This window comes from Diabrotica undecimpunctata, chromosome 6 (assembly GCF_040954645.1).
Source record: "Diabrotica undecimpunctata isolate CICGRU chromosome 6, icDiaUnde3, whole genome shotgun sequence".
Classification (NCBI taxonomy): domain Eukaryota; kingdom Metazoa; phylum Arthropoda; class Insecta; order Coleoptera; family Chrysomelidae; genus Diabrotica; species Diabrotica undecimpunctata.
In genome coordinates, this window is record NC_092808.1 from 97,586,683 (window position 1) to 97,658,771 (window position 72,089).

General features: G+C 32.3%; 1 protein-coding gene across 1 annotated transcript; it reads right to left on the bottom strand.

The window, feature by feature from the left end:
- Positions 1 to 1,627: 1,627 nt before the first annotated feature.
- LOC140443609 (putative glucosylceramidase 3) lies at positions 1,628 to 56,325 on the bottom strand. Its single transcript, XM_072534960.1, has 9 exons — positions 56,217 to 56,325; positions 39,382 to 39,811; positions 31,969 to 32,140; positions 24,024 to 24,308; positions 13,165 to 13,275; positions 10,571 to 10,715; positions 7,409 to 7,473; positions 7,007 to 7,281; positions 1,628 to 1,801 (listed from the first exon to the last, which is right to left on the bottom strand). Exons 1-9 carry the CDS (start codon positions 56,266 to 56,268, stop codon positions 1,702 to 1,704), a joined length of 1,635 nt encoding a protein of 544 aa, XP_072391061.1. The 5' UTR covers positions 56,269 to 56,325; the 3' UTR covers positions 1,628 to 1,701.
- Positions 56,326 to 72,089: the final 15,764 nt, after the last annotated feature.

The window sequence follows — 72,089 nt, forward strand, 5'->3', positions numbered from 1 at the left end:
TTCGGCACTGGTTTTATAGTCAGGAAAAGTCTTGTGGGGCCAGTCTTAACTTTCAAACCCATTAATAAAAGACTCTGTTATATCAGACTCAAAGGACAACTACATAACTATTCCCTAGTTGCTGCCCATGCACCGACAGAGGAAAAGGAAGAGCATGTAAAAGATAACTTTTATGAGAAACTAGAGGAACTGATAAATAATCTACCCAAACAGGACATGCATATTATCTTATAGAATTTCCATGCAAAGATTGGGAAAGAAGCAGCGTACAAACCAACAATAGGTAATCATAATCTTTACGATGTCAGCAACGATAATGGAAGAAGGTTAATAGACTTTGCAGCGTCCCACAACCTACTAATAAAATCGACAATGTTCGAACACAAGAAAATACACAAACAAACATGGGTCTCCGACGACGGCGTCACAAGAAATCAGATCGGTCATGTTCTAGTAGGTGACAGGAGGGGTAGTAACTGTCTAGACGTAAGAAGCCTAAGAGGAGCTGATTGAGACACGGATCATTTTCTGGTAAAAGCGAAGATAAGGGCAAGAATAGCGTCCAAAAAAACACAAGAATACACCAACACAATTATGGAATAGCAAAGTTCTACGTAATAAGAAGACAGAACAAAAATTTTAAAAGGCTATAAAAATCGCTCTAACACAGACAGAAGACTATAACAACATAGACTTAGCTTGGAAAAATATTAAACTAGCTCTGATAAGCGTATCAGATGAAATACTAGGACACAAAAAGAAAACAACAAAAAATGGTTCGATGATGAATGCATGCACTTCATAACAGCAAGAAATATGTCTAGAAAGAACATGCTACAAAACCCCTCACACAACAACAATGAAATGTATAGACAAAGAAGAACAGAGAAAAGAAAACAAATGAAAAGAAAGAAGAGGGAATATCAGAAACAAATAATCAGAGATATAGAAGAAAAAAGAAAGAACAAACAAGCGAGACAGTTCTTCAAAGGAGTTTCAGCGTTTAACGAACAGTAAGACTGGTGTGGGAGGAAGTCCCAACTGGAAGGAGACCACGCGGACGCCCTCGTCTCCGGTGGCGAGACAATATAGCAGGAGACCTAAGCACAATGGGCGTGGAGAATTGGATAGAGGTTGCTCAAGACAGAAAACAGTGGAGACATGTTGTCGAGTCGGCTAAAATCCACGAAGGGTTGTAACGCCACGGAGTAAGTAAGTACATATCTGATTCTAGTTAAATAAAGTATCTTGGGGTAATAGTATATTCAAAGCTTACTTAGAATCAGCACATAGAGCGAATAACCAAAGAAAGGTAACTAAGTTAATGGTACCCAGAAGTACTCATGGAAAAATGTGGGGTTTAAAGCCAACTAGAAATGTTATATTGGAATTATACCATGGTGGTAAAACCAACAATTACATATGCATCAGTGGTATGGTTACTAAAGATACAGCAAAAAAGGTGCAAAGACTTACTTGCCTTAGAATCAAAGAGCTTATGAAGTAGGGGTAAGGGAGAGATAAAATCCTTTATTTTTTTATAATTATATGGCAGCAGTACATTTTTTATTTGGTTTAAAGATATTGCGATAACTTAAAGATAAGTGTTTAATTAAAACAATTTATGTAATGAAAAATTTTTAATAATCTATAATAGTTTTTACAATCAAATCAACATTCAACATTTTGATACCTACGTTTTTACCAATACAAAACCGTTGTTATCGAGCGTGCACTTAGATTTAAAGTAATACTGTTCCTCTTACAATCAACTAGTTTTCTCTGCACTTGTTGATCATGCCTAAAAATTATAAATATGTATTTAGTTTACTATGCCCTTATAAAGATATTATGTCTGAACATTTAGACATACTTCAAAGACTTTGGAAAAATGTTTTCCACAAAGTACGCAATGATAATTACAATCTGAGATATAGTTTTACGTGTAGAGGATTACGGAAAGGTTGTATTTGGTAATATTAGAAGTTTTTATACAAGCATTAGAAGAGATGGTAGATACTCATAGGAAGATCGTTTAATATTCGATATGCTACCCATACAGTATTATTTGTCAAATCATCACAGCACTTAAATAATTAAATATGTACTATTTGCATTAATTATGGAATTAAATATACCTTAAGTATCTACTATACGATTAGATTATTTCAACCATCATTTTTATATCTGATATTGTGCCCTGCAAATTGCTATTTTAGTTTTACTTTTTCTATTCCGACATCTCTTATTTTAGTTTTATCTCTAATCTACTTATTTGTCGTCGTTTTTATGTTTAGTATTTGACTTTTCATGGCTTTTTAGTTCTTTTTCTTTTCATTTTATGTTCATCCTTTTAATATTTGTGTTTAATAAAGGTTGAGACTTTGTATGTACTTTATATAAGTAGAAAACTGGAGTAAAAATTGGTTAAAACCTGTTATAGGTGCGGTCGTAAGTTGCATCTTATATCAAATTCCAAGCAGGTCATTTAGAACATTAATTTCATCTTTGCCCTTATTTAAAATTTTATTAATGGTACTTTCTGTTACTGATCTGACTTAATGATGTGACATTAGAGAGTTCTTAAGATTGTACTAAAGCCATGAAAATTACGAAAAATTTTGTCACAAATTAAACAAAGAATTCGAAAACGGTTTTTAATTTAAAAAATCTCAGTGGCGTACTTTTCTCCTCTTTCTATTTTTTTTAAATAGATTCCATTACCCGTATTCGCGCCAATGATATACATAAAATTTCTAATTTTATGCCAAAAAATACGCAATAACCAAATCTTAATTTCTTTTGTATATCGCAACTAGTTCCAGAAAATAAATAAATCGTTAGTTTCTAAGAAAAAAATTTTAACACTTACTATCTCGGAAAACGAAGCATTGGCAGATATACGTTTATAGAGCAAACTGCTATTATTTTTCATAAAGAATTACTTCCTGCAGTTAGTTGCTCGTATTTACTAAAAACTCTGTAGATCTAACAAATATGTATTATTTAAAAATACTAAAAACCAACATTTTGAATTTCTGTAACTCAAAAACAATTGATTTCTTACTTTTGATTGTGCCAGGGTGCTTTCCACATTATATCACTTATTATCGTATACGAATATCACATACTTCCAGAGAAACAATTTCATGTCTTAAATAATTTTTTAATATTTAATGAAAAACAAGGTGAAATATCGAAATCCCATATAAACTGGATTTTTCGGTTTAGACCTAAGGGGTTTTTTCTTATAGTGTTACATGAATTTATTTAATGCCTATTGGTAACTTAAATGTGGTATAACTTTGTGAACGGAGTTCTTCTTCTTCTAGCTTGTAGTCAAGAAGTTCTACAAACGCTTCTTGACAGTGTCGTAGAGAGCTGTAAAAAAGCAGGTCCGCATCTGAACATACCGAAAACCAAACTACTCCTAATAAGTAAACAACAGAATACAAAATAGTCTGTATATGTAAATAGTACAAAACTTAACCTCTTAAGTATTTATAACGAATATGTCAAAAGCAAAATACCGCTTTTATATGTTCAAGACGATTATATTCCGTTTAACTATTTTTGTGAGCCAGGGAAGGATATATCGACTGTATACGCCAGCGAGGTTTGTATTGAAATAAGTAATAAAAATTGAGTCTATGCAACAGAATAAAGGCAAGGCTAAGGAATTGACCTTTACATCCGGTCCGTAGGCGAGGGCTAAAACGTACCACTGATCCATATAGCCAGAGTTATTCTATAAGTAAAAGATGTCAAGTTCTAGTTAAATTCAGATTCCGATAACGATACCAAATCTGAAGGAGATTTCGGGATTAATCTTTATGCATTACGTAAAAGTAGTTCTGGGTTTATGTACAATTTTAATATTAAATATTAGTTTATATATATATATATATATATATATATATATATATATATATATATATATATATATAAATATATATATATATATATATATATATATATATATATATATATATATATATATATATATATATATATATATATAGTAAACTCTTAAATATTGGGGAAATCTGCAAGAAAGACTCTAATGAGTATCAATTGTTTCGCCGAACGTTTTCGCCAAAGAGAATTAATTTGGCTTCTTCAGGGCTGAAAGAGAATAAATTATAATTAGCTACCATATATTATCTATTAAAACATTACTGATCTTACCGTAACTTAGAATTGTAGGGTTAGAATATTAAAAAACTTTGCTAGTAATATAGTGGTGTTTTTTGTTACTATGTGCAAAAAAGTTTTTTTTAAGGTTTGAAATGTATGGTAGCTTTGAACTTAACACGCATTTTTAGAAAGTTTAAAAGTGAGGTTCTGTTTTAGCCAGAACGCAAGCGCTGACAAATTCAGTAGTTCTTATGAATCTTTATGTCGTTAAGGTTCATTGGTAAAAAACGAATGAAATTAAATCCCAGTATAGGGAAATATTATTTTGATTTTCTTTATTTAATTATATTCTATTGTTCATTATTATATCTTATTGAGATGTATCTAAGAAAAGCAAGGGAAAGTTATCTTTTTTAGTTAATGAAAATTAATTATAAAGGTAGGTTAGTTGTTAATGGATATATCAGTCAAGTTAGTTATCTGTGATGTTGTATTGTTCTTGATATCTGATTTAAGTAAGAAGTGGTATATATCGCTTAGATTCTTAATGTCACTCTTAACATTAATGGAGAAATCGTTAAGGAAAATATAAGACATTTCGATGAACTCTCTTTTAGATTTATTGTTCTCACGGTGGAGAATTGTAGTGTTCGTATAGTCCATGAGATGACCAGTGGAATGGACATGTTTGGCTAATGCACAACGGTCAGGGTGAAGTCGAGAATCACTTTTGTGTAGTGTAATACGTGATTTCAATAATTGAGATGTTTGACCGATGTAGGAATTGTTGCAAGAGAGACATGGAATGTTGTAGACAATGTTACTAAGCCTATCTATGGGAGTCTTATCTTTTATCTTAGAATAAAGATTATTAATTGTTAGGGCTGATCTACAAGCCACATTAAATTTAATGTGGTTATTATTATTACCAAAGCCATTTTCAACACTTTTCAAAATTCTTGTTAACCCCGGAGTGATATCTCTGAAATATGGTAATGAAAAATTTTTGTTGATAGGAGTATCCGAGACTGGGTTCCCACTTAAGACATCAGGATCAGCATTGTTAGTCGCGAAGGAAGGTGAAATATCTTCGGTATGGATAGTATTAAACCAAATCTTATTCACTAATGGTGTTGGATAAGCGTTTGAAATAAAAAGTTTCTGTAGGATTTGTAGGTTTTTTGTATGAGATGAAGGATCTGATAGTTTTATTACTCTATTTTTCATCTGTTTGATTAAGTTGACTTTGGTAGAATTATTATGGTATAAGTGGTAGTTAAGGTATCTACCAGAATGGGTCGGTTTTTGATACCAATCTATTTTAATGTTGTTGTTTTCCCTGATCATGTCGAGGAAGGGGACGGACAAATTACCATCTTCCCTCTCTATAGTGAACTGGATGTAGGGGTCATAACCAATAAAAGTATCTAATAGATCATCTACCTTGTCATTGGGTATAGCCAAAATGATATCATCAACATATTTTTTCTTAAATGGAATTTTAAAGGATAGTAAAGGAATGACTGAGTCTAATACATAATCCATCACGTATATATATATATATATATATATATATATATATATATATATATATATATATATATATATATATATATATATATATTTAAAAGATACAGGTTTTAAATTAAAATATTCTGAAGAACATACAACCTCTAAAATGGCATTATCTCTAACGTATTCCTAACGTATTCGCTACTAGATAAAGGTTTTATATTGTTTTTACACAAAGAAAAAATTGTTAAAAAGTATAGTGTACTACTGAATAAAGGAAAGAGAAGATCGGCAACTAAAATGAGGTTAATATTCATAGAAAGGCATTTTACTTTTCCCAGAAACAACTAATGCAAAACTCACGAAAAGATAACTTTTGCATTATTTTATATAATTATTTATAAGTATTACAAGTTTCTTATACTTGTTCTTTTTATAGATATATAGTCTGCTCCGAAAACAAAATAAGAAAAGAAAATCGGTACTGGTGCAAAGAGTATTTTAGTGGTCTTTGTCCTGCACCCTGCTTTGGAATTTATCATAGAAAGAACTGTAGGTTTAAATATTGTATTTAATTTTTTGTTCTGCTTGTGATTAAAATGTACGGATTCTCCATATATTTACTATCTCTTACGTTTGTATGATTGCATTTATAGTTTTACTTCTGGCCACATAAAAGGTATTAACCAAGTTGATCAAATTGTGTAACTTGGATTACATTTAAATTTTATCTCAGAGAATCACGATAAAATTAGATGCAACATTGAGCAGACCGAAGCAGCTTTCAGAAGCATGTCCAAGGTATTGTGCAATACAGGCCTAAAATTATTATTGCCAATTTACCTACTTATATTCTAGGAATAACAGCTTTGTCCTGGACTGTAAATAAAAGTGGAAAAGTTTGAGGCTTTCCAAACGTACTGCTATAGTACATTATAAGTATAATACTACGTAGTGCTTTTTGTTTACAAATATTGGATAACTTAACAAAATGACATTGCTAGTTTAACTTTTTTATGGCGAGTTTTTATGGTGAATATATTTATTAAGCTAGAAAGAGGTTTTTCTTGCTAGAACTAAATACACAGTTTTCTTTTGATAAATGTAAGAATTCTGTAGAATTTGTGGACAATAGATCAAATATCACTGATGTTGCGAAAAACTGTGGGGATAGAGAGGATGTAGAGTCTGAAACTTCTACCGATATCACCTTATGTTATATAAAATTGGAGTCACAGACATCAAAATTGATAGTATTCTGCAGGTCAAAGTAAGTTACTATGCGATAATTTCCATGTGATTTTTGTATACCTCGTTAAAGTTATTGTGAATAATCTGCTTTAAGGAACATACGTACTTGTTTAAAATGATCACCGCTATTCCACCATCAGGACGTTTGAAAGCAACTTGGGATACTAAATGGTCATCATTACACTGGGATGAATAAATTCTCTTAGAACCTACTGGCAAATATTTGGAGTAGTGTCCAATTGCATAATAAAGAGGTTGCTTATAAAATTCAGAGTTATAATTTATAATTGGAGAATCCATTCCGGCAGCTACATTGGGACCTCCTTTATTATTCAGAACTATATTCCAATCTACCCAACCTGTAACCCAGTGATTTAAGTCCTGTGAAAAAATATTTAGATTTTATTATTTTTGGTACGATGTATAATTAGATTATTATTTTAAATTTATAGGAAATTAAATTAAATACTGACTAATTAGTAACACTACAAAAAATGTAAAAACTAACCTGCATAATATCGGAAGCATATATTTCAGCGTTAGACCAACTACCCAAAACAATACCCATTGATCCTAAAAATAAGTTACAATTAAAATATATATAAACACGGCTGTAGATAAAGGCATAACTCTAGATACAAAGGCAGATTATTGGAAAATAATAATGTAGTTCACTATGATAGTAGAGGGTTCTCTGTCAAAAGTGGGCGAATAAAAGAACATATATCAGCTACTACATCTTTTTATTAGAGACGTTTCGTGTATTAAGTCATGCACATCATCAATTCATTCACAAAATTATTTAAATAAGCACACATCCATAGATACAAATAATTTGCACATGGTTTACCTTACAAAAGATATGCAGCAATCATTCTTAACAACATATGATCTTGGCTCTTGTAAACCTCGTCTAACCACGGCAGGTTTTCATTGCCCATCTTCTCTTATAGACAAATTATCTCTACAATTAATTCTTCTTTTGTAGCTGTATTTCGATTATAGTAGTGCTTGTACAATTTTCTTTTATTATCCAATTTATTTTTTTCATTTTTTAGGTCTACCTGCTCTGGTAAATATTTTTCATGTAAAACTGAAAGTATGCTTCTAAGTCTACGACTATTCAAGAGTTGTGCTGAGGATTTGTCTGATTCTAAAAGTGGTGTGTTCCTATATTCTAATAAGGTAACTGAAGATCTTCACACTTCCTGAACATATTTTTAGCTATCTGGACAGCTCGTTCTGCCTGCCCATTTGCTCTAGGATATCTAGTGCTAGATGCCACATATTTAAAATTCCATTCCTTAGAGAATTCTCGACATTCCTAAGAGCCAAAAGGCATATTATCAGATACGACTTCCAAAGGAGTCCCATGAGTGGTAAACATAGTCTTAAACGAATTTAATATTGACTGGGATGTTTTGGACTTCAACGGAATAATTTCAATCCACTTTGTGAGATAATCTATTACAATTAAATAAGATGCTCCTCCAAATTCACAAATATCAGCCGCTAGCATTTGAAACGGCAGTTCTGAAATTTCTATTAGTATTAACGGCGCTTTAACATTATTTCTCTAATTTTTCTCACAATCAACACAATTTCTAAAAAAATCCACTATGTCCTTATTCATATTTGACCAGAACAATACCTGTCTCGCTCTTTGCTGTGTTTTTGTAACCCCAAAGTGTATTTCATGAAGCAACTTTAACATCCTATGCCGCAAAGAAACCGGAACTATGAATCTGTCCCTATAAAGCATCAAATCATTTAATGAGTAAACGTCATGCCTAATATTAAAATAATCTTTTACTATGTAAGGTACCCTCGATGCACAATACGGCCACCCTCTTTCACAAAAATCTCTAATTATTTGAAGCTTCTTATCCTGTTTAGTTTTAGCTATAAATTACTTTCTCCTTTCGTCTGTTATATTTAATGTATGTAATATTTCCGTTACAAAAGCATTATCCTCTACCTTTTCCTTCAAAAAATTTCTAGACAACAAATCAGCTATCAGCATTTCCTTGCCTGGCTTATATTCTACAGTTAAGTCATATTTTAATAATTTCACCTTCTTACATTGTAGTCTAGGAGAGTCTACTTCTGCTATGCCTTTCTTTATTATGATAAGCAATGGCTTATAATTTGTGAAAACCTTAACTTCTCTACCATAAATATAATTATGAAATTTAGTACAAGAAAATAGGATTGCATTTTGGTCCCTTTCAATCTGGCTAAATCTGATTTCACAATCGGTTAAAGATCTAGAAGCAAAAGATACAGGTTTAAGATTTTGTAATAATACACATCCACCATTATTTTGACTTGAATCTGTTTGAATTATTATTGGAATATTTTCATCAACATTTGCAAGATTTGGTGGTGAGCAAATTAACTTTTTTATTAAAATAAATGAGTGTGTGTGACTTCTAGTCCACATTCAAACTGTATTCTTTTTTAACAATTCTCCTAATGGGGCTCATACATCTGATAAATTTGGTATAAAATTGCGATGGTAATTGATCATGCCCAGTATTCTTTGCAATTCTTTTTCATTATTGGGTTCTTTCAAATTTATAATAGCTTAGACTTTATCTTGTTTTCTATTTTAGAACAAAAATCACAGTCTTTTTGGGGGTGAAATAATTCTCTAGTTCACCCAATACTGTATAATATGATTTTCTCGAGAGAGAGAATACGAACACAGAGAAAGAAATTAAGCTTGGTGCATATACATTTGAAAGAGTACATCGTTTTAAATACCTGGGAGTGATGGTGAATGACAGAAATAATGAAACGGATGAAATAAATGAACGCATCCTACTGGGTAATAAAACCTACTGGAACTACCAAAAATTCCTGAAAGAAAATCACATTGGTAAGAAAACCAAATTAAAAATTTACAGGACTGCAATCAGGCCAGTGATCACCTATGGTTCAGAGACGATGTGCCTAACACAAAAAAATGAAATGAGGTTGGAAATCTTAGAGAGAAAGATAATTCGACGAACAATAGGACCGGTGAGGATAAGTGTAGGCGAATTTTGAAGATTAACCAATGAAGAAATTAAAGAAGTCATCGAGGGTGAAGACATAATCCAGTTCGTGAAGACGCAAAGGCTCAGGTGGCTGGGACACACATAAAGAGCTAACCCAGACTCTACGCTAAAGCGAATAACTGAATGGAGACCAACAACAAAGAGACCAAAGGGGAGACCCAAAACAAGATGGAGAGATCAGTCTTAGGAGACATAAAGAAGCTGAGAATCTACAATTGGGCGCTGAAAGGACCGGAAAGAATGGACGAAAATTGTAGACAGGGCCAAGTCACACACGCTGCTATAATAATAAAAAAAAACAACAGCGGACTGATTCTCCGCAATAAATGAATCAGAGAGCCCAAAAGGGCGGCAAACACTCCGCCAGGAGTGAATAAGCCATGATGATTATGATAGTAATATAATAAACGAAATAGAGATACCGAACTGATTATGAATTTCTACCATACGTTATCCAGATATAGGTATCTGAATAGGTTTAAGAGGTCCAGAACAATATTGTCAATAATACAAATAACCGAAACAACTGCGAATAAATTAAGTCATAACTATATGCCCAAATAGCCAGGCAGCTACGACTAGTATAAAAATAATAAAGCGTTACTTACCAACGCAAGCTTCTGTAGCTAAAAGGAATTTGTCGGGGTATTGTTTATGAACATCGTCTAATAGATAGGTGTTGTTATTAAGATCCTCATAAAAGTGTACCGCAATTCCATCCACGTACTGTAGAGTTTTATTATCTCTAAGAATCTGTAACCAGATATAAAAAGTACCAGCTAATAATACTTCTAAGAGATTTTTTTTAAAACGAAAATTTCGAAAGTCGCAAAATTATTTTATTTGTACTTCTCATTATTTATTTAGTTCATTCTATAGATAATAAACAGACCATTAAATAAAGTTACCAGCAAGTGAACAAATGTAAAATCTGATATAATAAAATAAATATAGAAATAACAATAATGGTATAGATTGGGAATAGTCGTAGACAATAAGTTAATAATGAAAATAATAAAAATGATTACTGCGAAAGAGGCGTAAGAGGTGCGGTTTAGAAATCGGCACCGTAAATAAGTTCATAGGAATCAAAACTAAAGTATTCTCTAAAAGTTTGGCACAAACTTTATTTGCTTTAATATTAACAAAAACAAAATAATATCAATTTTCCTTTTTATTGTTTGTTGAGATTTATTTATTTTGAAGATTTCGCTTTAAGATATCGTATAAATTAGAGATAAGAAAAAGTATTTACAAGTTGGTTGGGTAGGTACTCAAAGCTGTAATTTACGAAATATTCCAGAAAGAAAACATTTGACACAGAATCATTTATGAAACAATGCCAGAATAAGAGCAAGGAATATCATGACTGAATCTCCCAAAAAGTAAAAGACCACTTGCATTTATTGCACAGAGGTCAGAAAGACTGGCGAAAAAAGCAAAAATGCAGGTTAAAATGTCAACGAGAAAAGTGTCTAGTCAATATAGATCTTTTAAGAGTACGATATATTTGGAATTAAGGAGGAATGTTTATAAATATCCAAAACAATTGTAAGTTCTCAAAGTGCTCTCAACCGCAACTCCTTCATATATCAAGCTGCTGAGGCGGGTATATTTTGCCAATGAAACAATTATTTTTTAGATGACGAAAACTATTTTACTTTGAATGATTCTGAAATAAAGAAAACGCAGGATTTTATACGATCAACTTAGAAGAATGCCCTGACAATGTTAGATACAAACATAAAGTAACATTTGCAGATAAAATCTTTGTCTCATGCGTAATTTCCAACAGGAGTGTATCCCGATCTTTGTAGGAAGTGTGAGGGTGAAGCTTTGATTAGTCAGAGATATATTGATAACTGCCTTACCAAATTGCTTTAGTTTATCAACGAACATCATGCTAATGCCGATATTATGTTTTGGTTATCATGCCATTAGTCGAGATAGCCAAAACTGGTCTCTACTACAACACATATCTTTTGTGTCCAAAAACGAAAATTTTCCGAATTGTTAGTAGGCTCGTCCAATAGAGTATTTTTGGGCTTAACTTAAAGGTATATTATGAAGGCTAAAAAGCCCAGGATAAATAACATTTAAGATGAAGAATTTACGAATAACTGAGAGAAATTGATCTGAATTCCCTCCAGGACTTTATGAGAGACATTCAAAGAAATTTGTCTCTGGTAGAGCAGAATGGGCAATCCACGTAATTCGATTGTATAGTTTAGGTCGGTATTGAATTATAATTTTATAATAACTAGTTAGTGTTAAAATAAATTTTGAAAAAAATGTTGAAGAAGAAGTAAGACCAAAAAGCTTGAAAGCAAGTAAAGCTGCGGGATCTCTGAATGACACAATCTATAAGAACAAACACCTAATACAATACATAAAAACAAGAATCTATAAAGCAGTAATTAGACCTATATTAACATACACGGCGGAGACAAGACCTGACACATCTAAAACGAGACGTGTCAGGTACTAGAAAGGTACCTACTAGAAACAACAGTGATAAAAATACTCCGACGAATATTCGAGAAAGCCTGTTGGATAGGGAGAAAAGGAAATACATAAGAAAAGGATGCAATATAGAAGACATAAATGGATGTGTGACGAAACTAAAACAGGAGTGGAACGAACACATTAGTAGAATGGCAGAGAACTTCACAAAAGTATTAATTTTTGTGACGTTATTGATACTATAAAAATGTTACTTTTGCGTCGAGATATAAAAGTAAACCACTTTGACTGATAAGCACAAAAGTATAAAAGTCAAATGTTCAAAAGCTTCGTAAACGACAGTGGACTTCTGAAACTAGCAACAATTCTTCGGTTACAGTCGTTGCAGTACACAAAATATTTGGTATATCTATGCACAAAATAATACGTGATGCCGTGGAATCTTGGGAATCAGACCTAATACTCGTACTTTTGGGTGAAAATATATAATATGTGAAAATATTATAATAATGAGTGAAAATAAGGTAGCGCTAAAATCGCTTATTCGGAGTAAAAATAATTTTTTGTGCCTCGGCTTAAGTCTGACTTGCTCCCCTCGTGCGTCAAACGTACAGCTTTGCCACAAAAAATATAATTTTTACTCCTAATAAAACAATATTATTGTTTATAAAACTGTGAGTTTGCTATCAGTAAACAAATCTTTAGAATTTTTACTGAATTCTAAGTGGCAACTGCTTACCTGTGGCACAAATGGTAACAAGCTTCTTTGGTCATCTACAGTCATAAGTATAACATGTTTGTGAGCTGACTTTTTCAGTGTTGGACCTAGGTTATCTCTAATCCAAATACCCTAAAAATATTGTAAAAAAATAGATAAAAGCACAGGAGATACTGAATTTTAGAATACAGGTTTTCTTCAAACAGGGAATGAATTCGACAAATACTCTTAAAGTAGAGAACATTCTCTTAAAAAAAAAATAAGTTTACTGTTTTTTAGATCTATATGTATTTTTTTATTTTTATTAGCAATATTATTAGCATCCAAGCAACCGTATACATATTTTATAAATATTTATGATATTTGGATTTTAAATACATGTGGAAGCAGTTAAATATTTATTTTAATTTAGTCAATAAGCATTATCTTCATAATTTGAAAGTTTAAATTCAGCGTTTTAGGCATATTTCAAATGCCTAATATTTGTAATCAAAACTCAAGATTAGAATTTTTAATTTATAGGGTTTGGATACAGATATACGCACCTACAGCTGACAAAGAGGAAACAATAATGGAAGACTTCTACGAACAACTAGAAATCTTAATTAAGGCAACCAAAAAGAATGAAATAACATTTATAATGGGAGATTTCAACGCGAAAGTAGGACGAGGCAAAACTGGAAAGGTAGTGGAAAATTTCGGACTTGGTGAAAGAAACGAAAGAGGAGATCGTCTAGTTCAATTTTACCAAGAACACAACCTAGTACTTACTAACACTCTCTTTAAGCTCCCGCACCGTAGACTCTATACCTGGAAATCACCGGCAGACTCACCTGGTAAAATAATCAGAAATCAAATAGATTATATCGCTGCACCAATCAGGTTTAGAAACTCCATCAAAGCCGTAAAAACTTACCCGGGTGCGGACGTAGCATCAGACCACAATCCGGTGGTATGTAAGTTTGAAGTAAAGTTAAAAAAGCCAAATGTAAAGAACAGGCCCGAAACGCTAGATATTAGGAACCTTTCCAACCATAATATTAAACAACAGATGCAGGAGAATTTAAATACCGAAATATCAAAAATCCTTAAAAATAACAATGAACCGCTGGAAAAGTGGAGTGAAATTAAAGAAGAGATTAGGACTTCAAGCACTAAGTTTTTACTACCTGATAAGATAAAAAAGAAAGACTGGATGACTGCAGACATCCTTGACATGATGGAAGAGAGACGGATATATAAAACTAAAGATACTGCCAAATACCGTGAAACCCATAGACGAATAAGAGCTGAGATAAGAAAAACTAAAGAGAAATGGTTCTCGGAGAGATGCGAAGAAATCGAACAGTGCGAAAAGGTATACGACTATCACAATATGCATAAGAAGATAAAGGAACTCACAACAAAGAAAAGCTACAATATTTTATCGAAAGGGCTGTGCGATGATAATGGAAATCTACAACTAGACCCCAACAAAAAATAGTTAGAATCTGGGAAACTTATGTGGAACAACTGTTTAATGATGACCGTCCTATTGGGTATACACTGAGCAATGATGATACTGGCCCTTCTATTCTAAAATCAGAAGTGGAGAATGCTATAAAGGGTCTTAAAAATAACAAAAGACCAGGCAACGATAACGTATACGGGGAAGTATTGAAAATGCTGTGCGAAACAAACAGTCAATTTCTAGACTCACTCGTCAGACTCTTTAACAATATTTATAACAGCGGGGAGTTTTCTGAAGACTGGCTAGAGTCAACTTTTGTTGCCATACCGAAAAAACCAAAAGCAAAGTCTTGTGATCAACATCGGATAATAAGTCTAATTAACCACATTTCGAAGGCATACACCAAGGTTATTTACAACAGAATAAGCAAAAAATGCGAGGATAACATTGGAGATTCGCAGTTTGGGTTTCGGAATTCTCTTGGGACAAGAGAAGCACTTTTTAGTCTACAGGTACTCATCCAGCGTTGCAGAGATATGAACAAAGACGTGTACATATGCTTTATAGACTACGCAAAAGCATTCGATAACGTAAAGCACGAAAAGATAATTGATGTTCTCCATAAGATCGGAGTCGACTACAGAGACATTCGAACAATAGCAAGTCTCTATTGGGGTCAAACAGCTAAAGTGAAAGTAGGATCTACATTGACCAATAAAATTAAGATCAAGAAAGGGGTACGACAGGGCTGTATCTTGTCTCCTATTCTCTTTAATATATACTCAGAAGAAGTATTTAAGACAGCGCTGGAGGAAAGCACAGAAGGCATAAAGATAAATGGAGAAATAATTAATAACATAAGGTATGCGGATGACACTGTGATTCTAGCAAGTAGCATGGAGGAACTAAGTTGCCTAATAAGTAAGATACGAAAAACAAGTGCACAATACGGACTCAGACTAAATATCACAAAAACCAAATGGATGTTAGTAAGCAAAACCCAACAACCACCACAGCAGCTGATATTAGACAATGAAAGAATTGAACACGTGGACTCGTACATCTACTTGGGAACAACAGTTAACTCAAATTGGGATCAAGCGAAGGAAATACGTATAAGAGTAGAAAAGGCAAGAGCATCGTTCACTAGCATGAAGCAAATTTTCACCTCTAAAAGCCTCACCCTACCTCTCAAAATTCGACTTCTGAAATGTTATGTATTCCCGGTTTTGTTATATGGAATGGAGGCGTGGACAATGACCGCAACATTGATGAAAAAAGTAGAGGCCTTCGAAATGTGGGCTTAACGACGTATATTACGTATATCCTGGACTGAGCACGTGACCAACGAAGAGGTACTACGCCGGATAGGTAAAGAGAGAGAGGTAGGAATAAGTATAAAGAAAAGAAAGTTGGAATACTTGGGTCACGTTATGAGACATAATAAATATAGAGTACTACAACTGATCGTTCAAGGGAAAATAGACAGCAGAAGGGGTCCAGGGAGGAGAAGACACTCGTGGCTCCAAAACTTGCGGCAATGGTTCGGATTGTCATCTGCTGAACTATTCAGATCTGCCGTAAACAAAGTCAGAGTATCCATGTTGATTGCCAACGTTCGGAACGGACAGGGCACATGAAGAAGAAGAAGGGTTTGGATATAAACGCTTCAAAAATAAAAATTCCGTAGTGACCAGTAAATTCTTCTTCTTCTTTGAGTACCGTGCCCAAGTTTTAGTAGTGGGTCGCTTCCATGACGATTTCCCATGTCGTTCTCGATCTTGCGCGGCATGTAATAATTCATCTGCTGATAAGCCAGTCCAATATCGAAGGTTTCGGAGCCATGACTATTTCTTCCTACCAATTCCTCCTTTTCCGTCGATCTTTCCGTTAAGTACCAACTGCATTATCCTGTATCTGCTTCCTCTCATTATTTGCCCCAGATCTTGAAGTTTTCTCTTCTTTATCATCTTTATTAAGTCGCCTTTATCTTGATCTACTCTGTTCAAGACTTCTCTGTTTGAAATGTGTTGAACCCATGATATTCTGAGCATTCTACGATATAACCACATTTCGAAGGCTTCTAATTTGTTCATCATGTTAACCCTTCATAACCCAGGTTTCACATCCATACAGTAATACAGGATACACATAACATTTTAGGAACTTAACTCTCAGCTGTAAGTTCAGCTGGGAATTGCTCAGAATATATCTAAGTTTCATAAATGCTCCTCTTGTAATTAATCAATCAATCAATATTCTGTATTTCCTCTGACTTTTACAAGTATTGAAATGCGTCAAATACAATCTATGATCAGTAAAAACTATAAGTACATAAAAACAGTTAACATAGAAACATAAAATATACACAAACACATACAAATTGTTAAAAAGATGTCTGCAAGTATTCCTGTAACGAATAGAAAGTGTTTACCAGGAGTAAGTCCTTAACTGTTCTCTTAAATACATAAATATTTGACTTTTTAACATAATTAGGTAATTTATTATACAAACGAACACATGTTGGGTAAGGACCCTTGCCCACGATCGGGCGAGTAATTTCCTCGACAAACTAAGCAATATTGCAAAATTGACTGTACATGAACAAAATAGTGAAGTTTTAATATATCTAGGGAGACAAAATTCCTAAGTTGCCATAGAACATAACAGTGCACAGATAATATTCCCACTACATAATCAACGTGAGAGCTCCAAGACAAATTAGAATCCAGGTAAACACCTAACAACTTAGTGGAGTGGCTATTTAACTGACCCATTGTCAAGTTTTACTAATGGACTCATCTGCATAGTAGAAGGTGAAAAGGTTACCATATTGGTCTTTGATCCATTTAAGACTAGGGCATTATTTATACAATAATGAGTCATACTTTTTACAAGACAGTTTGCTTTTTGTACTACATTTACAATTAGTTGTATAGCGCCGAGGTCTTGTTTACTAACCACAAGTAACTTTGTCTTTGTTGTATTTATGCTTAGTCTGTTATTACAGCATTCTCTAGTGACTCGATCTATAAATAATTAAAGATCTTCGATACTTTCAGCCATGATCGCGGTGTCATCTGCATATCTGATATTGTGAATAGTTTCTCCCCCGATTCGAACTCCACATTGCCCTTCCAAGGCTTCGTTAAAAATTATTTCTGAGTAAACGTCAAACAAAGTTGGGGACAACACACAACACTATCTAACACCTCTTTGAAAACAAATTTTGTCTGTTTCTTTGCCGTCTACCAGAATAGAAGCTTCTTGATTCAAATATAGATGTTGTAGAAGTATCAGATCTTTATCACATATTCCAATTATTTCTAGATATTCGAACAGCCTACCATGTTGAATCCTATCAAACGCCTTCTCAAAATCTATAAAACAGACGTAAATTGGTTTCTGTACTTCCCATGATCGTTGAAGTAGTGTTAGCATTGAGAACAAAGCTTCCGTTATTCCCAATCCTTCTCTGAAACCGAATTGTTTATTATGTCTGTTCATTGTATCTTCACATTTCGGCTTGACTCTATTAAAAATTATCCTAAGACGTAGCTTGAGAGAGTGACTCATGAGACTAATTAGACCAGTTAATAGATGTGATAAATTCTATTGATCTCATGATAATCGTAAAAAATTACTAAAATTAAAAAAAATTTAAATATTCACCAACTTTATAGAAACTGATTTTGCAAAATGCAAAAATGAATTAAAAAGGCGGCGTTTTTCAACTTTAAAATCTATTTTAACTTTTATTTATAGGACACTTTAATCAAAAAATATTGAATTTTTATCGTCTAGTTGATACAAATTTTATTAAAAAAATTAATTTCACGCGCATAACTAGCATTCAAAATCATCGATTGCTTCAAGCGTTAATAAATTGATATTTCCTCACCGCCCATTCGAGGAGAGTATTCAGAAGGAAGTCTGGGGGTAGGCGTAGCAGTTTGCATCTTATTTGGGCTTTCAAAGTCCTTGACATTCTCAGCAAAATTAATTTGTTTGTATGATTTTTAGATGTTCAGTAATATTTTCGCCTCTGTCGCCTATGAGTAAATCTTGAAACTTGAGTTTCAAGATTTATTGTTGAATTTTTTAGTTATGCATTGTACCTACACAATTAGCAGATTGATTATTGTAACGTAAATGTATGAAGCTAAATGTTGTAAAGTGTCATACAATATTATTTTATCGCTTAAAAATCTCATTAATTCTGATTGTTAATTTCAAAATTGAATTTTGCATTTTAAAACTACTTCACTTAAGTTTCCATTTGATATGTTTTGTTTTTTTAAATTCGCTGTCTACTATTTTAAATCGACAATCGCTAAAATTGTGTTTGTGTCGGCCTTTTTAATTGTTTATTTGCATTTAATGCTTCAAGTAAGCATTTTAGGAAAAAATTACAAAAATAACTTTCTCTTTAACATAACCAAACTTATCAAAAAAGTGGTTTCGAAGCGAAAAATTCAATTTTTTACATATTGTTAAGAATTGTTGTAAATAAAAAAATTGCCATGAAAAACTTTTAGTAAACTTTTTTACAAGCATATTATCATCATAATCTATCGAAAAAAACAAGGTTTAGCTTTGGTGGAATAAAATCTACCTTTTTCGACAAAAGCCACTCGCCTATATACACTCCGTTCGCTGTATCTTTGCACATCATAGTAGTATGAATTAAATCAAAGCGTTTAAATCAAACGTAAGTCTTTTCTATATTCATAAAATAATTAGCAAATGTTTAATATAACGTTAAACGTATTTATAGTAATTGTTTGTGTTTATTTATTGTACTGGATGTTAAAAACTCATTATAGAATTGTTTTGAACGTAATTTTGGGTTTTCTACATATTCAACGTTATTATGATTATTGGAAGAAATGCTCTATTTGAAATACTGTAGTCGAGACACATGGACCCAAGATCAAACAACTTAAATTCTCATATTTATTTATTTATTTATTTATACACCAAAGCATCCAACAGCCGAAGCCAGTTACTGGACGAAAAAAAAGTTTTTATACAAAATACAATATTAAACATTTACATCGTATACATATGACATTCAATTTTTAAGCTTAAGCATAAGAAAATGCCCTAAAAGATAAAAAACTTTTGTGCATGCTTTTCGAACTAAGTTACTAACACAAAAAAAAAATTAATTAAACTTTACAAAACAAAACAATAAAAACAATGGGAAAAGAAAACTTAAAGGGTGTTACAAATTAGTGCTCAATCTGTTAGGCTAAAGTATTACGACTTTCCTTATGTCGCATACCTAGAGACTTAGTATTTATTTTTTATACTAGCTGGTTTTTATCAATTTTTTTACTTGTGTATCGAACTTCTCTGTAGTTTCCAAAATAAAGTATGGAAAGTTATGTGTAAAAGGTTTCATTGTTTTAGCCTAAAGAATGGATCAATTACTTTGTTACAACCTATTTCCACAAATGTGACTAAATGACTAAATTATTAAAATAAATTGAAAAACAAAATATCAAAATTATATATTTCCTTCACTTTCAGAATACGAGCTATCTCCAGGATTTATTATGATGGGTTGAGTATAAATATCAACTATATTTTGCTCTCGGACATACCACTTTTAAATAATTTCATGTGTATGTCTTTTTTCACATTCATTTCACACATTTTTCCCAAATGTCTCCATTACATTGATTAAGCTCCTCTTTCCACATATTTATAACAGCACTATCAGAATAGCCGTCCCTACCAATATGCTTATTGTAATATGCCTTACAATTTGCCCAAATTAATTTAATAGCGTTGAATTCACAATGATAAGGAGGTAGTCTCAACACTTCATGACCAGGCTCTCTTAGTAACTCATCAAAAACATACACATTTTCTTTTTTATTCATTTTTGCAACTTGTAATAATTCAGGTTTTGTAAATTTTGGGTCAAATTGGATGTTATTTGTTGTCAGCCAGGTAACAATTTCATTTTTCTTTGAAAAAGTGGTAGGTTGCTTTTCTAAAAGAACACTATGATATGGAGCATTATCCAATAAAATCAACGATGGTTTTTCTAAATTAGGAATTACTTGTGTCCTTATCCACTTAGTAAAAATGTTGTTGTTTATTTCTCCATGGTAATCAATATGTTTAGACTCAGAACAAACAATAAACTTGCTTCAGAAACAAACTCTTTACAAGAACCAGCGTGAACAATTATGAAACGTTTACCATCAAAACCTTCTGGTTTATGTATACTTTTGCTACTAGTGTCTTGCCAGGAAGTTGTTTTATTTTCTTTTGAATAAATTCATGTTTCATCCATAAAAACAAGTTCTAGTACTTACGAAAGAATTTTGCTCTTAAAGCAGCAATCTTGGTTCGTTCGAATAACGATCTTCATCCTTTTTATATTGAAATCCTATATCTCTTAGTTTTCCCATAGTAACAACTTCTTTTTTCTTTAATTCACATTTCAAACTTTGTTGACTAACATGCTTTTCTAAAAAAAAAAACTGTAATAATAGTGAAACTTTATTTTAGAAATGTTAATTTTGATGTGAAACATCTATTGACTGGAGTATAAACCAGATCGTTTTTATTTTGTACAATATCAACTTATACTTACTTTGTAGGTACATATTGTACACAGTGTTTCGTATTGCCATTTTAGTTTCTTCAGGCAGATCAGTTGTCTTGCTTTTACGACGACTTCTACTTTTGCCTGGACTTGAAAGGACAGGATTGCTTTATTTTCGTTTTTTTTTTAATTGTACATACTGTACGCCGTGATATTTTCAAGGCAGCAGCTACCCTCTTTAATTAAAAACAATTTCATGATAGGTAAATTATTAAACAACATACAATTCATTACAATACCTCTTGAAGACAAGCCAAAGGTGCCAATAAGGGTCCTTCGTTCCTTTTTTCCAACTCAAAATATTCATACAAATTCAGCACGAGTTGTTGGGATTGAGAATTTAATGTATTTCCAGGCATATTTTAAAAATAAAAACCTTGAAAAAATATTTTGTTTGATATTTATGACAACAAATGTTTTATATCGATCCGTTAGACAGAGTTTTAGCCAGATTCAAAAATGATACGTCAAATTAAAGGTAAGAAAATTTAACTGCAAAATTTATACTTACATCAAGGAATCCAACACTAAGTGAACAGTTAGTCGTTATAACAACTCTTTTTGAGAAAATTTATAAACTCAAGGCACGAAAATGTAATGGAAAATTAAACATTATGAATATAATTGTTGTAAATACCACAACGCTGTGAAGTTGACAATAAGCAGGTTCAATGATGAGAATTTATCACAGACTTTTGTTATATTACTGTCTTTGTCTGATGTATTATTAAATGTTGGACAAGCGGCTAATTTCAACATTTTATATTCTGTGAGTAGAAATGAGACAAAATTTAAAAATAGTTCGTGAATAATTTCATACATGTGCAAAGATACAGCGAACGAACTGTACTAATAGCTGTATCTCACCAAAATTTGACGTGTATGTATTAGACTGTTTAGAACTAATGTTTTTTTTAAACGTATCGTTCTAATCCAGAAAGGAGGTTGTTTGTCAAATCATCAGATAAGTATATAATGAGAAATCAAGACAGATACGAGCTACTCCAATGCATTTTGCAAGGTAAAATTGAAGAAAAAAGAGCCCCAGGACGAAGAAGAATATCCAGGCTTGCTAATATGAGAGCATGGTATAGAAAGACCTCAACACAGCTATTCCGTATAGCAACCAACAAAGTCATCATAGCCAGAATGATCGCCAACGTTCGAAATGGACAGGCACCCTAAGAAGAAGATAAGTAAACCAAATATAAATATTCTGTGTTCTCTGGTAGTCTTTTAAAATTTTCTGCGTTCGCAAACTTAGTCCCGAACGTCGGAAAATTGCTTTATAAAAAAATACAAAATAATATAGGTAATAATATAGATATAATTTTGGATTTTTAGAAACAATTGTTTTAAACTACACTTGAGTGCAAAACAATCGACTCAAAAGTGATATTTCAGGTTACACCTTCAGTTTTAATGTAAGAAGTATGAACATAAAAAGACGTCATGTGCAAACAATAACTTTATTATTGAACTTACAAAAAGAGTTTCCTAAATATTCATCATTGAAACTAACGCAAGAAAGACGTTATGAACAGAGAAATCATCAATTACAAAATGAATTTCTTTATTTTTCAGTATTTGATATTATCACCCCTAATCCTAATTACGTTTTCCAATCGATTTCGCATGGATCGGATGACTTTTATAATAAATTCTTAAGGCATTGCTTCCCATTCATCATTAAGCTCAGCTCTCGATTCCATTATGGTCCTTGGTGCATGATTCATGTCTTGGACCCTTCGTTTAAGCTTATCCCAAACATGCTCTATTGGATTTATGTACACGCTCAACACAGACTAATTTATTGTAGGTATACCGATCTCAGTCAGATAGGTGATGGTGACTCATGGTATGGCATCGTGCCTTATCGTGCATTAAAATAATGGCATCACCAATAAATCCCGCGTATGGAACCACATGTTCCTCCAAAATGTCTCTGATATAACGATCCGCCGTTAAAACTCCTCCACGTCCTCCACCAGGCACAAAAACCAACTCGGTTTTTTCATCCATGGAAATGCCTGCCCAAGACATACAAGAACCGTCTCCATATGACACAATTTATCGTATAAAATATTAAGCAAATTGGTCTCCTGGCCTTCTATAGACTCGACGCCTCTTGTCGTTGCCCTGTAGGTATATCCTTTCGTCGGAGAATAATACCTGACTCCATTGATAGTCGTCCCAATCCAGATGTTCTCGAACAAATTATAATCGCCTTTTCTTGTAGACTGCAGTTGGCTTTTGACCCGTAGCTGCCCTTTTTGGTGTCAGGTTGGCTGCCTTCAGTCTCTCTCTGACTCAGGCCTTCTCACAATAATGCTTCTGCTTGAGCTGCTTTGACGGATGTGGTATCCATTTTTAATGCAGTTGCGAACTTAGTGACTTATGTATTAGTAGGTTTGCTATGGAAATTGATACGTACGATGTGAACCGAACGCGTTAAGTCGGTGCGTGTCGATTTAAATGAGTCAAATTCTGACACCCTCTCTACGTGTTGCATTATTTACTTGTAATAAGTCATCAGATTCACCAAAAAACAAAACTTTTTTAAAACTCAATAACGAGGTTATTGATTTTTCACTAAATATTTTTAAATTTACACTTTTTAGATTGAAAGAAGAGACATACTTTCGAAAAATAATTTTGAGTTGATTATTTTGCACTCAAGTGTATATGAATGTGGTGATAAACTAAAGGTTAAGGTTTTTATTTTAAACATTATTTTTTTTTTCAAATTTATGATTACCTAAACACGTAATTAACTAAACAGCTGTATTAAACATAAACACTTACCAAGTCTTCCGGATACCAAAGAGTACCAGGAGTACCAACATATTCCGCCATGGCTATAAAAGGTTCGTTGCTGGTTGTAAGGCCCCAGAATGTAAGATTATGTTGTTTGTATGAATCTAAAAATTTGACGTAGTAATCAGCCAGCAATTGGTAGACTTCTTTTCTGACAAAACCCAAAAATCCCTTATAGCTGTTATTTTCTTTGTACGCTTTGGGGATAACCCACGTCGACGTGAAGAGTTTTAGATTCTTTTGTAGTTTAAGTGCTTCATGAATAAATGGAATCTGTAATAAAAGAAGTTTTAGATAATAACTCTACCGGTATAGTTTTAAAATAATTAAACGATTTCCGATGTGAAAAATGAAACGTCAAAATACACATATTTTAAATTAAAATTGTGGTAAGTTCCAAACAAAAATAGTAAATTAGACACTGTTTAATATAAAACACTATGATTCTGCTACTTTAAAGTAGCAAATAGATAAAAAATATTTTCAATAACAAGGTCACTCTTCAAAACCCCTTCATTAAAATTTTCGTAATTCAGTTACCTTTAGTTTTCTAGATATTTCTAATTGGCCGTTTATCTGCGGCAACCTGTATACAGGGTGTTTCAAAAAGATATGTCATAAATTAAATCACGCATTCCAGTTGTTACAACAATAAGTTACAAAATAAAAATTGTTTTTTTTTCATTATCTCCTAAACAAATTGACATTTTGCAATAAAAATGGACACGTTACTTTCTTGTTCTAAAAACATATTTCATACAAAAGAAACAACAAAATCTAAGAGCACAGAAAAAATTTTAGGGGTTGTGCAGCCCTAAACCCCCCCAAAATTTTGAGTACGTTTACATCAAATGAATTTTGTGGCATCATTAGTTTAACACATTATATTTAAAACTGTTTTGCCTCTTGTCACTTTTTCGAAAAACTAGGTTTTTCCTAGTTGGCCATAAAATTACAATTAGTTTCTAGGGATACAATAATTACAAATAGTTCCATCAATAATAGTCAATAATTTGAAGCTATCATTATTTATTGTGTGAATAAGATTAATATTAAAAATTTTGATATAACAATGAGCTACACATTTCAGGAAATGGCAGATATGCATTTAACTTTGGGTAAGTTGAATAAGATTAAATTATGATTTCAATAAACTATCGGGAATATCGTAGGTGAATGTCAAGGCAATAGTGCAGCAGCCTCAAGGCGTTTTGCAGTAAAATACCAAAATAAAAATACACCCGATAGACGATTATTACTGACCATTCATCGTAGTTTACGGAAAACGGGTACATTCCAACCGCAAGTTGCTGGCAATAGTGGTCGTCCAATAATGGATGCAACTGATAAAGACATTTTAGAAATCATTAAAAAAGTCCCTGGAACAAATACAAGGGTAATAGCTGCTCAACTAAATGTTCCTCACGTAAAGGCTTGGAGGCGTTTGAAGGATCAGCGGCTTAAACCCTATCACTTAACAACGGTTCAAGAGTTATTGGTTGAAGATTATCGTAAAAAGATTGGATTTTGCGATTGGTTGTTAATGAAAAATACTCGAAACGTTAATTTTATTAGAAATATTTTGTTTACCGACGAGGCTACCTTTAGTAGAAATGGAATAACAAACCATCATAGCGAGCACATTTGGGCCAACGAAAATCCTCAATCTAAAAAAACGACTCATCACCAAAGAACTTTCAAAGTTAATGTTTGGGCAGGAATTATGGATAACAATCTAATAGGCCCAGTATTTCTTCCCAACAATTTAAATGATGATAATTATTTGTAGTTCTTGGCAAACGATTTACAAGAGTATTTGGAAGAAGTGAATATTGCAATAAGGCAAAATATGTGGTTTATACAAGATGGCGCTCCACCGCATTACAGTAATGAAGTCCGGGAATACCTTTGCAAGCAGTTTTCTGGTCGGTGGACTGGAAGGGCTAGTGACGCACCTATTTCTTGGCCACTCAGAAGTCCAGGTCTTAACCCCATGGACTTTTGCTTTTGGGGGTTTATACAAAAAACTATATAAGTGTATTCTGTAACAATAGAGGACGAACAACAATTAAGGATTAGAATAATTAATGCGGCAAATTGATTTCGTCAGAAAAATATGATTTTTCAGCGCATTCGGTTTTCCTTGTTTTGTACGTCATTTTTCATTAATTTAAGCCATTTATTTATTTGCACGTAATTTTTTAAAGGTTAATGAAAAGGACCGTAACTCAATAAAAACTGTTTTTTAAAAAAAGTGATTAGACAAAAAAATTTTAACAATAATGTGTCAAACTAATGGCGCCACAAAATTCATTTGATTTGAACGTACATTCATTTGATTTAAAGATACGATAGAATGAACCACCTTATTGTCTAAGGACACTCAAACTCGTTGTGCAGTTTGCCACAAAAAATGTAATTTTTGCTGCAATAAATGAAAGCTTGACAAAAAGTCAAACGAGTGTTTCTCTAACATCTCGGCCAACCTTCTGACTGCAGCCCTAATAAATTGGTGGTTTTATATGTTTATAGCTTATATTTATTTAAATCTCTTATAAACAAATTAGTTATTTTTTAATGTTTAATTATTATACCTTTTTTATTAATAATTTTGCAAAGTTTTCTTAAAATTTGACACAATTGCCTTTCAAATGAGAGGATTTTAAAAGTTAATAGCACGTATGAAACAACGTTCTAACAATCGCAATTTTTTATTTTTTTCAAAAGAAAAATTTTCATTTTCGTCACATTAAATATCTCTAATGGTTTAGGAGATACAATAATTTAAACAATTAAATTGTTAATAACAAACTACCTGACGGGTTTTTAGGGACTAAAACCTGAGGGTACCTGGTACCCCCAAAAAATCGATTCTACACACAAAAAAACGTGCAAAAAAAGTGCATACTCAACCTCCACTTGGCTCCTAAAGTATCATGAATACTGTCTTTTTCGTTTCAAAGATATTTACTTTGTTCCTTACTTTATCTTAACCCTTTATATTTTTTATGTTAATAAAATTCTACACCTAGAAGCGTAACGGAAATCCTATGCGGTTAAAAGTAAAACACGTTCAAGCTTTTTACCTACTTAATTGTTACTCACTTATTGGTTATTATAATATTTTTATCGCCGGTATGGTGATTGTGTACGTCATGAAATTATACCATTATACCATATCAATTTTATTCACATATAATTCTTATCGAGTAGATTAGAACTGAAATGTTGAAAAGTTAATTGGTAGATAATTTAATCAGGAGCAGACTCCGTAGGAGTAGACTCCTAATCTATGTAATCATATTTTTATCTAATATTAATGGATTTATATTTTATTTAGAGAAAATAATAATTATTAGAAAAATCCTCAGCCAGTGATTTTCATTGTTTTAATTTTTAGAACATTTTATTTATTACTAACGATTTTTTGCTTTTCGGTGTATTATATTAATATTTTAGTATCTTACCTTATATGCGTAGTGGTATGGATTTGTGTTTATTTGGCGTTTTGTCTGCGACTACTGATGAAATACAAGAATAAAAATTGTTATGGAGAAGTGATCATAAAAGAATATTTTCAAACTGGGTCACTGCTTATTACCCTACAATCTATTCTCTAATTTATACAATATTTTATTTATTGCCATTATTCTTTAGTTACAGGACACAATCTTTATTATTAGTTTTTTCTAACGTTTAGTAATCTTCTTTTTAATGTTTGTAAAACTTTATAATATTTGAATAAACTTATTTGTGATAAACGACAATTAAAATACAAACATTTTTTGAATGATTTGGCTTTCATATCCGAAGCAATTTTCAAATAATGTTTATTGATATTTGTTGAAGAAGTCCAGGAAGAAGAAAATGCTCCTGGTTAAAGAATGTAAGAGACTGGATAGGCATGGACACACATGCGATGGACAGACTTCGATACGAAGTCTGTCCATCTCTGTCTGTCTGGATTGTCTGATTGGATCTGTCTGTCAAGAACTACTGGATTGCACTAAAATTCTGATACTGACTGTTTACGTTAGCAGCGAAGCCTCGTTAGCTTTTAAAAGAAGTCTTCGACATCGCTGACCCTAATATAGTGTATACATGTTTATGTGAGGTTTTGAAAAAATAGTTGCTGCTTTCTCCTCGGGGCGAACAGGTATCATTGTGCAATGATATTGGAACCGCAAAAAAAACAATCTCGCTCCGCCTAGGGTTGGGTGAGTGATTAGGTGATGGTTCTTAAAACTAAAATGTTGCTTCAGGGATATATGCGTACTCTTCCAAGCGATCGTCGATGCATGTTTGCATTTAAATGGACGGTGGATGAACCTTTTTGTTTTTAAGGGTGTGAAATCGTACGTTACCACAATATCAAGATTTTAACCTATTTGGAAGTCCTTGGAAAAGAACTAAGAGTCAGTTAAAGGTATAAGGATGTGAAAGGCCATGGAAACCACCGTGTTAAAGACTCGTTGAGGATTCCTTACTATTTAAAATAACAGCAACAAATTTAAAAACGGTCCGTAGTCCGTGTAGTTTGTTCAATGGTGAAAGGGTTGTAAAGCCCCCACATACAAAATTTAAAATAGAGATGAACCCAATAAAAATAGAGATTCTAGGCCTAGTAAGTAAAAATGAGCGGGAGCCGGGAAAATAAAAACAGAACACAGAGTACTACCTGAACCACTACAATAGGGTGACCACACTTGTATCCGTCAATATTGAGAAATAGGTCATCTACTTTTTCTTAATCACAGGATTAATACCTCTTCCAGAGTTATGCATATTTTAAATTAAGGAATTCTACAGCGAGTTATACAATGCCATGAAACTGCCCAAAAAGGTGTAATAATAATCACGATTAACGATTTTAATGCCAAACTAGGAGCAACTGCAGTAATAGGTAATGCCGTTGGGGACTTTAAACTTGGTGACAGAAACAACAGGGGATCGTTTAATACAATTTGGAATACTGTTCTCTATAGTAAACATATTTTTTAAGCCACAGTCCCGCTGTCTGTATACTTAGAGATTCCTTGTCATTTTCGAAGAAAATCAAGTATGAAATCAGAGCAACTAAAACCCTGAAATTAATATTAGACAAAGATGGTTTAGAGTTAAGTATTTTAAAAGATCTATTCAACGCCATATAAAAAAACCGAAAAAAAAGCTTACACTGTTCGAAGTCAACTTTTACCACCTTAGCCAAAAAACTAAGACATCTAAATCTAATGTCTACCGCATGATAAGCTTGATGTTTCACATTAAGTCGACCATATTCAATTCGGCTTTAGGAGCGGTATCTCAACTCTAGAGTTTCCATTTACACTCAATGGGCTTACACAAAGAGGCTGGAACATATAGTGGACATCTTCTTTACATATATAATATCTTACAGCTAAATTAATAGTCCCAAGATTTTTTACTTGACAAAACTAAAATTCAAATATTTTTCTACTGCACTTTTTACTATGTATAAATCAGACAGGTAGATGAATTTACTGACAAAGGGAATCTACAATTTACATTTCATTACCTGTCGTTCGTCACGGCAAATATCCTTTGGGAATTAGTTTCTAATACTTCGAATATGAGTAACTCAATAAATCTCAAACGACTTTCTGCTATCTTAAAGCTGTTGACTTAGTTTAATATCTGAAACTAGCATAAATAGTTACGGGTCGGAATGGATGAAAATAAAGCGATGGATGTAGATATGGTTGAATTAAGAATCGTTCCGGACCTCTACTGGCATCAGGTAGCTTAAGTAAGGTTAGATAGTAACATGTTAGAGGTCATAACCATAAGAAAGGGGCTACAACAAGGATGTATATTATCCCAACTACTCTTTAATCTGTATTCGGAAAATGTTGTTATCGAAGCTTGTAAGGACACCACCGCTGGAGTCAAAAGCAACGGCAAAACCATTAATAATACATATCATATATACCGATATACAATCGTTATTTCCAGCAATTTGCCTTAACTTTAACTACTGATAAAAGAAATTGTATAATGCAGCGAGCGTTAGGGGCTACATTATATAAACTAAATTACCGGTTTTTCAAAAAAGGAAACACAAGCTGTCCTCCGAAAACACAACACTATAGTTGACCAAGTGACGTCTTTCAGATACCTGAGTGCGCTATTGTACAGCAGCTATGATTTGACAAAAGAAATTCTGACAAGACAGATGTTTAATTGCAGGAAAAACTTCTTTGGTAGGCGTGACCTAGACTTTAAACTGCGAATCTTTATGCTACATTGCTATTTGCACAATCGTTTTATATGGCTGCGAGAGTTAGACTATCAAACCTGCGTTAAAGAAACAGCGTAAGAGAATACTACACATTTTTTGAACGAAAAGAATAACCAATGTCGAAGTTCTTAATAGAGTGCAGAGTAATAAGGAGCTGTGCCAACGATCAAAGAACGTCTAAACTAATCGGGTTATAAATTAAATACTTGGGTTACTCATTAGGAAAAATTCAGTGGAGGCGATCAATAGGAAGATGACAAAATTCCTTGCTCAAGTATCTACGTTATTGGCTTAACAAAACATCATCCGACATCTTCAGAGCCGTCATTTAACGTTTAATTATTACCAATTGAATCGTCAACCTTCGAAGAAAAACGGCATATTAAGAAGAAGAAGAATGTGGGTATCTAAGCACACTAACTATTATTGTTATCAGTCATTCCTTATGTCCCATTTCAGCTCTGGTCTCGACTAGTAGATCAGTATTATCATACCGCATTAGATCTCTACACTTATGTTTGTTTTCCACATTTCATATCTCTGGTATGATATTATTTACTTGTATTATTTCTAGTTTTTTATCTGTTTGACTTAATGTATATTTGCTTTATACCAGCTTGTACCTTATTTAAGATTTTTAATATATGATATTAAATTAATAACTGGTTAACTTTTCCTAAGATATTTGCATTAAACCACAATAAAAACATAAATGTGGAGACTTACTTGATTAACCTACTACTTCTAGATTTTATTTAGTTAATCGACAATATATTTATTGTTCTGAAGCTATTTTCTTGTGGCATTTTAAATTAATTACTATTTAAATGGGAATAAGCCACAATTAAAGGTTAAAATACGTTTATTGACGTTTCAATTTCCACTTCGGAAATCGTTCTCAAAATACAAACATAAGTTTTGCGTTGCCAATCTTGCGTTTTTTAATTAATTTAAAGAGTTCTCTTTCCACGCCGGCTCTCTTAAGGACGTCATCGTTTCGAACTCTATCCACCCAAGTTATGCGCATCATTATTCTTAATGACCACATTTCAAATGCTTCAAGTTTGTTGATAGATGTTTTTTTTAAAGTCCACGTTTCCATGCCATAAAGCAAGATGGACCATATGTAGCACTTGACCATTCTGTAGCGTATTTCGAAATTTAGGTTTTGATTACATAGGAGCGGTCTGAATTTCACAAAAGCTTGTCTTGCCATTTGTATTTGGGTTTTTATCTCTTGTTGTGGATCCGATTGGTCATTGATTGTGGTGCCAAGGTATTTAAAAGTTTTTACGCGTTTTATGCTATTGTCACCTATGCATATTATCGGGTTTTCTGGAGGGTTTCTGCTAATGACCATATATTTCGTTTTCAAAAACTTAGAAATCATTAAAAACCCTCAGTCATTCGGTAACTGTGGATCTAAATTCCATTACACGTCATACTTCTGAAGGTAATAATGCTAGTTCTAAAATATAGTCACCAAAATAGCCAAGAAATATGCACTCAATAAAAATTTAACTAAAACGCAAAAATATCGATAAACGAAATAAACAAGCATCTTTCGGATCATCGCAATGATTAGATTAGTCTATGAGGTCAAACGGTCTTATTTATTTACACTCCAAATCTGTCAAAAGTTACTAATAGGATTGAAGAGTTTAAAGATCTTACCTTAAGGTTGATATCTTCTGGTGCTAGCTGAAAGTTTTTTAAAGTAGGATCCACACAGTTTACTGTATGCGTGTCACTATCAATATATGAATAAAGACGAGTTGAAAAATCTGATGAACCCATAGGAACTCTGGCGATATTGTAGTCGAGACCATCTTGTGAATAATACGACCTAAAATTGTATACAAGCAGGATATTTTATTAACATACGATTATTATTTTTAATCATTTTAGACTGCAAAATTCAAATGTCAAAATATTACGATATAGAAAAATTGATAATAAAACAAAATATTAATTGTTTAAGAGATATAGAATGTGTTATGCAAAAATTGTATTTATCGCAGCCAATTTAGATCTAAAAATGATTTAGTCTTCTTATCTCCTATCTGATTTTCTTTTATATATATTTTTTCTAACGTCCATCTATAATTTTTTTATGAGATAGCTATATAATTAATACATGTAGGGGAAGAAGTACTGCGACCTATCAAATTTATTGTACACATCTACCACCTTAAATACGTTCAGGTGCATTTTAAGTCGTGCTTAGTCTATAAGTGTTCCTGTTAAAATAGTATTTATTTTGTTTAAATGACTACAATTTTTATATGACTTTTCCGGTTATAGTGGTTATAGTTCCGTATAGTGAAATTCCACTATTTGGAAGAGTGATTTTATGTTTTAAACGCCGAATGTCGTTAAATTTAAATGTACTGAGCGGCCTCCGAAAACTACCCGTTTAATTTGCGATTTCTCATCATAAATCATAGAATGTATAATTAGTACATTTATTTGTGCTTCTCTATAGCAGACGTAATCACAAGATGCGGTACAGTGTAGCCGATTCTTGTTCACAAGTAGCAGTTATGGTCATACAAACCTGAATTTTTCGACGCAGCAATTATTACCGACATAAAAATTCCAAAAAATGAGTTTTTTCAATAGTAAAAATTGAGCACAAAATTGTATTGAAATAAATTATATTTACATGTTGAGTTTTGCTACATAAATAAGTTTATAAAATAAAAATTGATATGTTACATTTCATTCCCATTCCGTTTCAAAAACTTGGCAACTTGGGAATTTGTAAAGCAGCGTAGCGGTAACACCACCGCACCTGCCGAAGCAAGAAATGTTCATTTATATAGGCCTGCTGGCGGGAGTGATTCTGTTGCCTTTTGTGATTATATTTCTTGCAGATGAAGTTTGTGGTGATAATCCTAGTCTTATTGGAGTTTGTCGTTTTATAGTAAATTTTTAATTATATTCTGTGATTATTAAACTATAATGGACGAACAACCGAGTTTTTCCAAGAGAAGACCGCAAAATGTTAACGTTAGAAGAGAAGATGGTGATACGATATGAAGAAATTGAATTGCATGATGCAGAAAAATGGTATCAAATATTAGCCAAGCGGTCGATATTTGTAGCAGTTTAACAAAAGTATCCATTAGCTGTATTTATCATGTGCCTAAAAATGCATCGGAAAATAAAAAGCAAATGAAACGTAAAACTAGATGTAGAAACAACGCTGTTTTGGATGACGAAACAAGACATTTTATTTTCTGAGTAAAATTCCAAAACTGAAAAGATTGCTCAAGGGCTCGAAAACAATTACTTTTTACCCAAGATATCTCGCGAAATGAACTTTCGATATGTAAAAGCAGAAAAAGTGTGTTATTAGAAAAAAAAAGAGAAAATATTGTGTAGAGAAGAAAATATTTCAGACACCGTTTTGAAAGTTAGAAAAAAAATAAATAGTATAAGATTATATAAATAATATTAGGTATATAAATATATCATAATAAATAAATAAAATAAATGTAACTATCGTGTATATCTATGAAAACGGTCTTTGGATATAGAGATCGAAAGGTCAGTAAAAACCTGTAAATAAATTTATATTGTGGCCTATTTCGAACAAATAAAATTAAAAAAATATATTATAATTAACGTTGAAATAAAAGTGAGTGTACGCCACTGGATTTTCATACGTCTTTTCTCACTTCTTTGCCGTCAAACGATGAAATCACTCTTCCAAATAGTGAAATTATTTAGAAGTAGTTTGGACTGTCTTATTACTTTTAATTAACCGAGTTTTTTTTTCTTCTACGATCTAGGTCTCTTTCGTTTCTATAAAAGTTTCTCTTTCATATACGGTATTTTTGCACCTCCTTTAGTAAATTTGTTGAAAATATTCTCTCAACTTCGATTTACTTGGAATACATAAAAAGATAACTTACTTTTTTTCTCATTTATTTTATTTTTTTAAGAATTATTACACTTTTCATGTAATATCTGTAAATGTTTGACTGTTTGACTATCAAATACAAGATAATCTCTTGTCTCCAATTTTTTTTTAAATTTAATCGATTGCAATTCTAGTAACGACTTTAACTCTTTAACTTTTGGTTCTGTGCCTATGTGCTCTTACTCCAGTTCCTTTTGCAGTTTTAAAACCGTCTTTGTGGATGACATTAATTTTTGTTTAGTTTAGTAATCCTGCCGTTATAGTATTTTTCATATAAAAATGCGTACACGTCACAATTTATATAAAGTGACGTCACTTATATTTAAAATTTTCAGAACTTCAACCTTAGAGTTCAAATTTTCCTAACACAGCTAATAATACGAAACCCATACGCAACTGCTCGATCTTTCATGGGTGTCAACATGGTATAATAATCAGAAAAATGTAGTCATCATTATATTGGGAATTTTAGAATTATATTGATTAAATAACCAAAAACATTTGTTATTACTAATAATAAAAATTTTATGAAATAACTCTTTAAGTCTAATATTCCACAAAATCCAATATTTTAATTAAATATATTAGACTACACAATTGTACGCAACTGATACAGAAATAATTCAAATTTTTTGACAGTTCAGCGTGTGGCAAAATTGTTTTTAAGGGTTGCCGCTTTTTTAGAGTAAGAATTTTGTTTTGATTTGATGTTTTAATTTCTTATACAATTTGATCATAATATATTATATATTAATAGATTGTATTTATAAATACATATTAAATTTAGATTAAGAGCTTTAAAAACTAAATATTGTTGTGTATTGTGATTGTGCTATGCCAAAACAACTAAATAGTCTGTAGAAAGCTGATAAGCTTTCAATTAAGATAGATTATTTTGAACAAGAAATAATGGCGGGACATTTTACTATTAATGTTCTCAAAGTGGTAAGGTTAAAATTTTGTATAATTTTATATTAAAATGTTTTCCTATGTATTTTAGTGTGTTGCAGTAATCTTAAAACTAAGTGTACCTATTTACTGTTAATATAATAGTTTGACAAATAGTTGACATTTTAAAAATTCCTCACTTACTAACTATGCTGATGTTTTGGCAGCGCTGTGGTGTTCTGACGTCGTAAATCTTGAATGACGTGCACGCATTTTTATATGAAAAATACTATATCCCCATAGTTTCTGCAACGTCATAAGATTATTGCTTTTATTGGTACACACGCTCCAAATTCCCAGACTAGTGCCCCATCTATGATGATTGTCTTAATACTAAGAGAAATGAGGGTTCTCTTTTGTATTGTATAACATAATATTGCTATTTATTGTACGCAGGGTGCGGCAGATAAACGGCCAATTAGAAATATCTCCAGAACTAAAGGTAAGTAAATAAAGGAAGTGAAAATGGGAGTGATGGAGTTTTAAGAGTTGTTTAATGAAAATTTTTTTATACGGTTATACCGGAAGTTGCTTAAAACTTTTTTTTAGAAATATTCACGTTATTTCGAACATTTTTTAAATACTTTCCTATAACTATTGAAAACCGTTTTTGGGTTATAATGGTTTTTATATGAAAATAAGAACTTGCCATTCTCATTATACTCGGTGCTGTTAAAAATTGGCATAAAGCTGGTATCCTGAATTTTCGCCCAATTCCTTTTATTTTCAAATGGGACACCCTGAATGTAATTTAATATTTTAAAAGAATAGGTTTCTCGCTATCGATCTTGATTAGTATTCTATATCTTTCCCTTAAATTTTTCAAATAAATTAACTTTTTACATTTTTGTCACAAAACATTTTTTTATCACGTAGGCTATGGAAAATTCTGACAAATATCAGCTATTGTTAATGTCCAATAGAAACCTTCTTGTATGCCGATGGGTGAAATTTACAATAAAAATTAGCCTATTTTTATTGACAAAATAGTAACGGCTCATTTAAGAGAATATTATACACATGATGATTTTTTAAATTTAATTTTAATTTACGGTGAGTGTAACAGAATAGTATCCTGAACTTGCCGTGTTTTTGCTTAGAGATATCCTAAGAAGCCTCGATAAAATAATAAAACTTTTAAACGTTTGTTAAACAGCTATTCCCAGTTTGGTCAGTTTTTGACTAAAAGTAACAAGACCCACGTCAATAATGAAGACTTACAAATAGATTTCTGGGATATTTTGCAGCTAATCCCAAAATAATCCTCACGGGAATGTGACCATTGACTCCTTATTCGTATACACTGTCTCATTATTTACATCCTGTAGAGTATGTAAGACATGTAGAATTTTATGAATGGGTTTTAATGAAATGCCAAGATCAAAATTGTACAAAAAAAATATTTGGTGTGATTAACCGAAGTGACCAAAAAATGGTATGTTTAACCGCCATAATAGTTACTTCTAGAGTGACAAAAATCCGTAACTTACGTATAATAGTAAATTTAAAGTGTGCTTTTCGTTTAATATTTTTTGTGATGTTTAAAATAACAAAATAAAAAAAGATATTCGCTCTTATGATTTATGACGAAAATTTAAACGCAGAGCGTTACTGCAACATTTTACGGCAAGTAATTATTGTACCAACACTGTGTTTTTTACGTAACAGTGGCGCTAACGAGGCTTGGTTTCAACAACATGGAGCACCGCCTCACAATACTCAAGTAGTCAACAGATTTCTTGATGAAATTTGTAGCGATAGATGGGTAGCTAAAGGCGCGTTTTCACGGGTCGATCTAGGTTGAACGATTTGGATCGTTCGAGCATATTTCGATTTGTGTGGAAAGCAAAAAGGTTTACACGACAGGCGATGAATGTTAAATTAATTGTGGTACAAAATGGCGTCACGTGAAATGATTAATGTAGGTGTGCAATTAATTTGTTGTGCAATTTGGGAAGAAATCGCTAAATCAAACAAAAAGAAAAAAAAAAACGAACGTGGTGGACCCGACCGTGGATTGTGAGACGAAATACACATGGTGCATCACAAATCCTGCTCTAAGAAATGGTTGTGGAAGATCCAGAGGCTTATAGAAATCATTTAAGAATGGATAATGCTCATTTTAGAGAACTTTTAGAAAAAAACTGCTGAGACAAGTCAAAAAACGATACAAATATGCGTGAAGCATTACCAGCAGCGCTGAAATTGCAAATAGTTCGTCGATTTCTAGCCACTGGAGACAGCTGTGTGTAAATGATTTATTAAGGACTAGTACAACAAAATGAATGTTTTTAAAAATAAAAAGCCAAATTAGAACCGGTACATATAAGTCATCAGGTCCAGAGCCACTCTTTAGTGATTTCAATACTTTGCTCAATTCACGATTGTATGTTGTTCTAATATATTTTATTTTATTTTTCAAGTTATTTTCAGACATATTGAGTTTATTCATATGTTGTAGAATTGCTTGCAATGCCTCTCGCCTCGCTTGTAGATTGCGATAAAGCTCGGTTTGTGGATTCCATAATACATTATAGTTTTGATAAGCATCCAAAAATCTTGCCATGTCTACATCTGATCATTTTTCAGTCATTTTTTTCCGAATATTACAGCTTTTCGTACTAAAAACAACAACTTTATACATTCTAGAAGTACTCTACTCGGCTTTGGGTACGTTGTGTTTCCGTTCGACCAGGTGTTTACACATTCGATTCCAGTCGTTCGACATCGATTCGGCGGCAATCGCCCGTCAAAAGTAGACAGTCTTTCTACTTCCGTCAAATCGACTCACTCCGCCGAACGACCAAGTCGATTTAAGGTTTACATATTCAATTTGATATCGATTTTATAATCGACCTAAATCGTTCAATCCAGATCGACCCGTGAAAACGCGCCTTAATATAGGGCCGTTTCTCTGACCACCAAGATCTTCAGAATTGTCACCGTTAGATTACTATATTTGGGGATATATTAAATATCGGGTGTTATAATATCCTTCAATTTTTTAACGAAATAGATTAAAAAAGTTCATAAATGTTTGGAAGTTGATAAGCAACATTTTGACCATTTATTACATTAGTAAGCTAGTGCACATCTTAGGCCCTTAGCAATAAATGATAGCATCTTTTTATTTGTTCAATGTTCAACTTACAATATGAACGTTGTAAATTAACACAACATAGTCTATAAAAATAAACTTTTTGTGACGAAAATGTATAAAGTCAATTTATTTACAAAGTTGCAATTTATAAAGAAAACAATAATACAGATCGATAGTGAGAAATGTATTCTTCTAAAATAATGAATCACATACAGAGTGTCCCATTTGAATATAAGGAATTGGCCAAAAATTTGGGATGTCGGTTTTATGGCAATTTTAACAGCACCCTGTATAATAAAAAATGCATCTTTATAATTTAAACGATAGAGCAGTATGTAGTTGATAAGTTTCTAAGTAATTTTAACTTGTATTCAAATTAAATTAGAGGATACCTATTGAACTTTATATACATTGTAGACAAGTGTAATTTTCATTTAAAAACTATTACAACTCAAAAACGGTTTACAATAGGAACAGAGAAGAATAAACAGAAATGTTTAGAATAACGAGTATATTTCTGACATTAAAAATATACAGGGTATCCCATTAAAATCCGAAATTATAAACAATTTCTGGTATAACAGGAAGTAGAAAATAGATAAAAATAATTTCACTAAACTGTTTACTCTTCAAAACCTCGCCATACCAATTTTCATTATTCAGTTGCCTTTAGTTCTCGAGATATTTTTGAATGGACATTTATCGGCCGCACTCTGTATATAGCAACTTTTTTGTTTTCTTTAGTTGCGCAATTATTTGTTAGATCGCCATTTTTCCAATATTTCCAATGCCAACAAATTCAAAATTTCCTTAGTGAATGCCACTAAAAACGTTGGAGGAGAAAACGGTCGCAAAATAGTAATTTGAATGTTACTACTACCTCCAACGGTTCCAAGAATTTTTACACACTAATATTTTAAAGTTACCACACTAAAATTCTCAATTTTCAAAAATACAAATTCATCATATAATAAATAATTTGTTTTATTTTATGACCGACTTTATATTATGTCAGAAATAATTATATACAACTTATAAATCCAAGTAACAGAGAATAAAAAAATAAGAAAAACTATTTTACTACGTGAACAGGATGCATTAATTTAATTACCTTAGTAGGTGTTTCTTAAGTGGAGCACTCATATTTGCCACATTAATCACAGCTGCATCAGTGATGGCTCCACCAAATCCTTTTATCTCTTGATACCCAATAGTCGAGTCAATGTAGATAGTTGAGCCTGGGATAAGCAAAGATTTTGGGGTAACTCCACATACTTTGAAGTCAGTTTTTCTACCACGCTCACAGAGCTTATCACTTTTGGGTATGGGACATTGTTTTCCTGATGTGTTATTGGTGAAATTCTTAATTTCCTTGTTGAATCTTAGACCAGCTTTATTCGATGTAATCACAATATATTGATTGCTAGGCACTGGTTTAACTGGTTCACTGGTATCGCAATAAGTGGCGTTACAAACGCATACAGTTCCTCCATTTCCAAAATCTCTGCTGGCACATTTCTCGGACCTAACGAGAATTATGCCTGTAAATTGTTAAAGTTAGTTGTGTTGAAGAAGGTATCAAAGTTGATAATTAACAAATTTTATAAAATCAAATAAATAAAATTAAATTAAATAAACAAATAGTAATTACCATTTACAAAGAAGAGGAATTTAATTATCGCTTGTTTTGTTTATTGTTTAAGTACTAATAATTGTATTAAGTTACGGTAATCCACAATATCGCCCATACTACCTAATGGACATAAAGCGGAGATTAGATTTTTACATTCATCTACAGCTTATTATTTTATATCCCATATGCAATAATTACTATCAAATATGCAAAGCTTAAAAATTACCTTAATAAACAGTAATAAACTAAATAATGATAGCTAAAAAATAAAAAGTAATACAAGGGTCCAAAATCAGATCCAGAATTGAGTATGGCCGTAAATATTTTTGTCTTAATTTAGAAACGACTGTGGCTTAACATAAAACAAGATTGTTTAAATCAAGATTAAGAGCAGGAGTATGTGTTAGTGATACCAGATACTACCAGATATTGGACTAAAAATAACCAATATATCCTATATGCTTCTAGAAAACTACTAGCGATTAATTATTGTTCTTAAATGTAACTCAAAAAATACTTTAAGAATATAAAATAAGCTGAGAACTTTTTAATAGTCAAAGGCGCTGGCACTATTTAGCGTGTCTCTCAATTATGTGATAAGACAAATAAATAGAGGAAGAGCTAATCTCCTACTAAATAAACCAATACAGATTGTCGTTTATGCCGATGATATCAGCAATATATCTCGCAGAACGAAAGAGGCGGCCAAAATATGATCACAATTAATAACAGAGGTAAAAGAGACTAAACTAGAAATAAATATTCAAAAAGACAAATAAGCTAACACAGTCAAAAGCGAGGAGAAACGGAAGCACAGATGTATTAGAAGAAGATATTAAAACTGTAGAGTCTCTTATGTCTGGTACTTGCATTAAGCATCGATGAAATAGAAAAACTAGAAGTTTAAAAAAGAATAGGAAAAGAAAACAAAGTTTATTCTTCACTCGCCCATGTGTTCTTCTCGACCAACACTAAATAAAGATCGATATCAGGGTCTACAAACTATTATTAGACCAATAGTATGTTATGCATGCGAGACATGGGTGGTGATCCTCCTCAGTCCTAATCCCTTTTGGGATGTGGTGACACCATCGGACCTTTACAGTTTTTTCACGATTTGCCTCTATCCTTCTTTTTACTGGGCTAGTTGTTCGGCTTCATGTAACCCTTAGTTATTCAATTTTTTTTGATCTACCCAACGGCTTGCATATCTTCCCCTAGGTCTCTTTCCTTCAACTCTACCTTCGACTATCAGTTTTCTATCGTACCTGTTCTTCTAGCAGTGTGTCCAAAATACTGCAAATATCTCTGTTGTATTTGTTTAAGTAATCTATCATTTACTTTAAGTTGTTCTAATATCGATACGTTAGTGCGATGATCAATCCAGGATATTCTTAACATGCGGCGGTATACCCACATTTCAAAAGCGTCTAGCGGAGTTCGTTTTTTGAATATAGGAATGAAAGTGGATGTTGTCCAGTCATTGGGCCACTCTCCGGTTTCCCAAATACTTTTGCAGATCTATGCATAACATTTACTTTAACATCTCTAGTCCCTTTTAAAACTTCTGTGTTGATCTGGCCTGTGCCAGGAGATTTTCTATTTTTTAAATTTTTGATTGCTTTTTCAAGCTCTGACTTTAGAATGTTTGGTTCTCTTTCTGCAGTTCGTCGTAATTTGCATTCTGGGGATCATCTGCATATAGACTTTGACAATATTTTCTCCATACCTCGACAATCCCTTTCTCGTCATTTATAATATGTTGGTTTTGATTTAATATTTTTTGTGTGATTGGTTTAAATTCCCTGGATAGATATCGGACTTTGTTATATAGTTCATGGGATTAATACCAGTTTGCATGTCTCTCTAGTTCTTCGCATTCTTCATTTATATGTTTATTTTTATCATCCCTACATGCTCTTTTAATTTCTCTATTTAACCTTGCAAATTCGTTTTTGTTGCTGTCGTTTTAATATATGAGAGATTTGATTCCCCTTCGCTCTTCAAAAAGTTGCAGCGTTCTGTCTGTCATTCAGTGTTTCCTCATCATGATCTTTTTGTTGGTTTTGGTTCTTTCTTGAGAGGTTTCTATGGCATTTCTGAAATTTTTTCACATTTCTCCTGGGTTGTCCTGTGTGTTCAACACACTAGTTTCCTTTAATGCATCTCTAAATGTTTTCGGATTTGAAATCTCCAGCCTGTTTTCATTTTGGTGCGGCATTATTCTTTTTAGCTTTATCTTGAAGTAAGCCCATAACAATTTATAATTGGATCCACATTCAGCTTTTGGTCTACTTTTTATGTTTGTAAAACATGTCTTCCATCTCTTTCTAATCAATATGTTGTCGATTTGGGTCTTGTATTCTCCATTTGGGCTGGTCCACGTCGATAAGCGACGGGCATGATGTTTAAACATTATGTTGACAGTAGCCAAACTGTTTTTGGTTGCAAAATCTATTAAACGTTCGCCTCGACTATTTCTAATACCTAGTCTATAGTTTTCTACATTTGAGATGTTATCATTTCTTGTTTCGGTACTATTTATTTAATCACTAAATATAATAAAAAAGTTGTCAAATGCAGGAACTATAAACTAGAATTCAGTACAAATGATAAGATATGCGATATAACCATAGTAGCAATAGATAAAAAACCTTCTTTCATACCTTAAAAAAAAAGAAATCAAAAACGAAGCCAAACTAAGAGGACTGGAAATAACTGAAAATAAAACACACAAGAAGACACGAATGACATTACTGACAATAGTTGCACACTGTTTCGAAGACGTTAAAACATTCAAATATTTGGGAGTACTGATCAACAGAAGAAATAAACGTGTAGACATGAGAAGAATTCAAGCGAGAAATACAGCATTTTAAAGAAATAAAAAAATGTTTAGAGATAAGAAGATAGGCCGAAATACAAAAATAAGAATCTAAAAAACGACTATGAGATTAATTATAAGTTGTAGAAACATTTATATTAACAGCAAGAGAAGAAGAGCAATTAAAAGTTTTTAAAACGAAAATTATCAGGAAAATACTGGGACCAAAGAGGGAAAACAAAGAGGATGCAAAACAATGGATGTGTCACGAAATACAAGAATGGATGGGTCAAGAGAACATAGTTAAAGCAATAAAAGCACAAATAATTATATGCTATGAACACATATTGAGAAGAGAGGAGAGCAATCCGTTCAGAGTTATAATGGAATGGATACCACCAGGTAAAAGAACCAGAGGCACACCTAAACTGAGATGGAGACAACAAGTGGAAGAAAACTTAAGGAGTATGGAAATTAGAAAAATAGAAAGGACAATCAAATAGAAAGAAGAATACAAAAAGGTAGAAGAAACTGCTAATTTACACCAGGAACTGTAAAACCAAACCAAGATGATCCCCACACAAAAAAAGGATTATTACGTGAAAACAGCTTTAGCTTCTTCTGGAGCGTATAGCTTGTGTATATACAATTTGAGCAATATTTTTAGATAGTATTGAAATTAAAATAAATCGAAGAATTATAAGGAGAAGATTTATATAGACAGTTTAATTTTAATTATATTCGGCCTCATCTCATAAATTAATAAATTGTAGTACCTCCGCCTCTGGCTAATTACTCACACTTTAAAGTATAAACAACCACTCGAAACCTCTTCCCATCGTCTCTAGCCCATACCCTTCAGTCTATTTAAAAGTTGTTGTTGCAACATATTATGGGCATTTTTCCAAAATGTGAGGGTGGGTTGGGACTTATTTATTTCGATGAGGCCTTATATAATCAAGATCGAACTTCAGGTAAGTTCATTTGATCTTAAGATTATATTCGGCCTCATCTCATAAATAAATAAATTGTAGATGTTTAAAGTCTTTGCAACAACTTTATTATAATAATGTCCAACATATTATATGTTCCTAAAATGTAAAGTTCGTATCTAAAAATACTCTGAGGCAATTAGTTAACACATTACATAACATAATCCAACCTTAAACTAAATGTATATTCTAAAATCCTTACAAATATTATAGTACTTAACATAAATCAGGTCCTTTTTACCTATTTAAAATTGTATTGCAAATTCTTTATTAAACCTAAGGGCCTATTGTAAAATTTCGCAAGTTTCTTAGAATTTTTCGTCCCACCTGCCGCCTACTTATAGTGTCAAAACTGACCCTTTTCCTAGCTGCCGCAGATGTTGCGGCGTGGCGTGTGCTATGTGCTTTAAACTGACTTATATCCAGGCCACTCTGTTGTAGAATAAATTTGATCCATCTACCAATGGATTGAGGAATGGCCTAATGGCAAAGGTTTCTTATGAGTCAGTAATAAAGTTCTGCATGATCGTCTTAAATCTTTTGTTTTTTCCAAATGATTGTTTCAATGTTAAATATTTATGACGTTCAATTAATTTTTGTGTGTAAAAAATCAAATTTTATAGCCGGCAAGCAGATACAAAAGTTCCCAAAAATTCAAGTTCAAATTTTCTAGTTTTACACTCCGGTAGTTGCAAAAAATATTAAGCGTTTTTAGAATCTTCAATTTTTTGCTGTTAGGTAATGTTACTGTCAAATTATTTGAGTCAAAAGTAAACCCCAAATATGTGCACACATTTGTAGGAGTAATTTTGCTTTTAGTATGATTAATTAAAAACCTAAATGTGTTAGTATTTCTACAGTTAATTTTACATTATGTTCACATTATATGATTTCCCTAAAATCAGCAAATCATCAAAATATATTGTTACTAGATCCCCCTTTTCTCTTAGAATTCCTATAATGTGTTTTAATATTTTTCTAAATATTCTAGGTGCACAACTTAAACAAAAAGGCAAAACAGTTGTATTCGTATAAAGTGCCATTAAATGAAAGTCTTAATGAAAGATGTTTGTATCGGTATTAAAAGGTAAGCATCTTTTAAATCAATTTTGACATGAACAACCTTGAGATATAAGTCTGACCACTTTTTTGTCTTCTATCATAAAATGTACATTTCCAACAATTTTATTAAAATTTTTAAGATATAAAATAAGACGGTATGATACATCTGATTTTGGGATTGCCAAAACCTTGGAAATATACTAATCATCACTATGATCAACATTAGATATTGCACCACTAAGCATTAATGTGTTTATAAGGTTTGTAATAATTTTTACTTCTTTAGTTGACCGTTTATCTTCAGACGCTACAACTGTTTGTTTTGGTTTCTTTGCAAGTGGGATAACCATACCTCTTATGTAGGTATGTTAATACCTTTTTGTTGCCCTGATTTCTCCAATTCTTTCGTTGTCTTGACATCATTGTCAAGATCATTACCAAAAGGCGATTCAGTGATTGGTGTATCTTTTAATACCTCTGCCATTTTTTTTTATTTAAATTAATGGCTATTGGTTCTCTTCGCGATACTGACTATGAATAATTAATGTTTGTCAATAAGCGGCTGGCATCGCTATACTCTTTATTTTAATAAGCTTACCATAGGAGCACAGTTGCTTTATATACATAGAACATGTTATCTGCATTTTTAGCAGTTATATAGAGTATGAGTAAATATTTTTTTACTATTATCTTTTACCACTACACTTTTGTGTTTAACACCAAATATCTTTTTTAAAATATCCAATTTCCGTTTCACGAAAACGCAGATTTAAGTCTGATCTGAAGAAGAACTCCATACACTAATATTACATTAGGGAACTTTTACTTAAAACTGTCCTACATCTGCGAAAGAAAATATTTAAATAGCAATACTTCTATTTGCTGCTTGGATTAAAAATATCTTTATTTTAATACAGGCTAATAACTGATGAATGAAAATAAATAAAAATAAATAACAAAGATGAAAAGACTACTACTGATAGAACCAAAATCCTTGAGGTTTTCGAATCGTTTTATGGCGAAATGAATGAGTGCACCGACGAAAAGCAAGATCAACCTCTGTCCAAAGTCACAAACCAGTGACCAGAATTAATGCCAGCAATAACTCCATACGAAATAAAAACGTCACTTTTAGAAATGAAAGATATTAAATAAATATAAGGTTGAATGCTCGAATGAAGGAACTTTGATCAAATAAAAGGCATATATCGAGCACAGTTTAATTTAATCTTGCCCAAGTACTTTCGATCCCTAGATCATTTTCAGGGGCATCTGAAATAAGCCAAGAAACGTTTTTTTATAACTAAAGAAATTGATTAACTTCGATAAAAACTCGAAGTTTATGGTTGATAAAGAGTTTTTATGTGATTAACGTTTATAAACTTACTTCGTCAATTGCGGCCTATCTGGCAATAACAAAATGTCATAAACATATAATTGTACATTACATTACACTACAAAAGGACTGGCTCCCGATCTAACGGAAATGTTGGGGTGACATGTGACAAATGACAGCTTGGATGACAATCATAGATATGTGATCTGCACCTTTTAAAAATTCTATGAAACTAGGTATTGACCAAAAGTCCAACTGACACTATTATAGGAGGTCACTGATGAAATATAAAATTATATAGAATATTTTTTAAGTAGATTGAATAATCCAGATCTCACACTCAAACCTGTCTATAATAATTAGGATGTTAGTTTGAGAGCAACTGAAGTCGACGTAAAGTAAGAATGCAAGAAAAAGACTAAACAATATATTAGACAGTAGGTAGTTGACTACAATAAAACGGTCTACCAAACACTATCTGTAATGTAGAAAGGAAGAAATCTGACTATGTAATTAAAATACTAAAATTAGATATAAAATTATGTAGAATATTTTTTAAGTAGATTGAATAATCCAGATCTCACACTCAAACCTGTCTATAATAATTAGGATGTTAGTTTGAGAGCAACTGAAGTCGACGTAAAGTAAGAATGCAAGAAAAAGACTAAACAATATATTAGACAGTGGGTAGTTGACTACAATAAAATGGTCTACCAAACACTATCTGTAATGTAGAAAGGCAGAAATCTGACTATGTAATTAAAATACTAAAATTAAAAATCAAAATTGAAAGCAAAGTATATAAATGGTGTGTAATCCAAGTAGTTCAGTTGAACCCACAGTCAATGGTAGAACTATAAAATTAATATGGATGTGCTCAGTGCAGGAAGTCTAAACAGTCGAGCTGGGTCCCCTACGAGGTGAAGCTGTAATAAAGTTTTTAAAAATAGGTTTAAATTTAGTACAATTTAAATTAATTTGAGTATTAAGACAGTGAGAGTTTCCATTTGTTTTCGTTGTAATCTCCACATCTTCCAATAAATCCAACTCCATATAGTTTTTCTTTCTACTAATGTCATGTAAGATAGATGAACCAGTGTTGATGTTAAAATTGTGTTTACTGGATACTAAGTGTCGACCAAAACTTGAAGAGTTTGGTATTTTCAAACGTTCTGAATGTCTTTTCTAATGGTTCTACCTACATAAGAGGCATCACAATCATCACATTTTAATTTTTAAATACCACTTTTGTCAAGTGTGTTCATCCTATCTTTGGTGTTGATTAAGAAGGAACCTAGGTTCCTAGAGCAGAGGACGCACACCAACTAGATGGACTGACGACCGAACGCCTGTTCAGGGACAGGACAAAGACAGTTGAAAACAACTGAGGGAGACCTACGTCCAGAAATTGACACTTACATGTTGATGATGACTAACTGATAATAACCTCATGTGTTTTTGTTAATTGTTCCATTAGGTACCGACATGTTTGTAAGGTAATTTAATAGAGCATTCAACCTTATATCACTAAAATTATTAAGTATTCAGCAACAACGAAAGGTTATTTTATTTAATCTTGTAGGTAAGTAAAAAGAAATGAATGAATATTTATATGAATATTTATGATTTTTATATGAATATTTATATGAACATGAAATGAATATTTATATGAATATTTCAAATATTTCGCTTTTGCCGCTTTATTTGGTGCTTCATTCAGCAAACAATCCAATGATAGAATTCATATTTCCAGAGAAAATTTTCAAGAAAAAATTATTGATTTTCGGCTTGTGTTTCCTATAAGGAATAACCGTAATATTATAAACTAATTAATCAGTTAATCAGTTGCTTTAAACAAATTAAGATATCGATCATATATTATCTAAACCAATAAAGGAAATATTTCCGAAAAAGATGTCGTGTGCTGTTGATTTGAGCTTTATCATGGAAGTATCTGAGATTAAATAACTGAAACTCATTCCTTTGATAACATCAAACACGTTTTGTTTGTAAATAGCTTAACAGGAAATTAAAGATATAGTGTGATAACGCTGTTGTTGACAATTCAGTAATCGATTAAGGCATGACGAGGCAATATATATATATATATATATATATATATATATATATATATATATATATATATATATATATATATATATAATATATATTATAAAATAATATCAGAGTTTAAATATTTTTAAAATTTAAAATAATAATCCATAAACAAAAAAAATTTATATAATTATTTTACAGAATATAATAAAAGGTTTATAAAGATATAAATAAAAAAACAGCCAAAATACCAATTGCACTGATCAATCACTTGTGATTATCTCGTTCATGAATACAATGTATCATTAGCAAACATACACAGACCTTGAAGAGAAAAATAGCCAGACGAATAATGGATATTGATGCATATATAAATAGATGAATTTAGAAGAATAGTTAGTAAATAAATGAACCGAGCTATTCAACTAAGACTTCATAGAATAGAATTTACTCTTAACCAACAATCACTGACCTTCCTATATCAAAAAATAAATCACTTACAATCATAGTTCATTATAAATTTAACCCAAAAATTTGGAAATAGACTCAGTGACATTAGAAGTGTTACACCCAGAAGGAATAATTTCTTGAACTTAATTTTTTGGCAACATGGTAGATTTATATCAAGAATGAAACGATAACGTTGTCAAGACTTTTTATTTACAAGTAATAAAAAAAAAATAATAATGCGTTTGGCGACCCCATAGCTGAATACACTCCTGTGTACGTCTAGGCATTGACAAAATGAGATGATCGATGTCTGCTTGTGGCACCTAGTTCCAAGCAACTTGAACTTCATGAATTAACTGTGCCAGAGTCTGTGAAGGATGGTGCAAAGTGGACAGTCTCCTTCCCATCATATCCCATACATGTTCGATAGAATTTAAATCCGGAGCACGGGGTGGCCACGGCAAAACATTAACGCCAGCTTCTTGGAGAAAGTCCATAGTTTGACGAGCAATATGGGAAGGCGCGTTGTCTTGCTGAAAAAGGACGTCTCGACGGCCGTCGAGATAAGGCAGTAAAGTGGTTTATAAAATGTCATAAACATAACGCGCAGCTGTCATATTGCCTCAAATAAACACAAGTGGTGATCGGCTACCATAGCCAATAGCCCCCCAAACCATTACTCCAACTGTCCTGTGTACATCTCTCTCAACAGCAAACCCGATATCTCGTCGCTCTCCACGGTGGCGTCTTACCATCCTACGACCATCATGCATTCCTAAACAGAATCTTGATTCACCGCTGAATGCTACATTACGCCATTCTGCCGTTGATGACAGTAATCGTCAGTAACCTGTCAAAATCGCTTACATGGTGGTAATTTTGATGTCTTCGAACTCGAGGCATTTTCTTACACTGAATACAATTAGACTGAGGAATAATAACTAAAAATTTCTATACAAACCGGTTTTTACAAATCGGTATCTTCACAAAAAAATTTAAAGGTAAAACTTTATTTTTACAAAAAGTAGAAAAGATAAAACATTGATATTGTTTTCATAGCATGTTTTAAATATTGTCATTCTGTTGCCAAAAAATTAAGTTCAAGAATTTATTCCTTCTAGGTGTAACACTTTTAATGTCATTAAGTATAATATATTAATATAATATATTAATACAATATATTAATATACATTTTATAAATAAAACTATTTATTAAACTTCAAACTAACTAAATTGAGCTTACAACTAATAGAATCTTAAATAAAAGAGACTAAATCAAGTATAAAAAATTAATAGCAAAAGATAATAACCAACGGACATCTAAATCACTGTATTGTGTACTGCATTTACAACAAATAAATATTATGCTTTTTGTATGTTTTCTGCAAATTGGTTTGCTACAATCTCTGCAATAGTTATTTCCTGACCATAAAATTTTAAATAGAGTACTGACAACTACTAACTGGTTTTTAAAAGCTGTTTGGCATCTAAATTTTAATAATAACGCATCTACATCTTAATAAATAAGTATTTTATTCAGTCTAGCCCAAAATGCCATTCCGAAAATCTGAAAAAAGTTCAAGATATCTTAGGAAAAAATAATTATCCACCAGAATTTTACAACCGTCTAATTAAAAAAAGAAGTTACATTAGGAAAAAATTAATATAATTCCGTTACCTTCTTCTTCTTTAAGTGCCGTGTCCCGATCGGAGGTTGGATATCATCATCACTATCTTTACTTTAACTGCTGCTTCTCTGAAGAGTTCTATAGAACTGCATTTAAACCAGTCACTTAAATTCTTCAACCATGACACTCTCCTTCTTCCTATACTGCTGCCTCCTCTTATCTTTCCCTGTATTATCAGCCTTAGCAGTTCATATCGCTGTCCCCTCATTACGTGTCCCAGATATTGTAACTTTCTTATTTTTATTATGTTTATTATTTCGCATTCTTTGCCCATTTCTCGCAATACTTCGGTGTTAGTTTTCTTCCGTGTCCATGCTATTCTAAGCATCCTCCTGTAACACCACATTTTAAAGGACTGTTCCTTATTTACATGTTCTTGCTTTAATATCCAGCTTCCAAGTCCCTATTGCAGTATCGAAAACACGTAGCATCTCAGTGCTATTACTCTCAGTTCTAATCTAAGATCTTTGTTGCAGAGAATTGTTTTCATTTTTACAAACGCATTTCTTGCTATTTCTATCTTTGCTCTTATTTCGGATGTTTGATCATTGTCTGAAATCCAGGTTTCTAGGTATTTGTATTTATCAACCCTTTCTATCGGTACATTTCCCTAATCACGTATTTGGTCTTTTTTATATTCAATTTTAGTCCACATTTTTCACAGAAACTGTTTGTCTGGTTTAGCAGTAATTAGAGTTATTCAAATTGCTATAATAACGGTGTCATCTGCATATCCTATATTGTTAACAGATCTTCCGTTAATTATTATTCCTTTACCTTGAGATAGTCATGCTTCTTCAAAAATGGCTTAACTATATACATTAAATAGTAATGTGGACATAATACATCCCTGCCTAACTCATCTCCTGATTTCAATTTCTGGACTGGGTTCGTTATCTATTACGATTTGTGCTCTTTGATTCCAGTAAAGGTTTGTTATTATTTAGAAGTCCCTTGGTCTATGTTTTTTATCTTTAGAATTTGGATTAATTTTTCATGTCTAACTTTATCAAATCCTTTTTAAAAATCAACGTAACAAACATGCACATCAACATTCATATCCATGCATCTTTGAGCTAACATATTAAGAGCAAATAACGCTTTTCAGGTTCTTAGTTCGTTTCTGACCCAAACTGACTATCATCTATTCCTTCTTCCAGTTTTTTATTTATACGACCATGTATTATTTTCAGAAATAATTTGAGAATGTGACTTATTAGTGATATTGTTCTGTATTCACTGCAATATTTAGCGTTTGTATTTTTAGCGATACCACAAAATTTGGAGAGTAACCATTGTTTCGGTATGTGTCCTGTTTTGTATACTGAGTTAAATAAGTCTACTATAATGTCGTATCATTTCATCTTTCATCTATCATTTCATATAAGGTTTCATCATTTATGTATTTTAAGGTTTCTATACGAATTTGGTCTGAACCTACTGCTATACCATTTTTACTGTTTTTTAATGCCGTTTTAATTTCCTCTTTTAATATCTTTAAAACCATATTCTCGTCTACTTATATCTCCATCTGTTCTGTTCTATTGTCTTTGAACAGTTCATTGATGTATTCTGTTCATCTTTTTAATTTGGCGTTAGTATTCAATACAAGTTTCCCATTTGCATCTTTCAGTATTTCTGGTTTTCTTGTTCTATTGTTGTGAGTAAATTCTTTAATTTTTTTATGTGTGTTAAAACTATCATTTCTTTTCTGGTATTCTTCTATTTCTGCGCATTGTTCTTTTAACCATTGTTCTTTCGCTTTCCTAATTCTGTATTTTATTTGTTTATCCACTTTTTTGTACATCTGATTATCTTTGTTTTTATATTGACGCCTTTCTTCCATTAAATCTAAAATTTCTTCCGTCATCCATTGCTTCTTTTTATATCTGGTTGGTATTAGAATTTCTTTTTGACTTTTATCTATTTCTGTCTTTATTAATAACTAATTTATTTTATAATTTATTTTATGCGGCTTAGTACTTATCCCGATACCTATTTAAAACAAATCCAAACTATACCTAGTAATAGTAACAGTAATGTTATTAAAACAGATATTATATATTCTTACCACATATTAATGAATCCCCTTAATAAATGTGAAAAATGTTGGTCAAATACAACATCGACTTTGTCATGTTCATAGTAATTATTTAAATAAACTACTTATTTACTAAACAGCATAAGACAAATGTTGTTTATAAAATAAATTGTAAAGACTGAAACTCAACATATATTGGGCAAACACCATTAGGCATTCTGTAGAAAATAACCATTCTTCTGATTTTAAAAATGTACATATTTTGGAAATACAAAAGAATTAAGTATAACAAAAGATGTATACTGAAGATGATTCAAACATAAAAGATCGATATTAGACTCTGAGCATAGTAGCTAATACGTGTTTTAAAATCGAGCTCTTAAAATTAATTTAAAAACTGGCGAAACACTAAAAATCTTTTCGTTAATTAGTGATCCAGTAGTGTAATAACGAGAATAAATCAAAAGAGACAGTAAGTTACTTTAATCAAAACAATTTTTACAATTATCGAATATTATTTTCGAAACATAAGCATTTAACCTACAAATGCTTATGTCAAGTTCTACTACAGACTACGAAGGTTGTTTGCCAGGACCGTACTCCAATTACAAATTATTACTAAAAATGAATAGTTCCATTCAATCTGACCTTCCTACAACTAATAATACACCGAACAACGCCTCATCAAATCAATTTAATGGATCACCTGCATATTCTTCGGTAACCAATCAAACACAACAATACAATATATTTCCATCAAGAAATCAAGCAATTATTTTTGATTCAATTAAAAATACCAAACTAGATGATTATTTGTCCGCTCTCAGTCTTCTGATACAATCAACCCACATCATTTTCTGTTCAAAATTATCAAATAATAGAGTATGTATATATTTAACAAACAAAAATTTAGTAGAGAATATTATAAACAAAAATGAAAACATTTAAATAAACCAACAACTCTTACAAGGTTGTAGACTAATTAGCCCCAGTCAGCGATTAGTATTGTCCAATGTCTGTACCTCAATCCCACAATCCTATAATATTCCTAAGAATAGGCACATTAACACCACAATTCCAGCATATTTTGAGTTTCAGGCGTCAAACATACTTATCTCCACTAAATACCCAGCCCCTACCTAATTTTTTTCTTACGAGACATGAGAAAACAAAATACAGGATTTACCTATCATTAGATAACCAAGCTTGCCAAACATGTAAGCAAACCAAACACTTAACAAAAAACTGCTCAATGTCTACTGCGATTACAACGGATAATTTAACATCAAATAATCCAGTTTCAAATATGGACCCAATTGAAAATACAACTAATCTATCAACTCAAAAAACTCAGACAAACACCAAACAACAACAATCAAAACAATAAAGCACACACCGAGAAACCACAAACAACCACAAACTACCCAACAACAAAACCATACATGCAGCCAACCAAAGAAGATTCACAAACAACAAACGACCCAAAAATCATCATCATCATCAGTGGTGCTACAGCTCTAGTTGAGCCTTGACCTTCCCCAGTCTATTTCGCCAGTCGTTTCTGTTCATCGCCAACCGTTGCCAATTTGCCGCGCCGATTTTCCTTGCGTCCTCGTCCACACCGTCCCTCCATCTCAGTCGTGGTTTGCCTCTACTCCTATTTCCCACTGGGACCGATAATAGAGTTCGTCTGGGTGGGTAATTTTCATTTGCTTTTGACACATGTCCAGCCCATCTAAGCCTAACTATTTTTATGAAGGATATTACATCTCTACCATTTACTATTTTTTTATACTTCTCGTACAATTCGAAATTATATCGCCTTCTCCAAATAACATTCTCACAGAATGCGCCCATTATTCTTCTTAGTATCTTCCTTTTGAAGACGAGCAGAAGATTTGCGTCTGTTTTGGAGATGGTCCATGTTTCTGACCCATATGTCAGCACTGGTAGGATGAGTGTTCTATATATTAGTAGTTTGGTTTTCTGGCTTAAATTTCTGTTTTTTAGCTGCTTGCTTAGTCCAAAATAACATTTGTTTGCTAGCAGTACCCTCCGTTTTACTTCTTCAGATGTGTCATTATCGTTTGTTATGAGATAACCCAAATATGTAAACCCAAAAATAGATCTAGAAAATAAGGCAACGCATATAAACACAGACAAAGCACAAAACAAACGCACAATCTCCCAAATCTCTCTACCATCTACTACATCTACAGGGGAACCTACTTTTATTACACCAAAAAATAAAGAGAAGAAAGTAAAATCAGATCAAAATTTTAAACCACAAAAAATACTAGAAAAAATGCTAAGCTACTGTAGAACTTTATTTGATAACCCAAACTCCAACTACCCTATAACTTACGAACAGTTTTTTTAAAAACTGTGAGAACTCACCAGACCCGTTAAGTACCGCCAAAATGTATACAAAAGAAACAGAAGAGGTTACAGATATTACTAATAATACCCTTACCTAAAGGACCGAAAAATTAAAGTCAAATGCACTCGAATAAAAAATAAAATACTAAAGCAAATCAACTCAGACCTTCAAACAGACTTAGAAAGCGACGCATCTACAGAAATTTATTAATATATCATTTTCAACTCTCTAATTCAATGGAACATAAATGGGTATTATACCCATTTAGAAAGGTTAAAATTATTAATTTCAAAACATAAACCTAGTTTGATATGTTTACAAAAAACCAACTTTAAAACCAACAAAGAATTATTACGATAATTGTTTTTATAGAAATCGAGAAAATGCCAAAATTGCTAGCGGACGGGTAGCAATCTACATAAAAGAAAACTTTGACGATAAACCTGATAAATAAAAAACCCCATTCAAAAGAACTTTCAAACCTATTAAATCAACTACCTGCTCCACGAATAATAATTGGAGATTTCAATGCACATAATCCGTTATGGGGTTCAGCAAAACTAACATCTCTAGGTCAAAAAAGTAAAAAAATAATAGAAGAAGTCAACTTAAATATTCTTAACGACGGACAACATACGCGCTTTGACATAAGAACAGATGAAGGCTCTAGTATAGATCTATGTATTTGCGAACCATCAATTACACTTACTCTTACGTGGGATGTGTTACCAGATCTATATGATAGTGATCACTACCCTATCATAATACTCAATGAACTACAATCAACTTGTACCTCGCAACAACTAAAATGGAAATTAAAAGACGCACATTGGACAGAATTTCAAAATTACGTTGAAAACAATTTACAAAACCTAAAGGAAAATGTAGATATAGATAAAACAATATATTCTCTGACAAACATAATCACAGAATCAGCAAATAAGTACGTTGCAATAATTATTAAGTACGATCACAAACATCAGTCGGTACCTTGGTGGGATCATGACTGCAAAGAAGCATTAATAAAATCGAAACAAGCTTTTAATAAATTCAAGCAACACAAAACTCAAGAAAACTATATAATTTAAAAAATTAAGAGCAGTCGCTAGGTATACCATTAAAAAAGCCAAACGTGATTCTAATAGAGAATATGTCACCACAATACATAGTTTAACTCCCATAACAACAATATGGAAAAAAGTCAACAAAATGTCTAGATCCAAACCCCATACATCAATCAACTTTTTAACTTAAATTAACATTATTTATAAAAGCGCAGAAGAAATATCCAATATACTAGCATTTACTTATGAATATAATTCAAGTAACTCAAGTCTCTTCTTTTCCCTATATATTATAGTACACGTCATTTGGGAAACGTGTGTTGACACAGAAATAAATACCAATAACTTAATTTGAAGATTAACATATTTAAAAACATAAATTTATGTCATAATTTTATACTATTTATAAATTATAATTTACCTCCAGCTAGTAAGACACCTAGCTTTAGTAAAACTCTACCACTAAAAATCATCGTAGGTATTACTAACAATGACGGGCACAAGGATAACGCTGGTTTATTTATATATTGTCTGTTCATTCCACTGATAACATATTTGTATAAAAAACTAAATTTATGGTAATCAGCAGTTGAATAGGTAATATCTTATTTAATAGAGCTGATAGACATTATAAATTTTACTTGAAATATAGCAACAATAACTAACTTTAATTTACTGAGTTTTTAAAAAATTATTATTTTAACCTTTCGCGGACTAAACGGACGGACTAAAGAATTCATTTAATCAAATAAAATGAACTGCTATTACAAACACTTATTTATTAATTATTTTGCATGTTACACAAATTCATTACAAATATTTCTGCAATGTTATAAACACGTATATTGCCTACATTTAACAAATCAATACTTGGTTGGACGGTTTTTTTTTCTGTCGGAGTAACTACAGCGTCCCCTTTGTTAGCCAATATTTCCAGCTGGAACCGGTAGTGGATCTTTAGATTTTCTATTTCTGTAATTCTTAATTTCATTGATAATGGCAAAAAATAAAGAGTAGCAGGAGCATGAAGGTGATTATCAACTAATTGTCTAGCTAACTTTGTAAAAAAAATCTTCTGCTGGTTACATCATCGGGATTGTTGCAATGAAAAATGACATTTTTATTAATACCTGCAATATTTAGACTTGAATAGAAAACTACCTTTGGCCATCTCCTGGTATTTCTTGCAGTGTTATAGGTAGCACACAGCTTATCCACGGTATCAACACCCCATTTAGTATTGTTATAATACATTATGATTTCGGGTTACCTGTTACTTAATCTATTTTATTATCATAATGATGACGATAACAGTGGAACATTTTTATTTTACTTGGGTTTGTATAATATAAGCGTGGCATTTGTCGAAAGCCAAATGATCTACTGTTAACTAACCGTGACTTTGGAGGGGTTGGCAAACTCAGGTGGTAATTTTGTTTTGTTTTTACAAATTGTACCTACTAACGTCAGCTTATAATAAGGCTCCGAGTCCAGATGGAATAATTGTAGAAATGTTGAAAAAGGGGAATGAAATTATTCTCGAAGAATTCAAAAAACTTTTCAGCGAATGTCTTCACAGAGGAGAAGTCCCAGATGATTGGAATGAAAGTTTGACAATACTTCTCTTCAAAAAGAGAGACAGGGGAGATATCAAGAACTATAGGCCAATCTCCCTGCTATCCCAAATATACAAACTGTTTATGAGAGTAATAACTAACAGGTTAACGTCGAAGCTCGATAGCTATCAACCGATAGAGCAGGCAGGATTCCGAAAAGGTTACAGTACAGCGGATCATCTTCTTACAGTCAGAACTCTAATAGAGAAAGCCAATGAATATCACTTGAACTTATATATTGGCTTCGTTGATTATGAAAAGGCATTCGACTCCATAGAACTTTGAGCAATAGAGAGAGCTATGAACAACTGCAAGGATAGACTCCCGATACAGAATGCTCATACACAATATTTACAAGAAAGCTACAATGACAATACAAATTGAAGCGAAAACCAAAGCTATACTCAACAGAGGATCAACAGAGGAGTTCGCCAGGAAGATATTATCTTACCAAAGCTATTAACACTTGGACTTGAAGACGTGTTCAAAGACATTAACTGGGCAGATAAGGGAGTAAATGTTAATGGAAGAAGACTGAGTCATTTCAGATACGCTGATGACATTGTAATATTCGCTACAAGTTTCGAAGAACTCCAGGCCATGATGACGCAAATATTTTAACCTTCGAAAAAAGTAGGTCTTAAGATGAACTTGGAAAAAACAAAAATAATGACAAATACACCGAACATTCCAGAAATAACATTGAACGACATAAATTTAGAAACAGTAAGCGAATACATCTACCTGGGACAGAGAATGAAAATTAACAAAGAAAATCATACTGCCGAAATTACCAGAAGAATAAGATTAGCGTGGGCAGGATTTGGAAAATTGAGTTGGATCTTGAAAAGCGCTAAAATAGAACAGTATTTGAAAACCAGAATTTACGGTCAGTGTATCCTCCCTATATTCACGTATGGTTCACAGATGTGGACACTCACCAAGTCCAATATGGATAAAATAGTAAAAGCACAAAGAGCGATGGAAAGATCAATGCTTGGGGTGAGACTTATAGACAAAAAAACAAACAAATGGATTATAAGCAAAACGAAAGTAAAAGAAGCAGGAGAACATGCTGCCAAATTAAAATGGAGCTTCGCAGGACACAATGCCCGACTGAAGGATAAAAGATGGAACCACGAAATACAACAGTGGAGGCCATGGTTAGGAAAGAGAAGCAGAGGAAGACCACAAATGAGATGGGCTGATGATATTAAGAAGATCGGAGGAAGCAACTGGAAGCAAGTGGTGCAAAATAGAAGACACTGGATTGATTTGGGGGAGGCCTATGTCCAAAGTTGGATTACTGAAGGCTGAAGAAGAACGTCAGCTTTTTCGCGTACAACAACTCTAACAGATTCATACTTATGAACCAGTTATCGGTAGTAATATTCCCTCCTGATCCATATTTGGGTTCACATAATCTCAAGACTACCGCTTTGGGAGAGTTGCTTATAGCATAAGGGCCATCAGGTTGCTGCCCTACAATGACTGCAAGATTTAAAGTAAAGTAATACTTGGCATCAACTAGGAAAAAAATTTATATTCCATATTTGTTGGGTTTATTTGAAATATATTGATTAAATGAGCAACACCCTTGAAATGCTTTCAGTTTCTCATCCAGTATTACCAAATGAAAAAGGACTGTAAGCAGTTTTAAACCTGTTTAGAGACATCACAAGTTGAAATAACTCCACACCTGTTCCTTGGGTATTGTATAAGTCTTGTAAATTAAGTGACTTGATTTTAAGACGCCGGCTAAGTACAATAATCCAAAGAGTGCTTAAAGCTCGCACATGTCCGTAGGTGATGTATCTCTTTCACGAGAATAATTGGCTGCAGTTCAAGCAATATGCTGATTTGTACATTCCACAATAATTTGTCATTTTTCCACTTAGTAGATTTGTTTTTGCCAATACAAAATGCTTCTGTGACAGGAGATGCTTTCACTTCAATATATAAAACAGTGTTGGGCCGTGGCTTTAGAGACAGGGTCGGCAAGGTTTTTTTGTCTCTTCAGATAGGTATGCCGTCTAATAAAAAGGCTCAGATTTTTTGTTTTTTTTTTGCTATAAATTTAGAACCTAAACATGTTTATAAATTAACTCTAGTCTACGTTGCTTGGAAGTAGCGAAATAGATTATAACGTCATCGTAAAATTTATTAGGGTTCTTAAGAGATTTAAAAGTTTTTTTCTATTGAGATTTGAGACAAGCTTGACATTCTCTCTTGTTTTATGGTGTTTTGACAATACGTTTTAATTCTTTTGAGGCAAGAGAAATCCCCTTCATTTGAGGTAGAAGTTGATGGTAATGAGATAATTAATGACAAAAATTTATTGATTTTGATAACAGTTTGTTATGATAAATTGCAGTATATAAAATTATAAATCTTGGAACTTATCCCACCTTCCGAAAATATTTGGATCAGCATATAACACTTTTAATTCATTTTCTAATTTTATTTTATTAAAAAATGATGGATAATTTTTAATCAACTTTCCTAATAGATATCTTGGAAATTCTTTGGCGTAACTTTCAAATTTTGAATCGTTAAAGAAGTCAAAAATTTGCAAATCTTTAAAATTCGAAAAACGAATATCTATTTGCATAATAATAGTATGCAAAATTTCAAAATGTATTTATTTTTCGAGATCTGTGTCTGTGTCATGCCTTTGTTTTTCTTGTGGGGTTCGGAAATACCAAGCGAATCCAAAACGTTACTGCGTATATATTTAAAATTATTATCCTTATGAAGATTAATCTTTTTACACGTATCCTGCAAAACTAAATTATTATATGCGTATGACAATTCGTAAATAAACCTTGCGGAGCAGTAGTTTTAACTTTTGCATGAAAACCATTCAATTTACCGGACAACACGGTAGCGCCGTCATAAGTATGCCCTGCCAATTTATTTTTGATATCAAAAATATATTCTGCCTTATGGATGTTACTCAAGTCTGTAAAACCTAAAAACCTCTCATAAATATTACCAAGTAAAGCGTATCGAACAACAATTGATAATAATTGTGAATGACATGATATATCAGTAGTTTTATCTACTTCTAGCGAAAAGCAAATGGTTTCCTTAATCTCATATTCAACGTTATTCAAAATGTAACTACCTGATTCTATTAATTAATTGATATCAATTAAACGACGTAAAACTGCGTAATTATTTTTTACAATTTCGTTATTTTTAATAGCATTTGCACGTTGGACATTATCTAATGAAACAAAGATATTTTTTTTTTCAAATAAATCTAATTTAATCTGGCTGTATGTTTGATCATTCGAAATATCATGTTTCTGTAAAGCCCTAAATAATTGCTTTAAATTATCGTAACCAGATTCATACGACGAATTTGATGTTTGCCCAATTTGTCGAAAATAAGATGCAAGGCCAACAGAAAAGTTTGTTTTTTATTTCACTCCCGGTAAGCCATGAGTATTTGCTACAGCAATTATCTAAAAATAATCTATTATTTTCCTTACCCCCCGTACTAATATTTATAAGCCGGGACATTTTATACAAAGGATGCTCCTTATTTTTAATATCAATTTGTTTTTTTTTATGGAATAGATGAAAACCGAGTTTACAAAATATAATTTACAATATCAGATTTATCAGTGCCTACAGTTTTTCCCATAGCTTGCATTGTTTAGGTTAATTTACTTAAATTTGTTTACACTTTAATTTTGAAAAAGAAATAACTTTAAATATATCAAAAAACCCTTTAACTATTTACGGCAACGATAACTTATCAGAGTATTACTTATAAAATTAAAGTAATAAAGTAATAAAAAATCATAACAAATCCAATACAAAATGAATCGATCGATACGCTCTCAGGAAAGCCAGTCAGTGCACTATCACTTTACGACTTTAGTACTTATCCCGAAATAACATTTCATTTGCGGTCAGTACCAAAGAAGCATAGGCAAATTCAATTTCTGCCGTACTTACCGTTTAAATGCGTATGGACAGAAATGTATATTTGGTTGCCTATCGACTAATATTTCCTTGGTTTTTACATGTAAATCGGCTTGCCCAAACGGGTCTGTAAAAGAATTCACCAGTCGGATGCATGACTCGGATCTCGGTCATTAATTTGAAAAGTGTCTTGATGCGCAGGGATTACTGAACGCTCAAATTGATCTAATAAATAAATTTTTTTACTTTTTAATTTTTTTTAAATACCATGAATAAAATTTAGTATTTATAAATATTTTTTTATTTCAAAGAAACAAATGACATCAACTTATTACCCGCAATAACTAATTATTGAAAAACTGATTAAATTAAATATTAAAAAATCTATAATATCTATAAATGTGTGGGTCGGTACTGCTGACCCTGCCGACCCTGACCGGCTGCCACTGATCTGAAATATCTTGTTCGCCCTCTAAATTATCACTTCTTTCTTCTACATAATCTGCTTGGTTATCATCATTATCATAGAAAGGTTCTTCTTCCTTATCATCTAATAATACTTCCTACATTAACTTTTGAATGCGGTTCTACTCTGATTCCATCTGGAAAAAATAAACTTTGTCAAAATTTGCGTTACCTTCTAATTATTTGCAAAGATTATTTGTTTATAAAAAGAATTGGTTTTGATTGTAAGATTATGAAGAAAAGAGATTAATTTACAAGTGAACATGGGAATATATGCTCACATACTAACTAAAATAATACAAATTGAAAAACTATGATATTACCTTTGTTTTTTTGTTACTTAGTGAAAAATTCTTTTAATTTAATTTTGTCTGACTCATCTATATTAACAATTCATATGATACCTTTTCTTAATGAAATACTCCAATAATTATAAAACTTATGTCAGTTACACTAGTACAAGCGCGCGGACTTTCAATCCGCGTTTTCATATAATTTGGAAACAAGTTAACTAACTATCTTCTAACATGTACTAACGTACTAGCTTCTCAGTCTAGACTAACATAAAGCAACCGAGTGGATGAAGATTTACAAAGCAGCTACAAAAAGTAGTGGGAATTATGCGACAAATACCATATTTCAATCAAACGCGGACTGTCAGTCCGCGCGCGTGTAGTGGAAGGTTAAAGACGCATTCAAGACATTATTTTTTATTGGATAACCAAAGTTAACAATTATAGCTCGTCTATAACTTTCTGTAAAGCTGTGTAAACCTGTTTAAGATGGATTACTGAAACGTAGTATAAAAGCTTCTAGAGTAGTGTTGCCCAAATGCAAGAACAAGACGAGACTTAGACAGTCTTGGTCTTGGTCTTGCGCCAATACACCTGATCTTGGTCTTGGTCTTGGTATTGCACTCCTGGTCTTGGTCTTGCAGCAAGAGTCTTGCAAGTCTTGCAGTTACCCATTAGCCTATTGCTATTTATTAAACGTTACTTTAGATCTTAGAACAACGTAACGGAGTCAGTACATTTTAAGCTTGAATTAACATAGCCATAATAAAGACCAACCAAATTAATAAATGTCTAAACAACTGACATCGGGTGGGGTTTGAAGCCACGATCTAAGCGTACCGTGCCTATGCTCTAACTAACTCAGCTATCTACCATGCCCCACAGAAGTCAATCTGTTTCTTAATAAACGTTTGCATTTACTAAGCTTAAATATGCTAAAACATGGTTAAAACACAAAAACAACAAATTAATGACATAAGCATGCCTGTATTTTAAAGAACATTATCTGCCTAGAAAGAAATTGATGGACATGATGTGCAAAACATCCACATACATGTATAAAGGGCACAGATTTTTTAGGTGATAAGATAACAAATTATAATCCACTTATTAAAGCAAAATAAATGTTTTTAGAAATCTTATCTCTACTTTTATATAAAAAACTAACTTTAAAAAATAAAGAATAGGTAAAAGCAATGACAATCAAAAGAAGTTATTTTAAATTAAGGAGATACCTACTTAATAAATACATTAATTTACCAAAATTTAGTAGGTATATGATATATGTAATTGGTAATAAGGAAATAAGTATATTTTTTTATATGTCCACTTTTACCAGCGGTTATTAAAAAGCTTGTGATATCTCCACCGAATTTTGTTTTTTCAGGAAGAAATATTTGTAATTCCTTTTTGTGAAAAGATATTAGATGCTTCCTTAAACCTGACGTGTTTCTGTTGTTCATTTTGATTTCAACCTTTTTATGTATGCACAATTAACACAAACCAATTAGGGATGCATGAATTATTTCGAAAAACTCATCAAATTTGCTTTTAGGTCTTTTAGATCTATAACTCCAACGCTCACTACTCCGACGAGAATTATTTGAATCTTTGTCCCTCATGTCAAATTGTAAATTTGTCACTCCGGGAACAAAAAGGATTAGATGAAAAACTATTATTACATTAAACTCAAAGGAAAGCTCAATTGGGAATGAAGTTAAGTAATGTCGAAAAAGTAACTACGATACTACTAGTTACTTTATGTTCGTTACTATCCAATACCTTAAGTATCTAATAACAAACCGAGAATTATATATCGTTACTTCGTTATTCTAAATACTTATTGTTATTAATTTGTCTCGTTACTTTCGCTCTCTTTCAGCAAATTTTGTTTAACCGAATGATTTCATCGCACAGCAGAAACAATTTATAGTCTTAGGCCGATAAGATTTGTTTATTTATGTAGATTCCTCCTGACTAAATTATAATGGGAAAAAATTGAATTATTAAGTGGGTGTCCGTAACAATTATATTTTTTATTAGCTAGGGTGACATATTTTAAACAATATCGATACGATATTACTGTCGGCGTCGCAATGCAAGAAGATTATTTTTATGATTAGAGGGCGGCTATTCTCAAAATATGGACAATTAATTTCAGAGACAAGAAGTCGTGTGCTGGAAAAGAATGTACAAAATATTTAATTTTGTAATCTCGACCTCTGAGCACGTGTCAAATGTGTTTTTTTATTAAATATTTTGATTCGGTATGTATGTTTATGGTATTGTTTGTAATGCACATTAGTTCAGTTTTTTAAATTTTTATTACATTTATTTTGCGTCTCATTGAGTCTTTAAGCCTATACCCGAACTACTATACTTGCTAAAACCACATTCAGTCCTAACTGCAAGACGCAAGAGTCTCGCAGGCTTAGTCTTGTTCTTGCTTAAATCTTGCACGGTCAGTCTTGGTCTTGGTCTTGCTAAAATTAGGCGGTCTTGGTCTTGGTCTTGGTCTTGCAAAAACGCAAGAACAAGACCAAGACTGCAAGACCAAGACCGATTTTGGGCAACACTATTCTAGAGAATCATTCATCCCCGAAGATACTTAGCTCCGCACTTTTGATTGACAGCAAGCCTTTGTTAGACTGTTTTAATGTCCATATTCTGGTTGGAAATAGAAATAGGTTGACACTAGATTCTATATAGGGGAATAGTGATCCCAATGACAATGAGAAAGTCAATAGACTAACCCAAAAGGCAAATTTAAGGGAGCATGTAGTTCACTAGTTGACTCTTTTGCGAACTTGCAAACACAAAAAAAAGCATGAAAAGTGTGTGCAAAATAACTCTCTGGAGGGGACAAAAACACATTAGGACAAAGGTAGACTAAAAAGTTTAATTATGGGACAATCGGCTAAATTTACAGCACGTTTACCGAGTTACTTAAGTTTATAAGAATAATAGTCAGACTGTAAATTTAAAAACTATTCTAATAAAATCAGTAATATGTTGTAGTCTAGGTATTTATATTTTTCTTGTGAAACAAATCCAGCCTTGCAAACTACAGATGTTTTGAGTAGTATGTAAATTAAGATCATAAAACGGTAAATTTTTTATTTTGTCGTCTATCAGCAAAAAGTAAAGCATTTGAAACAAATTTTTAAGTATGTCTATTCTTAGTTTTTGCTTAGAAAGTAGCAAAATAAGCTAAAAGTTTCTTTTTTTTTATAAATATTAATAACTTTAAAAAAATGAAATAAGGTCTTTTATATAACATAGGATTTTGGGAATTAAAGTTTGATTAAAATTTCGATGCGGTTAATCAAATTGTTTAGAAGTTGTTCTATTTTTTTTTCCAAAATAAGTATTTCTGCAACCATATAAGTCAGAAAATAAAGAAGTTACAGTAATCCTACGGGTAATAAGGAACTAAGAAGGGCAAAAATAATTGTGAAGAAGGCATTGCGAGGAGATAAAACAAACTGCAGAAATGTCAAGACTTTATAAAACTCTCTTATAAGACCATCAGACAAGTATTTCCTTGCTCTAAAAGGAGTCAGTCGAATACACTCTGAATGGTAAAAAGACCCTAAAAAACTGTTAAGGGTACAGTTTTCCGAGTTTGAAACAAAACTACCACTAAAAACATGACAGACCTAACAGGATACCATAACTTATGATTCTAAATGAGTACAGTCAACAGTACGGACTAATCATTAATACCCACAAAACGAAACAAATGATTATCAGCAAGGAGAATATAAATGGGGCTCATCTATACATTAATGGGACGCAGATAGAGCGAGTAAAACAGTATTGCTACCCGGGAACTATTATAAACGAACAATAGAGCAATGTACAGGAAATAAAGTGCCGCATAGGAAAGGCAAGAACGGTCTTTAACAAAATGAGCGCCATCTTCTAAAGTCACAACATATCCCTAGATACAAAAATGAGACATTTGAGATGCTATGTTTTCTCTGTGTTGTTGTACGGGGCGGAGGCATGAACGTTTACCGACACCACTATTAAAAAACTTGAAACATTTGAGATGTGGCTTTATAGAAGAATGCTGAAAATATCATGGACAGCAAGGATCACGAACAAGGAAGTTCTAGAAAAAATGAAGAAGGAACCAGAGATTGTGTTTGCGATCAAACGCATAAAATTGCAATATCTGGGACACGTTATGAGAAATCAGCACCGTTACACCCTGCTGCAGTCTATATTGCAAGGTAAAGTCAAAGGTAAGCGAGGACCCGGTAGAAGGAGAATATCATGGCTGCGGAATTTAAGAACATGGTTTAAGAAAACCTCAACGGAGCTGTTTCGAGCCGCAATGAGCAAGGTCATGATTGCCAATATGATTTCCAACATCCGAAACTTATAGGAACCAGAAGAAGAAGAAGAAGAATGATTCCAAGGATAACTGGCGCGTAGAAAAAAAGTGGTAAATCACCACAAAATCAGATGGGCATAAACTCATTTGAGCCATATAAATCACCAGGTCTGTACTATTAAAGGTTGCTTTTATACCGAAACCCGGCAAAATCGGACCTGAAAAAACTAAGTCCCTACGGCCGATAAGTCTAATGTTATTCATACTGAAGACTCTACAGAAACTGCTCGATAGACATTAAGGATAGTGTATTGGTATTGTAAAATATAAGTAGGGTGATCCCATGAGAGCTCGTGCACGCCAAGCTGTGTGCATTTGTACAAACCCGACACCTGAAACGACTGCTCTTTACCTCCCATTCCTTCCCATGAGTCGTGTGTTATGACAGACAGAGAAAAGGGCCAAAGTATTTTGTTGCCGCTGCTAAATAGAAGCCGACCTAGACAGTAAGTACTTTTTGATTAAGTGGTGGCAATCGAAACCATATTATTCGGCTTCACGCGAATACACTCACCTCTGAACTACCTAAGCCGCAAATTTTAACCGCCGTATAATAATTATAACATTTACATAAGCAAAAAATTCAACATTATTTAAAGTTTTCCACAGCGCATATTGTAGTTTTTGCAATTTTGCGTTCGAATTACTTCTTCGAATATTTTTCGAATATTACAAATACTTTTCGTTATAATATGAATATATTTTTATTACACGTGATTACGTAACATAAGTAGTTTGACTTATTTTATGTTTTTGTCCAACAATGATGGGTATTTTTATACCGACTGATAAATATAGTTATTTTACTACCATTTTTAAAAATAAATTATTTGTAAAACAACATATTATTGCAGATTCATTTATTTTTACTAATATTACTATTCCTAACACAAAAAAAAACACTCTTATGATAAAATTAAAGAAATATCGAAACCATATCGATCTCTTGAATGATTTTAAAAGAATAATATTGTAAAGCCACTCATGATGCGGTGGAACTTGGGACGGTATTCGCTATAATACTATTGACATTGTACTTCTTAGATAGTGTCAAAAAGTTACAAATTAACCAGTTGTTGATGATTTTGCCACTTTTTGTGATTTATTTAAATACCCTACCTACAACGTTGAGTGATCGTTCTTCTGGAAGAAGTCATAGCAGTTTGGAATGTTTCTCGTCTGGTTCTGATACTTTATTAATTTTGAAATGCATATCGCATTCTTCACCTCTTATCTCGTTTTCTCGTATCCTTTTTTTTGAGTTTATAGACTTATTCCTTATGTCCTTCATTATATCTGTACCTTAATAGAAAAAGGGCCAATGTCCATTTTTACTGTTTGGAGAAAATTGGGTTAACAGGTTTGCAGTATGATGTTTATTCAAATATCTAATCAGTTTATAAAATATTGTGGTATTTTTTTAAATATGTATTAGCATAATGCCAAGCTTCATTACACTGAATACTATTTTATTATTTTTCGTTATACCTAGAAAAACATGGACATTGGCCTTGTGCAGATTTTGCCGGATAGGAACAATGGCCCTGCAACAGAGCACTAAAATAATATGATTTAGAAGAAAATTCTTTATTTTTAAACTTACAAAATACAAAAGAAATTAAGTTAAACCCTATCTTCGTCGTTGGTGTCTGGAACTGAAATACTGTCAGCATCGATGTCATTTGATTTTTGAAGATTTTGATAAAATGGCCTGTTGTATTCACTAATGTAAGGTAGTAAATCCAACAAATTTTTTACTTTAATGTTGACTAAAGGCAAAGGTTCTGAAATAATGGATTCTGGTTGCTCAATTTCCATTTCACTCTTTCGATTTCTAGTAGAACCCCTCTGTAAATCAATTTTTTTAAAAGCTTCATCATCTACAAAACTTTTTTGTAAAAGCATTGGAACTCATATTCTTGGGAGTATTTTAACCACTTAATTTGCATCCACGGTTCAGCTTCTTCACCATCATTGTATGTACTATTTTTCCTGATAGTACGCTACTAAAATTTTAAAAATCTTTTTGTTCCATCTCTACAACTTGAAGGGGAGGTCTTCCGTATACTTTTTATGAAATTACTCCAATCATGTGGAATTTTAATTTCAGATGTTGTCTTTTTCTTAGCTGTCTCCATGACCGCATGAACTGTATTGGCCTCCATATGGGTGTAGCCAGGTTCCATAAATTTATGGTGTACCTCTTCAAAACTTTTTCCTATTTTCTTCATCTCACGCATCACGAACAATATCATTATAGACACAAAAATGTTCCAGTTTTGGCCAGAACAAGATTCACTGTACAAATGAAGCATTTCTACGTCTATTGGTAGCGACAAAATGAATTTTCTTATACATGAAGCTATTTCTTGCTCACCACGACCAGCCACTGTCTCGTTCCATAGGAAGCAAATTCCCACATTGCCTGCTATAGTAGTCTCAAACACTGTTAAGTTGTAGGTCCATAATTGCCTTTTATAAAACAAAACACCGTTCCGGAGGTATAGGGTTGGTAGATATTTTTCTATGTCAAAAGAAGCAACCACAAATGTTTGATCTATTTTGTTTCGTTCTTTGTCTAACGACTTTTGCTTTTAAGCACTCTCAGCTAAATCTAAATGTTTTTCCCTCTCAAGTAAAAGCTTTCCCTGTTCCTGTTCTTCTTATTTAGTTAGTTGCTTATTTTTCATACTTCTTAGACTTAAATTAAACTGGTCACACTTAGTACCAGTGTCATTTGCAGGACCGTGAAAAGAAAGATTAAATTCTTTAATAAATATTTTTCTATACATTGACTCCCTTTCATGGTTTATATTATTATTTCTGCAATATTCACAATAAAGTGGATACATTTGTTTCACTGACAGATCAGGAATTAGGTATTGTTTGGATGTAGGTTACCGGGAATAGTGGCTTACTTTTTTTAAAGTTAAAGTTAAATCAAACTTTTAAATATACATCGCTTGACATATTTCAATAGAGTCGTTTTCGTCAGTAGTTAAAAATAACTTCTGGTAAACTTCCTCCGGCTAATGCCGTTAGACTTTTCACTTTCCTTTCTAACTCTTGTTCTTCCGTTTGTCGTTTATTTGACGATTTCTGCTACATACTGATCTTGTCCATCTTTTGATAAATTATAAAAACCTTCAAACAATTTTTTTCTTTGTTCTTCAGTGCATTTTTGATAACATTTTTTCCGACAAGCACATGGACGTTTCCTTTGCTTTTCCTTTTTAATAACTCCTTTTTTAGATAAATACTCTTTCCCTTTCCCTTTCAGTTGTTTTCTTTTATCTTCCTTCCAGGATTTACTATTTCTCATTCGCTTCCGTGTCCTATCTTTTCCTGGCGTCTTTTCTTTTTTATCTTGTAACATTTAATGATCAATTACCTCAAAATCTGTTGTAACCGAGTATTCTGCACCACCTGAAATATCTGATGGCGCATAATCAGGGTCTCAAAATGAATCATCATCACTCTTAGGAACGTTGTATGGTAAGTTTTTGTCAGTAGGTAAATAATAATATACCTACCTACCAACAAAAGCTTTTTTGTAACCAATAAATTTTGTGAATTAAATTATTACCTCAAAGGGAATTTCCTTTAGTGTTATTTCTTTAGTACTTTGCTCCCCAAAAAATTCTTCCTTGTTAGAAAATAACTAAAACGTGAATCATGAATTTTTCACACAAAATAGAAAAGTAAATTAATAACAAACAACTAGGACGGTACACAAATAGTTTATTTACTTATCCATTTACTAGGAGTTAAAATACGTAATGGTATTATATTAATATTGACGTTAATTTACTTGTACTAGCACCTTCGCTTACTAAATTAAATCAAATATATTAATTTGTATTTTTACAAATAACAGTAATAATTTATTATTTTCAGAAAACAATCTACAGTTTTCTAGTATTGTTAGAGTTCTTTTACTCATATTGTACAATAATATACCCTTAGCAAGAAATGCAAAACATCACACAACAGCCTGGTAAATTTTTTGAGGTTAAAAAAACAACTTTCACATTGTCTTAGTTTGGGCCAATGTTCACGAAAGAAATGAATAAACGGCCAAGGTCCAGGAAACTGGATATTGGCCCTGTTTAAAATAATAATTAAACGGCCAAACTCCAGTGAGATTTACATTGGCCTTTTTTCATTTTAATTTAAATGGACTTAGGCCAAATTATGATAAAAATAACTTGAAAACTAAATATATTTGGACATTGACTTCTTTTCTGATAAATATATCAAATTGACCTATTTTAGCAGTGATGTTAACTCATTATAGCACATTTTGGACATTGGTCTTTTTTCTACCAAGGTACAGATATAAATAACACTAAACAGTTATTTCATAAGATTTTCATAAGATTTTCGAGTTTACTATACTAATAACCTCTACTAGACAACCACTTCTGTTTTCTTTATTATTCTTACTATTGTTTTTAACTTTTCTTTATCTTTCTAAATTTTCTTTGTTCCGTAGTGTCTAAGATTTCGTCTGTTGTACATTTTCTAGTTTTCTAGTTCGTGTTTTATGCTTTATTTTCTCTTTGTTAGTTTAAGTTACGATTTGAACGATTTGATAGGAATTTAAAATACGAAAAAAATCTTCTTTGCCACACCTGTCAAGTCAGATGCTCAATAGTCAGAATTAAATTATTCCATTTCAAGCGGCATCGTAAAGTATTTCGTAACTGTGGATGGCTGTCCATTTGGTAATACTACGCAGCCATGAGATATTTTTACGTACTAGACCTCTCTTATCCATGTAACGTTCCCCCCATAATATGTGTCCTAAATATGCAATTTTCCTACTTGTTACATAATCATAAAGTTCCTTGTCCTGAAAGCCCGCTTTTCTTAATACGAGTACTTTGTTTTTCCTGACTATGTCCTTTCTGGCAAACTCACTGATAATGCAAATAAATTGCAAACTCACTGCTACAAATATTATTCTTTGCAAGCTAGTAAACTAAAATCATCATTGGATGTTTGAGATCCACACTCATACAAAAGCTCTACTCTATTGCAGGTATCACTCTACATAATTATGAAATCAAAAGACAAGTAGCTACTGATGTGGATCGAAAACAATAAACTCTAAATTTCCTACATCGACACCACGATTACCAACCTACAGCACGAAGGCCCAAATTACGCAAAAGCTTTTTGGCTAAATCAACACATCTGTACGATACCGCAGAAAGAACTCGTCTTGCCAAATGGAAAGAAGCTATACCTTGCCAACTGAATCCTCAAGAGGAACTTTCATATGGTAGCTACTTTACATAACCTGTGTGGAGGAATCTCAATTGTCTACGAGCCGAATTGTAAGTGAAAAACCAACATGAAGAAATGGGGACTATTGCCTGCTGACTTCAATACTTTGTGTATATATGGGGCTGTGCCAAATTAAACAAATCTGTTAGGTTGTCCTCTATTGGAGTAACCTTGCACTGAACACGATTTCCCAAATTAAGTACTAGACGAAAAATCAAAAATTATTAGACCAAGCAGCGTTTTCTGAAATTTGGTCTTGTTACGTAATATTTTGCTTTACTTACTAGATT

Excerpts from the sequence above, each read along its gene's own strand:
- LOC140443609 (XM_072534960.1), bottom strand. The coding sequence starts at position 56,268 with ATGATTTTTAGTGGTAGAGTTTTACTAAAGCTAGGTGTCTTACTAGCT. Across the intron at positions 32,141-39,381 it reads CTTAAGAAACACCTACTAAG|GTCGTATTATTCACAAGATG; the intron begins GTAATTAAATTA and ends ATACAATTTTAG. Across the intron at positions 1,802-7,006 it reads GCGGTGATCATTTTAAACAA|GCATGATCAACAAGTGCAGA; the intron begins GTACGTATGTTC and ends TATAATTTTTAG.